Raw genomic sequence first — 72,089 nt, forward strand, 5'->3', positions numbered from 1 at the left:
AACGGACAACAGGCGGACGCTGTGTCCGTTTGGGTCGCCCCGTTGGACCAAGTTTTGCGTCCGGATGATCCAAACGGACAAAATGGGTCACCCATTGGAGTTGCTCTTATCCACATGTCCGACATTACGACATTCTTAGCCTACTCTAGCTAGCTAGTAGTAGGTCAGAAGCAACTAAAATATGGACTTGTACCACACCTTATTAATTTCTTTCATGTAGTATGTTTGTACTTATATTTATATGTAACAAAGAGTTGCTTGTAATTAAGCTCGTGTCCCCTCCAAACTGTAAGGGCTCATATTCGTTTGACAGCCGATGGATTATAAATAATACATAACTGTGGATAAAGGAGGAAATGGCATGATCTGAATGAAACAAACTAAGAAGCTTTTGAGTTGAAAACGACACAATCTGAATTCTAAATAAACTAACTAATTGTTCACAAACCGGCTAGGAGAGAACAAGTACAGTATATTTCTCTTCCCCTCACATTTTTTGGACTCAAACCCATGAAAACTTATTAAGTATAAAAGGAAACTGTCAACATGTATATTATTAACCACCGCCAAGCTCATTGTGAATAATACACAGGTGCATCCTCTCACAGCATAGCAAGTTGGTAAGTGCACATAATATAATTATGTAAGTTTGAACATATTGAACTAGAAGGGAGTGTTTTTGTTTGGTGACTATAAGGAGCCCCCCCCCCCCCCACACACACACACACACGCGCGCGCGCGCGCGTCGCCCTCCACACAGACGACGCGACCCCCACCCCCCCTCCCCCTCGAGCGCCCCTCCCCTCCACCTTCCACCACCCCCCCCCCCCCTCCCGTCCCCTGGCAAAGCTCGAGCGGAGCTAGCGGCAGCAAGACCTTTATCCCCAGTGGCTTCCCCCCTCGAGCGCATGGGCTCGACGAGCCTGACGGAGCGGAGCTTCTTCGGGTCTAGGGTTTCATGACGGCAACCCAAGATCCAGAAGGGCGGGCCTCTAGACCTGGAGTGGCGAGCACGCGAGCGGATGCGGCTGCTTGACTGTGCCCCATCGGATCTTGGCGGCGGAGGCTGCGGGCCGGTGCGGCGGCGACCATGGTCGATGGCAGCAAGGTGCGGGTAGCAGACCCCTTTAACAGGCTAACGATGCCACTAGCCTGCTCGATGCGTTTCCCTGCGGTGGCTGGCCTGGTTTGGTAGCCATCAAATGGCTGTTGCATTGTGTTGGCCGGTGCTCCCCTATTTCGACGGCGATGATACATGGCTTCCCTCTCGGTGCTGGTGGTCCTCTCCAGCGATCTTCTTCCCCGTCTCCTGTCTGCCCATGCTTCGGTGGTCTTTGGGGGTCTGTGGTCTTGGGCTGGGGCGAAATCCCTGGGCGGCGACGGCCTGCGCTGACAATGGCGACACCTGAGGGTGTCGTTACCTCCATGGAGATGCTATCATGGCCCTAACTGGCCCCTCTCCTCGAGCACCAAGGGAAACCCTTAGTCTAGTTCGCTGAACAAGGCAACAACGGCATCTCACTGTCGCCCCCTTCCTGAAGGCGATGCTTGGGTTGCACTTGGGGTCCCCGATGCGGCAGCTGGAGATTATGGCCTCCTGGATCTTTCTGGAGAGGCTTGTTAGCGATGCGTTGTTGCGATGTCGGCTGCAACATAGGACGTGGGCGTCAAGGGCGCAATGTACGTTGGCACCGGCATGTCCAAGACGATGGCCTCGCTAGTTCCATCCGGGTCCTGCCATTCGCCTGCCGATTCTCCTAGGCACATGGATGGGCGGATGGCAGGACCCGGCTAGAACTAGCGAAGCCATCGTCTTGAACCCTGGTGGGCTGGGATACCAGGATGACAGTGGTATCTCAGTCCATCGGGGTTCAAGTCATAGACTTTGACACTGTGCTCACATTTTCCTAGATTTATTCCAAGTCTTTCGACGATGTGCATTCAATGCGTGAAAACGTTTCTGTCGACTACGAAGGCGTCTGTGACGACTTTATCAATCTCAGTTGATGTGCTCGCTCAGTCTCTCGGAGATGCTCATAGGAATAAGGTGTGAGCGTGTGCGTTCATAGAGGAGGATGTATGGTGTATGTATGCGCATACTGTGCTAAAAAAAAGATACGACCAGGTCTAGTCCTAGTCGCAGCAACCACAATGACAATGTACAAGACGTGAGTCGATCAAGATATTGTGCCTCCTTTGGTCATTGTTTTATTTTCTTTTTCGAGGGAACCTTTGGTCATTGTTAGTGATGTATATGTTTCAGAAAAAAAATATGCGTCAAATATAGTGGCAAAATGACACTAATTAATGTTACACGCATGCATGTTGATGCATTGCACATCATATGCATGGACGTGGGATTCCTTGTGGTTGACCAATCGAATAAGGATTTCGCATGCTCAAATAAGTACAACTTACGTCCTGGTTTATTGTCCTTATTGTATTTTGTGTCAAATTTTGATCATAAATTTAACTAACGAAATGTTTATGTATGTCAAAAAAATTATATCATTGAAAACTAGGTTCAAATACGAATCCAGCAATGTAATTCTTTTTTGACATGTATTAACATTTTATTAGTTAAATATTTGTTTAAAATTTGGCACAAATTACAAAGAAGACCAATAAACCAGGACGAAGGTAGTACTGCATAGATACTACGTCAGTGCATTTTCTATATCAGTTTTGCTAAAGCACACTTAGAAGTATTCCATATTTAAATTCTATGTCATTGATCTTACACAGAGATTCGTGTGGGTATTTTCTTTTTTTTTTTGCTTCGTTGAGTCACTTAGATGAGCAATAAGTAGGGCACATCTAGATGTGTCCTAGACATTCTCTTTCTATGTACCTACTAATAAAGGGATTTGTGTTTATGTCTGTCCGTCTTAAAATTATCTTCGAAGTTGTCAAAATTTACCCACTATGCCATCCCTAAATGAACAAAACGATTTTTTTTTCTCTTTCAAAGTCGTCATCGGGTTCGGTTCTTTTACGGAGATACACTCGAGACCACTTTTTCAGGAGCTCCTATTTGGCGCTTCAAGCGCCAGGGAAGCTCCCTGGCGCCCACGCGCCGACGCTGGTGGGCCGGCCTATGTAGATTTCACTTTTTTTCTTGATTCGCTCAATCGCAGTTGAAAAAAACCTAAGCAATTCGCGTAAAAAAACAAACTTGTGAATTCAAAAGAAGTTCATGAACTTGAAAAAAAATTCATCAATTTTTAAAAAAGTTCATCGAACTCGAAAGAAGTTTATTGAATTTTAAAAAAAGTTCATCGAATTGGAAAAAGTTCAACAAATTGAAAAAGTTCATCAAATTTGAAAAAAATCATCGGTTTTGAAAAAAAATCAAGTTTTTTTAAACGCGCATTAAAGAAAAATAAAAAGGACAAAAAAGAAAGAGAAAAGAGAAAAAAGAAAAAGAAATAAACCAAACTGAAGAAACGAAATAAAAGAACAAAACAAAGTGGGTGTACGTGAGCGGGTGAGAGCATCTACAGGTAGGCATCCCAACCCCCAACCCCACCCCCCCCCCCAACGCTTGGGCGGACGGCCGGTGAGTGACCGGTCAAAACAAACCAACCTAGACGGGCACCTCAAACGGACCTCAAATGCCCGGACTAACTGGCACCACTCATATTCAGCCTAAATATGAGGCGAATATGGAGAGGCCGGAAGCGTTCGCCACGTCGGACTGGCGATGGGGCCCACATGGAATCGCCCGAAAACCCAATAGTCTAACGGACGTCTCGTACGGTGGGGTGTGAACGCCTAGTGGTGCCGCTCTGGCTCGCCACCCGAGGCCAAATCCGGCTATTTAAGCCGGTCAGTGTCCCCCGACCGAGCCACATCTACCTCCTCCCTCTCCGCGCCACCAGCCCGAGCCCATCCACCTCTCTCTCTCGCTCCGTCGCTCTTCCCATGCCATCCGGCTTCGCCATGGCCCGGCAAAAGAAGACGGCGTATGCTATACTCACACCGGAGTGTCAATTCCAGATTGAGGAGGAGAACCAGGCGAGGTGCACTGCCCGCATAGCAGCCAGCCTACCTCCGGATTCGCCGGAGCTGGAGAAGGAGGAGCCGGAGCAGCAGCCGGTTTTGACGGAGGTGGCGGATCCTGAGGAGGTGGAGGTGGAGCAGCCAGAGGACGATCTGGCGTCGGCTGTGGGCTTCAAGATGGAGGACGCCATGACGGAGTTCCAAGTGACAGAGATGGCGGAGCAGCAGGGCATCCTGGAGTCCATCCAGCATGAGGACTATGTCGAGGCCAACCGGCAGTTCATCCGGCTGGAACGGGTGGGAACCGGCACGCTTTTCGCCGAACGTGAGGCAGAGGCGGAGGATGAGGCAAAGTAGCTGGAGGAGCCCGAGTTGCGGTTGCCGCCCATGTACCCGGAGCCGGGCACGGAGATAGTGGACATCTCCGGCGAGGCTTGGGGCAGTACATGTTGATCTACGTAGGATTTCCTTGTTTGCATGCTTTTGTACGGATTTAAGGTTTCAAATATGAGGTATCCGGATGCAGAGGAGTAAATTTAAGATATGACCGGTCACTGTCCGTGCACACGCCTGGGCTCGTCCCGGGCGTTTGAGGGTCCGGATTTGCCAAATTCAACTGTAGATGATCTGAGTGGCTTGGTGGTTGTTGCGCTCCTTTCGAATGATGAGGTCGGCAGTTTGATCCCATCGTCATCCAGCACCTTTTTTGGAAACTTTTAACCAAAAAAATAACAAAGGAGAATGGGCTGCCCCAGAGCGTAGTGGCAGTGTGCGCACGTTTGCAGTTTATACTGTAACGGGTGCCTGAAGCGCGGAATAGGATATGGCCACTTTTTCCCTTCTTTTTCTCTCTGAATCGCGAACCTCCTCCCCCATGTTCATGGGCTGGCCTATGTGTGGGGCGTGACGCCCCCTTTTTTTACTTTACTTTTCTTTTCTTGTTTTTGTTTTTGTTTTTTCTTTTTTAAATTAATTCAGGATTTACAAATTTCAAAAATTTGCGAGTTTTGAAAAAAATGTGCAAGAATTCAAAAAATGTTTAGGAAATCATAAAATGTTCACGGATTCAAAAATGTTGGTGATTTTAAAAAGTTGTTCAGAAATTATTAAAAAGTCACGATATCAAAAAAATGTTTGGAAAACAAAAATATGCATGATTTTGAAAAAATGATCGTGTATTCAGAACATATTCGTGAATTTGTAAAAATATCCATGAAATTTTAGAAAATGTTCACAAAAGTTCAAAGAAAATCAAAAATTTCATAATTTGTTCCTCAATTTCAAAAAAAAGTTTATCGATTCAGAAACCGTTTGCTGAATTAAAAAACTGTTCATGCATTTCAAAAAATGTTCGTCTAAACAAAACAAATGTTCATGAATATCAAGAGAATATCCCAAATTTCAAAAAAATTGTTTATCAATTGAGGGATACTTATTTGGCTAGGGTGTAATATTTTTGTCTCACATTACAACACACAGGCATGTTTGTTAGTAATTTAAAAAGGAACATCATCAAGGAGGCTATGGTGCTCAAAGTTGTGACTTTAGCCAGCAACGACCACCACATTGGTGGACATGCAAGTGGGACAAGTTTTCAACGTGGACGAATGACCCATTATGCAATGAATATTTGCTATTCGATTAGGAAGGATCCTCGTCCACTTCCTGATAGGTATGTGTGTGTAATCACATATTACAAGTCGCATCTTTGCTGCCTTGTAAGAAAATCTTCCACTGGGGATGAGCGGAAGAGGTCGTCTACTGGGCACGGTTCAAGCATGTCTCTCCAGGATATTGGATGGGGCCACCACGAGATGTACGACAATGAAATTGATAAACTTTACTGTTTAGTTATGGGTTATAGACGGCTAAATAGATTATTATACTAGAAAAACTGATAAAAAAGGCAAGTTTTGTAAATAGAGTTAGAGATACAAAGAAAGTTTTGTTTGATCTAACTTATTAGGCAAGTTTGAGTCGGCTAGCTATACTAATATCAAACACAATAAGGCCGAATGCAAAGGCGCCCTCTCGTTGTGTCCACATCGGCAGAGGTGCACTATGCGGCGCAGCGAATGGCGAGAGAGGTACACTGTGCGTGTAGTGGATACTTGTCTTTAAGAGAGAGAGAGAGAGAGAGAGAGAGAGAGAGAGAGAGAGAGAGAGAGAGAATTCACGTATTTTGCTCTTCATGATTGGCCAGTCTCTCGCGTTCTCCCCACGCACGCAACCTCATCTCTTTCCACACGCCAACGCAGTCGCTCCCCTGCATGTTTCTCTCAGCGTCGGCAAATCTTGTGAGCGTCGACAGATCTGGTGAGCGTCAGGAGGAGAACAACGAGCCTGCGAGGCGATGACAGTGGGAGAAGCACCATCGTCGACCAGATCCACCGCTCGCCCATGGCGGCCGGTTCGGCGTGAAAATCCACCACCGAGCCTTGCATCACCAACCACATCTCCTCTCGCACGCCGCCGCTATCAAGATATATCGGCACGTCCCTCCTCACCCTCAGGCCACAGGTCAAGTTTCTTCCACAGAAACCCCCTCCCTGCCCTCCCTCTTTCTAGCCCGCATTGCCTCTCCGACTCGTCCCTCCATCCTTGCCGCCGCCGCCTCCCTCTCTTCACCCGCAGCTCTGACTTCTCACTGTTGTAGCCGCTGCCTCCCTTCCGCCGATGTGTCAAGCTCGGCCGCACCCATCGCCTGGAGGAGCAGGGGTTGTCGCTTTCGCAAATGCTCACCACGGAGAAGCTCGCCGTCGTCATCGCCGGTAGGAGCGCCAGGCCGTCTTCCTCGCATCCTCCGAGTTGTTCTTGCATAGCCGGGAAATTGCTCCGACACAACGATCCCCTCCCCGTGTTATTTCTTGAATTCTTATTGGCTGATGATGTTCGAGAGTACTTAGATGTTTCTGACCTTCTTCGATCATTAGGTATTATTGCTAGTAGCATACCAAGAGACCAGCCGAGGTGTTTTAATATTAAACGACATATGTCAGTAGCAATTCGTTATTTGGCTAGCAAGTTTTGAATATGTCTTCTCATATTATAGCATATGTTGATACGGCATATTTTCACAAGGATTTTGATCTTATACTTTAAGTCTTCTCTTTGTCCTTGGAGAGCTCTTCCTTGTATTTAAATTCCCTCTTTTGTGCTATGTGGCTATGTAGAGTAGTTATCTTCGGTACCTATAGGATCGTAGTTTCAGTTTGAAAAACTACAATACTAGGACACATTAGGATCATATGCACGCTCTAAAATGGTTATAGAAAATAGGCTTCGAATATGATGACCCATCCTTGTCTATATCAATGTTATAGTAACAATTGTCACGCTTTATTCTATTCGTTTGTGCTCTCATATGCACTCTACTATAAGTAGCATAGGCTTAGAGCGTTTGTCATTTGTTCACCACGTAAATATTTTGAGAAGTGTGACATCACACCCTTCCGTAAATGAGGGGAAGCTGGCACAATCCAAACATATCAAATAGGGATAATGTCCCATTTATTAAGGATAGCGTATTGGTGAAGAAAAAATCTTATTGTTAGGAAAGTATCCATAAAAAGAGAGGAGCCACACCCTCTGTGCTCAATAAATCAAAATAAGTATTCGTCCTTTTCATAAATCAGTTTCAGATGAGTAGGTGATGAATAGGCCAACGTTTTCGTGTGATCCATTCACCCTGCTTTAACTTGAAGAACTAATTGTTGTATCAGGCGACGTGTGTTGATCCTTCAGTGAAGAACCGTGCTTTGGAGTGCCAAAATATGGAAATGTCTTCAGAGTCAGGTTTGGATAAACCTACCCAAGACTGCTTATTTTTCATATATTGGTAACTGGTCCTCCCAAGTTTTTATTCTCTGTGTTTCCAACTTTTCATTGAAGGTGTCACCACTGAGTACAACAATGACTACAGTATGATTCGCTACAGTCAATTCAGAAAATACGGGATGATATTGTATGTTATGTGTCTTCTATTATATTTCAGGGAAAAATGATGTTTGTTTCCCATAATTTTTCTTCTAGTGAGAATCTGATGTGAACATCCTATTATTTGTTTCAGCTTCACAAGGAACGCATACTTCAGGAACAAATTGCTCAATGTGATATGGACATTCAGACAATCTTAAGTGGTATTCTACCCTTTTCACATCTAAATATCGTTACATTTATAATCGCCCTGCAAAACGGTTATAGTTTCGTGGCCAACATTGCGGGCATGTGTTTCTAGGAGCCATACATTTCCAAAAGTTTTGTATTAAATTGGGGTGTATCATACTTGTGCCAATTTTTTAGGGGAAGTTCTTTCTATATCGGTTCCGCATTTCTTGTAATCATCATGTTGTAAACCTTATTATGCAGAAGGGATGATGACACCAAAAGTGGTCTCAATAATAGATAAATATGTGAAAACTGGCTCAAATTTTATGGAAGTTACCAATTCATCTTGCCCTGGAGATGGCGGCCAATTCATTACTAAGAAGAAGAAATTGAGGGAGGCACTCCTCCGACACTGTGAGGTAAGAAACCTCAAGCTGAACTAATGTATCAGAATTTTAAAATGCCACATGTACATGCGACACTTGTCAATGCAGGAGCTTGATAAAATCTGATGTGAGGCCAATTGGATATTCCCAAGATACACAGTAGTACCTTCAGTATCAGATGGTATGTATAAACTCTTCGATCTTCTGAATACGCAAGCATTAGGTTCTTGGGCCATGTAGGCATAACAATCAGGAATATCGTATGAATGGGTCTTGCACTTCTGGTTATCATTCCTCGTTCGCTTATACATACATAGTACGCTACACTGACCATGCTTAGAACAAAAGAGTTTTCAAGTTGTCAGATAAGTAGGCAAGTTTGCTCTTTTGATGCCATAATATAGCAATCCACATAGGCCACTTGTTTGTTTACCACATGTTATGCTCTGTTGAAGTGTTAGGTTTGTTTAACGTTTAATGGTTATGAAAGACACTCGTGCACCCTTGTAGTCTTTATCTCAGATCAGATTAACTATGTCCCCAGTTAGCAATAACCATAACTGATGTTTGATTGACCATCATATTCTCTCTCTGGTGCACTTCTTCACCGGTCCTTTTCCTATCTTTTCAGGAATGTTCCACGCTAGTGTACGTCTGAGCTGCCCTTATTTTGAGATGACCATCACTGGTGGTCCTCATCCGAACCCATGCGAGGCGAGGTGCTCTGCAGCTGCCAATTTGATACTGGAGCTTCACAAGAAGGCCGGTGAGGAAGAACAGTAGGATGCCTGATGCAGAATCACATTGTTAAAACTCCTAAATCCGGGAACCGCAGGTGGCTGGAACCTGTTGTTCAGTCATTACAGCTTTGAACCAGACTTCTTGGAAAAATAATCGTTTTGGTACCTTTTCTAGCTATTTTACCTTCCGGAGTTTGACTCCTCATGTTTTTATCAGTATTATGGCTGTTTGTTAAGGTCATAATAAACCCTAGACTGTTATTTGCAAATTTTGTGGCACAGCAGTTACGCTGTCATTCTTGTTATGTGAGTGAACACAAATTTTTGTTACGTGACTCGACACAATTTTTCTTTCTTGTTGGATGATGATCTTTGTGGAGTATTTAGCTGTTGCTGCCATTATTTGGCCGCGGCCGGGCATTAGGTTTTGTTGCCAGTAGCATACCAAGAACACAGCTGAGGTGTTTCTATGTTAAATAGGCATATGTGAGTAGATAGTAGTGTAGCTCATTAAGCTGGGATAGCTGATGATCTCTCAGACTACTCTCAAAACCTGTCATTTCATCCGGCTTCTTCATTTTCAGTACTAATAAACGACTCTGCAAAATCGGTACATCTGACGGATTGCAAGTCACCAAAGCAATGCATGGTGTACAACAACTCTAGCCATTTGGAGTTCTGGTGTGAGGCAGGGGCAGCTTACATCCATGTGAAATAAGCAATGCATGAAAATACACTAAACCGTTTTGTTGTTCTGACGATGTGTGAACAATAACATCAGGCAGGGGCAATTACATCCTAGTGAAATTCTGGGGTAATAAACAATGCTGCGCGGCACCAATTCTCATAACGCAACATGATTCTACGATTTTAGAAATTCTGAATGGCTCGCCGAAATTGGTTGCAACAGGTGCAACGCAATATTACAAAGTTCTCCTGACCTGGCATTTCTTACAGAAACATGTGTTACAGTATATGTGGATTGCACTAGCCTTTTTCATCGGTTCAAATTTTTGGTTGCGTTGGCTAATGCATGAAACTTAACATGATATCAGAGCTAAAGTCTTATTCAAGTCCTGGCTTCGCAATTTATTAAAAATTGCTGGTAGCCCCCTTTGTGTCCACGTAGAGGACTCTTGAGTCATACATGAGTTTCGCGAGCCGTCGCTCTCTTCCGGTTACACGTGTTACAGTATATGTGAATTGCACTAACCCTTTCCACCAGCTCGGACTTTTGGTTGCGTTGGCTAGTGCATGAAGCTTAACAACATGCACACAGGAAATGCCCGTCTTGTTCGCTGGCACTTAGGATATTGTGGATATGTTCTCAAAAACTGATTTACACATGCGAAGCTTTGTCACTTTTGAATTTAATCGTGAATTGCTTTCAAAAAAGTTGGACTTCTAAATTACCAATCTTCTAATGCAAATATGAGCTTGCATCCGCCCACATCCTAGATCATGTCCAAAAAATACTTAGGGAACTCCCGTCACGCCAGTTCTAGGTTGTAGCCACATTTGCACTGGTAGTAGCTAAAAACACACTTCAGCACAAGTGTAGATGGGGTAAACTACATTTTTAAATAGTAAAAAGCATTTCTAGGATGTTGATTGACATATATGCTGTAATTCAGAATGGGCAGCAGTTTTCACGGCATCGCCACAAACTATGCAAGCATAGTATTCAGTATGAGAAAGAAATGCAGGGAGGATATGATGTGAAACAACAAACAGCTCATCAAATGTACAAAGCAAAAGAAACAACAAACTGAGGTAATGAAAAGGGATTCCAGACCAACAATTCTCAGGTTGACGATCTAACAAAAAGCACGCAATGTCCAGACCAAGCTATTGTTTCAAATTTAACGACTCAGAGGTAGACATACTTCCATGGGGAACATAAATGTGGCCAAAGCACGATCCTGACAATCGTTGTCAACGACAACATCTGGGAGATGACAATCAAGTGCCATAGGCTAGTTCTTTCACCAACATTTCCTTTGATCAAGTTAGTGATGCAACATGATATGACTTTAGAGACTCTGAATGGCTCACTGAAATTGATTGCAACAGGTGCACCACAATTTTACAAAGTTTTCCTGGCCTAGTCTGTTTGTGCTCCTCGAAGCAGCACATTCTTACAGGTATATGCACACACAAAATGTATGCCTTATTCGCTGGCATTTTTTTTTTCCGAAACGGAGGCAAAGATTGCCTCATCTATTAATTAAGCAGAAGAGAATTGCCCAGTTAATTACGGAAAACCGGGCGAAAACCGGAACAACAAGGGCCAAGCCCACACCCAAAGACTGAAACACACAGGGCAAAGCCCACCCTATTCAACGACATGTCGACCTACGGCCAGACAACGCAGCTCCAACTCTGACGGAGAACTCAGAAGAACAAAACCAGGCACGGCTGGCGCCACGGAAGATTCGCTGGCATTAGGCTACTGTGGATATATTCTCGAAACCCGATTTACACATGCAAAGCTTGTGAATTTTGAATTGATTCTTGAATTGCTTTTGAAGCATTTTGGTTTACCAACCAATGGTAATCAGACTACAAATGTGACAGCACCGAATTGTTTTGGTCTTCTAAACTGCCATCCTTCTAACGCAAATGTGATATTGCATCTGCTCAAACCCAAGACCATGATCGAAACTACCTACAGAACTCTCGACATGTTAGTTCTAAGTTCTAGCCACATTTGCACTGGTAGTAGCTAAGAACATGATTCAGGACATGTGCATATGGAGTCAGACTACATTTTTCAGGCAGAAAAGCATTTCTGGGTGTTGATTGCTATATGCAATAATACAGAATGGGCAGCAGTTCTCACGGCATCACCATGGAACTATGGAAGCACTAAAAATTCAGTATGAGGAAGAAATGGAATGCAGAGAGGACATGCTGAGCTGCAACCAACAATACATCAAATGTACAAAGCAAAACAAACAACAAACTGACGTAAATGGCAAGGGATTCCACATTACATCATCCACATTCAAACAAAATAAAAGTTTCAGAAACAGCTCTAAGTTTTGCCCATCAAATTCATTATTCTTTCATCAAATCCGTACCATGAAAGGACCGGAAGGGGCGAGGAAGGAAGGCTCGCGGCGTCGAAGGGCCGCACAATTTCGCCTCGCCTCGCCTCGCGGAGGCGGGCCGCATTACGGGATGTCCCAGGGCTTGGGCTCGGGGAGGGCGACGACCATCCCCTGGTGCTCCTTGCCGAGCACGACCTGGCAGCCGAGGCGGGCGTGCTTGTTGAGCTCCCGGTTGCGGGAGGCGCGCGTGAGGACGTAGCGCTCCTCGTAGGAGGCCGCGGGCATCTTCTCGAGCCACTCCTGCGCGATGTGGACCTCGCACTCGGCGGAGCAGGCGTCGATGTCGTCGAGGCGGTGGGAGGCCGCCTCGATGAGCCCCGCGTTGACGAGCGCGCGGAGGAGGGTCTGACCGGCCAGGCCGACCACCTCGCGGCGCCCGCCGTCGAGGTCGATGGCGAGGACGCGCACGATGCGGTCGGCGACCTTGGCGGACGCGGCGGCCGGGGCGGGGGCCGCGGCGGCGGGGGAGACGGCGCAGAAGGGGCGGGCGAGCGCGGGGGCGAGGTGGAGCGGGAGCCGGCGCAGGGCGCGCGCCGCGATCGCCATGGTAGGGTTCGGGGTGGGAGATCTGGGGTGGGGAGGAGGGGGGCGATGCGGACTGGGAAATGGAGAGGGTGGAGGAGGTTGGGGGCGGACAGAAGGTGCCTGGGTCACTGCGGAGTGGGCCTCCCAGGCTTTGTGTGGAACTTTTGTGGGTCCTTCTGTCAGTGTGTACAATGTGGGACAGCACCATGTATTTGGGATCAAATAGACAAATGATGTGAGGGTAATTCTTGGTGCAAAAAATACACACACTGCGAATACGTTTTGAATTAAACAATACTACTTTAAAGTGCACCTTTAATTTTTATGGATGATGTTAGTTTATGCTCATGTTTGGAGTTTTACAAACAAGTCTTGTGATTCGAGGTCTGAGAGATAGTTGTGGCATTGGGAGTTTTATCTTGCACAGTAATAAACAACAATGTAACATCACTTTCTCGTGTTCATTTTCCTTTTTCATGACCTTATTTCCCCAGAACGAGTGCATGCACTCAGCTCTTAGTGGTTATTCTCCGTATAAAATGTATATTCAAACATATTGGACATCACTCTTAGGGGAGAAGACATGCTTCATTGTAATAAAGGTAATAAACAACGATAAAAGAACAAAAGAAAATTGGTGTTGGTACTAAATATTAAATCAACATTATTTTTTATTTGTCATTTTCTCAGGTCAATTACAAAGTACATGCCTTCTCATTTTATCACTGACATATACAACAATAAAAATTGAAATATATTAATCCTAAAGAGGCGAAACACTATATAACATCTAGTATCATCGAGACAATGGACATGCATCTTTCATCACCCCACACTTCCAGCGTGGAACATCCGCAGACCCGAAGAACAAGGTGGTCTTGGAGTACTAAATCTCATGGCCCGCAAATACTACATTCTTGCTGAAAATTTTACACAAGCTCTACAATCATGAAGATATTGCATGGGTTCAACTTATATGTAAAGCCTACTACAAAAGTCCTCCTCCCCATGCTACCAGAAATGTTGGCTCATTTTGGTGGAGAGGTTGTCTCAATCTTATTGACACTTTCATGGGAATCGTATCATGTCAAGTTAACTCTGGTAACACTATGTGATGTAGGCTCATGCCCTTGTTTGCCCGATCTTCACGAATTGGAGGTGGATGTGAGGAAGAACACAAGGGGGAATCACGCAATAGGACACTATTGGACAAGGTCCACACACAAGCACTCAAATCACAAGACAAGGGGAGGGATCTCAAGCATCCAACAACAACAAAGGAAAAGATACAAATGGTAGTTCATCTAAAACTCAAAGAGAAATGGGTCTTAAGTTCCATGGAGGAATCTTCTCCTAAGAGGCCTTGACAACCATACATGGTTCTTCCCCTAAGGGGTCTTGACAACCATAAATGGTTCTTCTCTTAAGAGGAGTCCGACATGAGGAGATATATGAACTAAGCTCTATAGTTTTGGTCCTAATCTTAGATGACCCTAAATCTAAGGTGGGTGAAGGGAATATATATAGGTCCTGCCATGAAAAGGTAAGTGAGGAGGGGATACATGGGCTTGGCCCAACTCAGTGCACGCAAGTACGAGTTGGAGGTTTCGACATGTCGAACACTCCGAGGTAATTTCTAGGCAATGTCCGACATGGACGAGAGCTCGGGGTATGTCGGAGGTTAAGTTCGACTGTCCAAGTTTCCTGCAAGTTGTAGGTTGGCTTCTTCCTTGTGATTCCTTCTTTGCTTCCAAGCTTCCCTCTTGGATGGTGTAGTTGTTCTATTGCACCTGAAGTCCTCCTCGTCATCCGTGAAGCTCCGCTCAAACCTATACATGCACAATGGAGGGTCAAGTAGTATACCATCATTGAAGGGGACAAAAAGACACGTGTAAAGGAGAAGATACATTTTTATATGTTCGAGTAGATGTTGCATGTGTTTCTTGACATGGTGATGTCCATAGGATACTCCGCATCACTATGCCCTTGTGGCAAGACATGGAATAGTAATATCATGCACAGAACTTTTTTACGGCTCACACTTTTGCAAAAAAAATGATAACATATCCATGCAACAATCTATGAAGATGATTTCAAACAATACTAGCAAAAGATCCCATGTGTTGCAACGGGAGTGAAAATAACACATGCTCTTAGCCCAATAACCATGACTCATGACCTTAATAGGTCCATGTCCATTATTTCAACATAGCATCACATTTGTGTTGCCGACGGTGGCCTCGGTGCTCACAGAATGAAAACACGTTTGATTGTGGTTAGTCCTAAGGCCTCTCTCTCTCTCTCTCTCTCTCTCTCTCTCTCTCTCTCTCTCTCTCTCTCTCTTGCGCGCGCGCGCAAGCGCACTCGCTCGAAATAAGATGAAAAATATGTTGTCTTTCCCTGATTGGTTTTTCAGAGGTGTGCATGCATGGTTATCGATGTTTTCTTTCCTCTCAATCTGGTTTTAATGAGTGTTTATTTGCAATTCGGTCATCGTCGGTATGAAAGAAAAAGAAATTGTGCATTATAGATTAAGTTTGCACCCAAAAAAATATTTTAGGAATATGTAACAGCTAAAAATAACATCATATTTGGATTCTACATATTTTTCTAATCAAATTTAATATATAACATGTTGAAATTGGAGTTGTGGTTTAAAAGATATGGATGATTTAAAAAATCATTATTTTAGATAAACTGTGGATTGCTTAATCAAAAAAATCAGGGGGGGTCTATTAAAACGCAAAATAAAAATGATTCCTCTCACTTAAATATGAACTCCGGGTTGACTACCTGAAACAGTCATGGGGTTTTCTGAGAAAATGCAAAAAATGGTTCAGCTCGGACTGAAGTGTGGAGTGCGGGTTGATTTTGACAAACTGCAGGGGCCTTTTTGCAAAAATGTGTGACGGACGGACAGAAGCCATCTGTGCTTTATTATTAGGTAGAGATTTCTGATTTGTTCAACCTACCATTATCATTGGAGGCTCACCAGCAACTCCACAATCACCAAGATAGAATTAACTAAAACACCGATGAGTGATTTTTTCACTCATTTTAAACCATGTTTGAACTAAATTTTCGTAGCCAATTCTGAGATAATCACTTTGATTTGTCTACTAATGACTAATAAATCCGAATCTTAACTATTTGATGGCTCGGTGTGTGAACAATACAATGATTTATGCTCAATGAGTTTTAGTTATACTGCATTGTGCACATGCGTGCCAGAAATAACTCCACTTGTGTGCATGTGAGTGAGTTGTATTTCCGTAACTTTATGGCACCCTTTTGGACTATGATTTATTTATTATAGTGATGGCATTCATTTTTTTCCATGCTACGATTTCCAATTTTTTTTGTTAATCCTGAGCAACACTACATTTTACTCCCTTCTCTCCAAAGATGTTCTTGTCCACCACTGTGGGAGGCCCGTCATTGCTCTTCTCAAAGTGGAAGCACATCCTCTACATTTCTGTGTTGTGGCCCCTTGTAGCTAAACCTAAAGTAAAATCAAAAGCTTGAAAACCCATACAATAAACTAAAATCACACTAAGCTCCATCTTAATCCAAACCACCAATGCTCGATAAAATGACTGCGACGTTCCACTACATGGAAAAGGTAGAGGATGTGCTTCCACTTCAAGAGAAATGGTGGGGCTCCCATAATGATTTGAAGAACGTATTTGGACAGATAGTATAATATATGGGGCGCTTCATTGTCGATAAAAAGGATGCAAAGCCTATCAAGACAAAAATGCACTCATTTAATTATCAAAAATAATCAACCATTCAAAATAGGTGTTGTAATTTTGGGAAAATGCAACCCGATCATATGCACATAAGTGGAGTCCCACTCAAGACCTTTTATAAGAAGTATTCAAAACAAAGGGAAACAAAATCAAATAGTTTTAAAGTAATTTGTTGAGCACATGGTTGGCAGGAAGGTGCACAATGCGATACATTACAAACACGCATGCCACAAATGATTATATGAAGGAAATATGCCCTAGAGGCAATAATAAAGTTATTATTTATTTCCTTATTTCATGATAAATGTTTATTATTCATGCTAGAATTGTATTAACCGGAAACATAATACATGTGTGAATACATAGAAAAAAAGAGTGTCACTAGTATGCCTCTACTTGACTAGCTCGTCCATCAAAGATGGTTAAGTTTCCTAACCATAGACATGAGTTGTCATTTGATAAACTGGATCACATCATTAGGAGAATGATGTGATTGACTTGACCCATTCCGTTAGCTTAGCACTTGATCGTTTTAGTTTACTGCTATTGCTTTCTTCATAACTTATACATGTTCCTATGACTATGAGATTATGCAACTCCCGATTACCGGAGGATCACTTTGTGTGTTACCAAACGTCACAATGTAACTGGGTGATTATAAAGGTGCTCTACGGGTGTCTCCGATGGTACTTGTTGAGTTGGCATAGATCGAGATTAGGATTTGTCACTCCAATTGTCGGAGAGGTATCTTTGGGCCATCTCGATAATGCACATCACTATAAGCCTTGCAAGAAATGCAACTAATGAGTTAGTTGCGGGATGATGCATTACAGAACGAGTAAAGAGACTTGCCGGTAACGAGATTGAGCTAGGTATTGAGATACCGACGATCGAATCTCGGGCAAGTAACATACCGATGACAAAGGGAACAACGTATGTTGTTATGCGGTTTGACCGATAAATATCTTCGTAGAATATGTAGGGACCAATATGAGCATCCAGGTTCCGCTATTGGTTATTGACCGGAGACGTGTCTCGGTCATGTCTACATAGTTCTCGAACCCGTAGGGTCCGCACGCTTAAAGTTCTATGACGATCGGTGTTATGAGTTTTTGTGTTTTGATATACCGAAGGTAGTTCGGAGTCTCGGATATGATCACGGACATGACGAGGAGTCTCAAAATGGTCGAGATGTAAAGATCGATATATTTGAAGCCTATATTTGGACATCAGAATGGTTCCGGGTGAAATCGGGATTTTACCGGAGTACCGGGAGGTTACCGGAGCCCCCCCGGTAATTGTATGGGCCTTAATGGGCCATAGTGGAGAGAGAGAGAGGAGGAGGAGGAGGCCAGGGCAGACCGCACGCCCCTCCCCCTCTAGTCTGAATTAGACTAGGAGGGGGGGCGCCCCCCTTTCCTTCCTACCTCTCTCCCCTTCCTTCTTTCCTAGTCCAACTAGGGAAGGGGGGAATCCTACTCCCGATGGGAGTAGGACTCCTCCAGGGTGCGCCATAGGGGCCGGCCCTCTCCCCCCTCCTCCACTCCTTTATATACGTGGCCAGGGGCACCCCATAGACACACAAGTTGATCATTGATCTTTCTTAGCCGTGTGCGGTGCCCCCTCCACCATAATCCACCTCGGTCATATCGTAGCGGTGCTTAGGCGAAGCCCTACGTCGGTTACTTCATCAACACCGTCATCACGCCATCGTGCTGACGAAGCTCTTCCCCGAAGCTGTACTGGATCGTGAGTTCGCGAGACATCACCGAGCTGAACGTGTGCTGAACACGGAGGTGCCGTACGTTCGGTACTGAGGATCAGTCGATCGTGAAGACGTACGACTACATCAACTGCGTTGTCATAACGCTTCCGCTTTCGGTCTACGAGGGTACGTGGACACACTCTCCCCTCTCGTTGCTATGCATCACCATGATCTTGCGTGTGCGTAAGAATTTTTTTGAAATTACTACGTTCCCCAACAGTGGCATCCGAGCCAGGTTTATGCGTAGATGTTATATGCACAAGTAGAACACAAGTGAGTTGTGGTTGATACAAGTCATACTGCTTACCAGCATGTCATACTTTGGTTCGGCGGCATTGTTGGATGAAGCGGCCCGGACCGACATTACGCGTACGCTTACGCGAGACTGGTTCTACCGACATGCTTCGCACACAGGTGGCTGGCGGGTGTCAGTTTCTCCAACTTTAGTTGAACTTAGTGTGATTATGCCCGGTCCTTGTTGAAGGTTAAAACAGCACTAATTTGACGAAATATCGTTGTGGTTTTGATGCGTAGGTAAGAACGGTTCTTGCTCAGCCCGTAGCAGCCACGTAAAACTTGCAACAACAAAGTAGAGGACGTCTAACTTATTTTTGCAGGGCATGTTGTGATGTGATATGGTCAAGGCATGATGCTATATTTTATTGTATGAGATGATCATGTTTTGTAACGGAGTTATCGGTAACTGGCAGGAGCCATATGGTTGTCGCTTTATTGTATGCAATGCAATCGCCCTATAATTGCTTTACTTTATCACTAAGCGGTAGCGATAGTCGTAGAAGCAATAGTTGGCGAGACGACAATGATGCTATGATGGAGATCAAGGTGTCGCGCCGGTGACGATGGTGATCATAACGGTGCTTTGGAGATGGAGGTCAAAGGCACAAGATGATGATGGCCATATCATATCACTTATATTGATTGCATGTGATGTTTATCCTTTATGCATCTTATTCTGCTTTGATTGACGGTAGCATATAATATGATCTCTCACTAAATTTCAAGGTACAAGTGTTCTCCCTAAGTATGCACCGTTGCCAAAGTTCGTCGTGCCGAGACACCACGTGATGATCGAGTGTGATAAGCTCTACATTCACATACAATGGGTGCAAGCCAGTCTTGCACACACAGAAATACTCGGGTTAAACTTGACGAGCCTAGCATATGCAGATATGACCTCGGAACACTGAGACCGAAAGGTCGAGCGTGAATCATATAGTAGATATGATCAACATAGTGATGTTCACCATTGAAAACTACTCCATTTCACGTGATGATCGGACATGGTTTATTTGATTTGGATCACGTGATCACTTAGATGATTAGAGGGATGTCTATCTAAGTGGGAGTTCTTAAATATGATTAATTGAACTTTAATTTATCATAAACTTAGTACCTGATAGTATTTTGCTTGTCTATGTTGTTGTAGATAGATGGCCCGTGCTGTTGTTCCGTTGAATTTTAATGCGTTCCTTGAGAAAGCAAAGTTGAAAGATGATGGTAGCAATTACACGGACTGGGTCCGTAACCTGAGGATTTATCCTCATTGCTGCACAGAAGAATTACGTCCTGGAAGCACCGCTAGGTGCCAAACCTGCTGCAGGAGCTGAACCAGATGTTATGAACGTCTAGCAAAGCAAAGCTGATGACTACTCGATAGTTCAGTGTGCCATGCTTTAGAGCTTAGAACCGGGACTTCAACGACGTTTTGAACGTCATCGAGCATATGAGATGTTCCAGGAGTTAAAGTTAATATTTCAAGCAAATGCCCGGATTGAGAGATATGAGGTCTCCAATAAGTTCTACAGCTGTAAGATGGAGGAGAATAGTTCTATCAGTGAACATATACTCAGAATGTCTGGGTATAACAATCACTTGATTCAACTGGGAGTTAATCTTCCGGATGATAGCATGATTGACAGAATTCTTCAATCACTGCCACCAAGCTACAAGAGCTTCGTGATGAACTATAACATGCAAGGGATGAATAAGACAATTCCCGAGCTCTTCACGATGCTAAAAGCTGCGGAGGTAGAAATAAAAAAGGAGCATCAAGTGTTGATGGTCAATAAGACCACCAATTTCAAGAAAAAGGGTAAAGGGAAGAAGAAGGGGAACTTCAAGAAGAACGGCAAACAAGTTGTAGCTCAAGAGAAGAAACCCAAGTCTGGACCTAAGCTTGATACTAAGTGCTTCTACTGCAAAGGGACTGGTCACTGGAAGCGGAACTGCCGCAAGTATTTGGCGGATAAGAAGGATGGCAAGGTGAACAAAGGTATATGTGATATACATGTTATTGCTGTGTACCTTACTAAAGCTCGCAGTAGCACCTGGTATTTGATACTGGTTCTGTTGCTAACATTTGCAACTCGAAACAGGGACTACGGATTAAGCGAAGATTGGCTAAGGATGAGGTGACGATGCGCGTGGGAAATGGTTCCAAAGTCGATGTGATCGCCGTCGGCACGCTACCTCTACATCTACCTTCGGGATTAGTTTTAGACCTGAATAATTGTTATTTGGTGCCAGTGTTAAGCATGAACATTATATCTAGATCTTGTTTGATGCGAGACGGTTATTCATTTAAATCAGAGAATAATGGTTGTTCTATTTATATGAGTAATATCTTTTATGGTCATGCACCCTTGAAGAGTGGTCTATTTTTAATGAATCTCAATAGTAGTGATACACATATTCATAATGTTGAAGCCAAAAGATGCAGAGTTGATAATGATAGTGCAACTTATTTGTGGCACTGCCGTTTGGGTCATATTGGTGTAAAGCGCATGAAGAAACTCCATACTGATGGACTTTTGGAATCACTTGATACTTGCGAACCATGCCTCATGGGCAAGATGACTAAAACGCCGTTCTCCGGAACAATGGAGCGAGCAACAGATTTGTTGGAAATCATACATACTGATGTATGTGGTCCGATGAATATTGAGGCTCGCAGCGGGTATCGTTATTTTCTCACCTTCACAGATGATTTGAGCAGATATGGGTATATCTACTTAATGAAACATAAGTCTGAAACATTTGAAAAGTTCAAAGAATTTCAGAGTGAAGTGGAAAATCATCGTAACAAGAAAATAAAATTTCTACGATCTGATCGTGGAGGAGAATATTTGAGTTACGAGTTTGGTCTTCATTTGAAACAATACGGAATAGTTTCGCAACTCACGCCATGCGGAACACCACAGCGTAATGGTGTGTCCGAACGTCGTAATCGTACTTTACTTGATATGGTGCGATCTATGATGTCTCTTATCGATATACCGCTATCGTTTTGGGGTTATGCTTTGGAGACAACTGCATTCATGTTAAATAGGGCACCATCTAAATTCGTTGAGACGACGCCTTATGAACTGTGGTTTGGCAAGAAACCAAAGTTGTCGTTTCTTAAAGTTTGGGGTTGCGATGCTTATGTGAAAAAGCTTCAACCTGATAAGCTTGAACCCAAATTGGAGAAATGTGTCTTCATAGGATACCCAAAGGAGACTGTTGGGTACACCTTCTATCACAGATCCGAAGGCAAGACATTTGTTGCTAAAAATGGATCCTTTCTAGAGAGGGAGTTTCTCTCGAAAGAAGTAAGTGGGAGGAAAGTAGAACTTGATGAGGTAACTGTACCTGCTCCCTTATTGGAGAGTAGTTCATCACAGAAACCGGTTCCTGTGACACCTACACCAATTAGTGAGGAAGCTAATGATGATGATCATGAAACTTCAGATCAAGTTACTACCGAACCTCGTAGGTCAACCAGAGTAAGATCCGCACCAGAGTGGTACGGTAATTCTGTTATGGAAGTCATGTTACTTGACCATGACGAACCTACGAACTATGAGGAAGCGATGATGAGCCCAGATTCCGCAAAATGGCTTGAGGCCATGAAATCTGAGATGGGATCCATGTATGAGAACAAAGTGTGGACTTTGGTTGACTTGCCCGATGATGGCAAGCCATAGAAAATAAATGGATCTTCAAAAAGAAGACTGACGCTGATGGTAATGTTATTGTCTACAAAGCTCGACTTGTTGCGAAAGGTTTTCGACAAGTTCAAGGGGCTGACTACGATGAGACTTTCTCACCCGTAGCGATGCTTAAGTCTGTCTGAATTATGTTAGCAATTGCCGCATTTTATGATTATGAAATTTGGCAAATGGATGTCAAAACTGCATTCCTGAATGGATTTCTAGAAGAAGAGTTGTATATGATGCAACCAGAAGGTTTTGTCGATCCAAAAGGTACTAACAAAGTGTGCAAGCTCCAACGATCCATTTATGGACTGGTGCAAGCCTCTCGGAGTTGGAATAAACGTTTTGATAGTGTGATCAAAGCATATGGTTTTATACAAACTTTTGGAGAAGCCTGTATTTACAAGAAAGTGAGTGGGAGCTCTGTAGCATTTCTAATATTATATGTGGATGACATATTGTTGATTGGAAATGATATAGAATTTCTGGATAGCATAAAAGGATACTTGAATAAAAGTTTTTCAAAGAAAGACCTCGGTGAAGCTGCTTATATATTAGGCATCAAGATCTATAGAGATAGATCGAGACACTTAATTGGACTTTCACAAAGCACATACCTTGATAAAGTTTTGAAGAAATTCAAAATGGATCAAGCAAAGAAAGGGTTCTTGCCTGTGTTACAAGGTGTGAAGTTGAGTAAGACTCAATGCCCGACCACTGCAGAAGATAGAGAGAAAATGAAAAGTGTTCCTTATGCTTTAGCCATAGGCTCTATGATGTATGCAATGCTGTGTACAAGACCTGATGTGTGCCTTGCTATTAGTTTAGCAGGCAGGTACCAAAGTAATCCAGGAGTGGATCACTGGACAGCGTTCAAGAACATCTTGAAATACCTGAAAAGGACTAAGGATATGTTTCTCGTTTATGGAGGTGACAAAGAGCTCGTCGTAAATGGTTACGTCGATGCAAGCTTTGACACTGATCCGGACGATTCTAAATTGCAAACCGGATACATGTTTATATTGAATGGTGGAGCTGTCAGTTGGAGCAGTTCTAAACAAAGCGTCGTGGCGGGATCTACGTGTGAAGCAGAGTACATAGCTGCTTCAGAAGCAGCAAATGAAGGAGTCTGGATGAAGGAGTTCATATCCGATCTAGGTGTAATACCTAGTGCATCGGGTCCAATGAAAATCTTTTGTGACAATACTGGTGCAATTGCCTTGGCAAAGGAATCCATATTTCACAAGAGAACCAAACACATCAAGAGACACTTCAATTCCATCCGCGATCAAGTCCAGGTGGGAGACATAGAGATTTGTAAGATACATACAGATCTGAATGTTGCAGACCCGTTGACTAAGCCTCTCTCACGAGCAAAACATGATCAGCACCAAGGCTCCATGGGTGTTAGAATCATTACCATGTAATCTAGATTATTGACTCTAGTGCAAGTGGGAGACTGAAGGAAATATGCCCTAAAGGCAATAATAAAGTTACTATTTATTTCCTTATTTCATGATAAATGTTTATTATTCATGCTAGAATTGTATTAACCGGAAACATAATACATGTGTGAATACATAGAAAAAAAGAGTGTCACTAGTATGCCTCTACTTGACTAGCTCGTTGATCAAAGATGGTTAAGTTTCCTAACCATAGACATGAGTTGTCATTTGATAAACGGGATCACATCATTAGGAGAATGATGTGATTGACTTGACCCATTCCGTTAGCTTAGCACTTGATCATTTTAGTTTACTGCTATTGCTTTCTTCATAACTTATACATGTTCCTATGACTATGAGATTATGCAACTCCCGATTACCGGAGGATCACTTTGTGTGTTACCAAACATCACAATGTAACTGGGTGATTATAAAGGTGCTCTACAGGTGTCTCCGATGGTACTTGTTGAGTTGACATAGATCGAGATTAGGATTTTTCACTCCAATTGTCGGAGAGGTATCTCTGGGCCCTCTCGGTAATGCACATCACTATAAGCCTTGCAAGAAATGCAACTAATGAGTTAGTTGCGGGATGATGCATTACAGAACGAGTAAAGAGACTTGCCGGTAACGAGATTGAGCTAGGTATTGAGATACCGACGATCGAATATCGAGCAAGTAACATACCGATGACAAAGGGAACAACGTATGTTGTTATGCGGTTTGACCGATAAAGATCTTCGTAGAATATGTAGGAACCAATATGAGCATCCAGGTTCCGCTATTGGTTATTGACCGGAGACGTGTCTCGGTCATGTCTACATAGTTCTCGAACCCGTAGGGTCCGCACGCTTAAAGTTCTGTGACGATCAGTATTATGAGTTTTTGTGTTTTGATGTACCAAAGGTAGTTCGGAGTCCCGGATATGATCACGGACATGACGAGGAGTCTCGAAATGGTCGAGACGTAAAGATCGATATATTGGAAGCCTATATTTGGACATCAGAATGGTTTCGGGTGAAATCGGGATTTTACGGGAGTACTGGGAGGTTACCGGAACCCCCCGGTAATTGTATGGGCCTTAATGGGCCATAGTGGAGAGAGAGGGGAGGCCAGGGCAGGCCGCGCGCCCCCTCCCCCTCTGGTCCGAATTAGACTAGGAGGGGGGCGGCACCCCCCTTCCCTTCCTCCCTCTCTCCCCTTCCTTCTCTCCTAGTCCAACTAGGGAGGGGGGATCCTACTCCCGGTGGGAGTAGGACTCCTCCAGGGCGCACCATAGGTGCCGGCCCTCTCCCCCTCCTCCACTCCTTTATATACGTGGCCAGGGGGCACCCCATAGACACACAAATTGATCATTGATCTTTCTTAGCCGTGTGCGGTGCCCCCCTCCACCATAATCCACCTCGGTCATATCGTAGCGGTGCTTAGGCGAAGCCCTGCGTCGTTTACTTCATCAACACCGTCATCACGCCGTCGTGCTGACGAAGCTCTTCCCCGAAGCTCTACTGGATCGTGAGTTCGCGGACGTCACCGAGCTGAACGTGTGCTCAACACGGAGGTGCCGTACGTTCGGTACTGATGATCGGTCGATCGTGAAGACGTACGACTACATCAACCGCGTTGTCATAACGCTTCCGCTTTCGGTCTACGAGGGTACATGGACACACTCTCCCCTCTCGTTTCTATTGTTGGAAATATGCCCTAGAGGCAATAATAAAATGGTTATTATTATATTTCCTTGTTCATGATAATTGTCTATTGTTCATGCTATAATTGTGTTATCCGGAAATCGTAATACATGTGAATACATAGACCACAACATGTCCCTAGTGAGCCTCTAGTTGACTAGCTCGTTGATCAACAGATAGTCATGGTTCCCTGACTATGGACATTGGATGTCATTGATAACGGGATCACATCATTAGGAGAATGATGTGATGGACAAGACCCAATCCTAAGCATAGCACAAAAGATCGTGTAGTTCGTTTGCTAGAGCTTTTCCAAATGTCAAGTATCATTTCCTTAGACCATGAGATTGTGCAACTCCCGGATACCGTAGGAGTGCTTTGGGTGTGCCAAACGTCACAACGTAACTGGGTGACTATAAAGGTGCACTACGGGTATCTCCGAAAGTGTCTGTTGGGTTGGCACGAATCGAGACTGGGATTTGTCACTCCGTATGACGGAGAGGTATCTCTGGGCCCACTCGGTAATGCATCATCATAATGAGCTCAAAGTGACCAAGTGGTTGGTCATGGGATCATGCATTACGGTACGAGTAAAGTGACTTGCCGGTAACGAGATTGAACAAGGTATTGGGATACCAACGATCGAATCTCGGGCAAGTAACGTACCGATTGACAAAGGGAATTGTATACGGGATTGATTGAATCCTCGACATCGTGGTTCATCCGATGAGATCATCGTGGAACATGTGGGAGCCAACATGGGTATCCAGATCCCGCTGTTGGTTATTGACCGGAGAGTCGTCTCGGTCATGTCTACATGTCTCCCGAACCCGTAGGGTCTACACACTTAAGGTTCGGTGACGCTAGGGTTGTAGAGATATTAGTATGCGGTAACCCGAAAGTTGTTCGGAGTCCCGTATGAGATCCCGGACGTCACGAGGAGTTCCGGAATGGTCCGGAGGTGAAGAATTGTATATAGGAAGTCCAGTTTCGGCCACCGGGAAAGTTTCGGGGGTCACCGATATTGTACCGGGACCACCGGAAGGGTCCCGGGGGTCCACCGGGTGGGGCCACCTATCCCGGAGGGCCCCATGGGCTGAAGTGGGGAAGGGAACCAGCCCCTGGTGGGCTGGTGCGCCCCCCTTGGGCCTCCCCTGCGCCTAGGGTTGGAAACCCTAGGGGTAGGGGGCGCCCCACTTGGCTTGGGGGGCAAGCCACCCCCTTGGCCGCCGCCCCCCTTGGAGATGGGATCTCCCAGGGCCGGCGCCCCCCCCAGGGGGCCTATATAAAGGGGGGAGGGAGGGCAGCCGCAACACAGCCCCTGGCGCCTCCCTCTCCCTCCCGTGACACATCTCCCTCCTCCCGTAGCGCTTGGCGAAGCCCTGTCGGAATCCCGCTACTTCCACCACCACGCCGTCGTGCTGCTGGATCTCCATCAACCTCTCCTTCCCCCTTGCTGGATCAAGAAGGAGGAGACGTCGCTGCTCCGTACGGGTGTTGAACGCGGAGGTGCCGTCCGTTCGACGCTCGGTCATCGGTGATTTGGATCACGACGAGTACGACTCCATCAACCCCGTTCACTTGAACGCTTCCGCTCGCGATCTACAAGGGTATGTAGATGCACTCATCTCTCTCGTTGCTAGATGACTCCATAGATTGATCTTGGTGATGCGTAGAAAATTTTAAATTTCTGCTACGATCCCCAACAGTTATGCATCACCATGATCTTGCGTGTGCGTAGGATTTTTTTTGAAATTACTACGTTCCCCAACACTATATTGTTCATACATCGGTACGACAATTAGTTAAGAGTTTGTATATTTCATCCTTTGTTTTAGTCGAAGACTCAAGAGTTGGTATTTTTCATCCTTTGCGTTGGTTGAAGACTTGGAATCGGTCACATGTAGAGGGGTTGAAGATTCAAACTACAATCTTGAGTACATTAAAGGTTGAAGCTCACATATTCGAAGGGACAACTAGATATTCCAGCTTTATGAACCTGACTTAAGTCACACTAGTATTTACTCATATATGCACACCTCCTATAAAAACACCTCGATTGTTCACATGGTTTTGTGCTAGCAAAAATACCTAACGACCTTTTATAAAAGGGAAAACAAAAATACCTAATGACCTATTATACCCATAATTGGCCTAATAAGTAGGTATTAAACTTGGGGCAATCGCAGACGAGAATGAAATACTAGAAGTGCTGTATATTTTTGTCACTAATTTGTGTGCACTCGCGTCACAAAATTGAGGTGCAACTGCACTGTCACAAAATTTCCAAATAACAATCTTGATAGAAATCCACACCACATTTAGATATATTAAAACTGAGCACCCTCCCAGCCCTCTCAGACCATCAGCATTTCAGCCGTTAGATCTTGAGTCAAAATCGTTTCTGGCCATTGGATGGTTGTTTTATCCCACGTTCTCTCGCTAAGTGGGCTAAATGTCCTAAAGGGCAGCTACTCCGGCGGCAATTTCTGAGCACTCTGGTTGATTGGGCCTAGCTGCCCCACAAAGCCCACGAAGAAATTTACACATCGAAGAAAAGGGCGAGCGACTACTCTCGAGAAACCTAGGTACGCCGCCGCCGCCGCTATCGTCCACGCTATCCCTCCCGTCACGCGCCCTCACGCCACCTCGCCGGCGGCCTCCGCCCCTCCTATCCTCTCCCCCAAAGTTGCCGACCTCGTCTCCCACCCTCTCCTCCTCACCTCATCAGAAGATAAGAGAAGAGAAGAGGGAGATCGACCAGGTCAGGCGCAGGCCATGGCGGCGGCCAGATCCGCCACGGCCGCAACGACCTCGCCAAGGATCAGGATATTTGCCGCCACAGAGATCACGACCAGCGACCAATCTGTCCTGCGTCACCTTCACCGACGTCGCGGCTCATAGGCGACGCGACAATGAACCAGGCCGCCACGAACCCCGTCGACACTGTCTTCTGTGAGAACTGCCAACTGACTGTCACCTGCTAATTTTCCTTTTTTTGTTTAGGGGCAGTCTTTTTTTGCATGGTAAGGGCAGGCCTTCTGTTAGTTAATCAAGTTTCTCAGGTTCATGTGTTTGTGTAACGGCGTTTTGTGCTTGTGTTGCATATATATTTATCAAAGTAGTATCGACAATATAGACATGCCCAGAGCCTTACATCCCTGCCATCCCTTACATTCTTCAGTTGTCAAATGCCCAACCAGCTATTCAGATTCCTGCATCTTTTTTTCCAGTTTTTTTTCATATTGATCTATGTATTATGGTGAATCCTTCAATCCAAGATTCCATAAGACGATATAGAAGTTTGGGATTAATTGAAGTACAAATATGTATGAGCTGTTGGATGGAGGGTTGGCCAGAATTCCTCTAGCAGTCAGCACAGGAGAGCCAGGACGGTGGCGGTGGAGCCTCCGGCGTCAGGGCACCGCTGCCGTCGTTCCCGCTCCATAGATCACCAACTGGATTCATTGACCGCTGCCTGGATGAAAGCAAGGGAACCCAACCCATCCAGATTCGTCTGATGTGTTCAAGAAATCATCAGTGTTGTCATACATGACAGGCTGATTAACAGGGTCAGTGGATACACACCCATCTTGTTAAAAGTAAAATAATATTCTGTTGGTACATGTTTGTGTATATGATTAGAGATAAAAAATCTGAGTTGTGATGCCTGTGCATTAGTATGGCTCAGGAGTTTTAGCTGGTGGTTTTCAAGATCAATAAGATGGAGTGTTTGTTCGCTGATCCAGTAAGTCCACAATGCACGTGTGTACAAGAATTTTCTGTCTGTATTATTGTACAATGAAAATGTCTTTCTGTTTTTTTCATTCTAATGTAATTACTATGTAGTCACTCCCACTCTTGTTTTTGGCATATTACTGGGACCCTGGAGATATAAAACACACTGTTTACCATACTGTAGGAACCATAAGCAATATATTGCAAAGACATCTTCCTAATTGTAGAATCGTGCACGCTTTTTGGGCACGCACGTACATATATCATAATATGTAATACTAACAAACAGATGATTTAACAAGCCAGATCTACTTGAGCAAATGTACCCGCCACTTTCTTGGGACATTTAATTGCCCATAGAATCGCCCCAGCTTTGATAGTTGGGACTGGAAGGACATTATCTGTCTTGTTAAAAGTCTTGATTGTATATACTAAGAGCATAGGACTCCACATGCTAACGATTTCTTATGAAAAACAATCTTCACAAAAACTGATCCCTACCTACGTCGACTCACATCAAAACCATTGGCATTCAGTTACCTCTTATATACAACCTCCACCTGGGCCTAGGACTGATTACTTAGGCCAGTATTATTTATCCTTTTATTAGATAAATAAATATGTGTGCATAGGTGAATCATTGATGTGGGAATGATGTTGATACTTGGTACACAATATGATCTCTCTTAATACGATAGTGCATTTCCCTCGACATTTTCCCTGTTTTTACTGGTCTTTGATCTTTTTTTACACAAAATAGAATGGAATTATTGGATTTGAAGAAATTTCCCTTGCGCCTCCTGGCAAGAAAATTGACTGAACGTTCAGAAAAGAATCATGGCATTTGCATGGATAGTTTAACTTTAAATATGGCAGTAGATTAAAAAAATCTACTATAAAAATGACACAAAATAGAAAAGTCTGCACCATACAGTGGCACTTAAAGCCTGCATCTCCCATATGATAATTTGTAGTATGAATTTATGCTTAGAGTGATTAGATGGACCTAGAAGAAATGTATAGCCACTGGCACATTTTTGTAGAAGGTTATAAAATTGGAAACAAACTGTAGCGCCTGCTTTACTGTTATCTTCCATTTAAACTATAGCTTTTTGATCTTGCCATCTTTACATGTTGTTTAACATCCTATGCAGCTTGACTTTGATTCAAAGTGCACGAACCTGAATGCAGGCATCATTTTGACTGGAAAGCCTTTCTTTTTTCATTCTTTGAGATCAGTAAACATCATCATGTAATTCAATGCCTGGATAGTTTTGGGCAGCTTTATAATTTAGTAAACAATATTAGCACCTCACTTAATTGAAATTTTGTGTGTGTTTCTTGTGCTCACCTTGCAAGCCCTTAAAAACAAGATGACAAAGAATTTGGTATACATTTCGTAATTAAATGTCTGTCTTATATTGCAATTTATATTATCATCAATGATTGTTTGATGAATAAAATTTCTGTCTTATATTATCAATGATTGTTTGATGAATTTATATTACCTTTTCTACTCCCTCCGTTTCAGTTTACAAGTCCTGCGCGTATACCTAGGTTGCCAATTTTATCACCCTAATATAAACTATATAACACAAAAATTATACCGTTTGAAAATAGAACATCTGAAGTTTATATTGGTATATTTTTTGTAGTATATGACTTGTATTAGGTTGGTCAAATTGACGACCTAGAGGTACGTGCACGTCCTGTAAACTGAGAGGGAGGGAGTAACATAGTAAAGCTATGTTTAGAAGTATCCACTAATTAATTTGTGAGGAGATAAAAAATATGCTTACTCAATGTCATAAATATCGAATGAACCTGTAGAATAATCAGTTGGGTACCTTATGTTAGTTTGAGGGGTTCATAATTTGTACAGTGTTAATTTTCAGTTGAACTATGTATTGTTCTTCCATGTATTTGTATGCAGTGTTGTCCCACCCTATGTTAATTGATAATATTTGACAATAATTGTTATGTATTTTTCATTGTGTATATGTACAGTTTGGATATTGTACCATTTAATTTTTATATATAATTTCAATAGAGTTTTCTTACAAATATTTATATTATTCTTTTATCAAAATGGATTAGTGTGCAAATAGATTCTATGACTGAAGTTGCATCTATAGATATATGTGTCACTATGTCATCCTCCTACTTTGTTTATCATGAAAGTACTACTCTCTCTGATCCATATTAATTTACGCAGGTTTAAATATATTTTAAACCAATGTCAATTAATTTGGATAGGAGGGACTATCAATTTTTGTTGAACCGTATGTATTATTAAAATCCAAATCATTTTATTGATAAAATGGACGGGCGCAGCAACGCACGCCATCGATGATCTAGTACAACAATAAAATGATGAGTCAACCTTTGGAAGGTAAAGTAGCTAGACAAGGTACCAGCGCAATTAGATTTCTCTAGGAGTTTGGTTCAAAGTTATGATGACTACTTGTGGTTCTAGCCACCTAAAATTTGTAGTGGAGACCACGTCCTTCAGAGTTTCACTTATTCATATCAACTTCAATAAATATCATGTGCAACCTTTAAATGAATAATTGAAATTGTGGATGTTCCTGGAGGGCCTCAACCCACTCATGCCAATGACTCACATAAAGAGCCAATGGATAATTATAAGTGACAAAGAGCAACCGAAGAAAAAATAACCTGTGGTGAAAAGTTGCCGGTTCGTGAATGGGGTCAACGTACTCTCAGCGGTGACAAGCGTGGAGCCGTTAGGAAAATGAACCGGTAGAAGAAGTGGTGATGAAAGAACATGTAGGTTGTGATGATATGTTGCCAGATCCTGATCACTGCTAGGCATAGAGGCCGAGCCAAAATGCTAGCCTTAAAAATCACCCTCTATGGAAGAACATGGGCACGCAAGCTCAAAGTCGTCATATGTTGCCTGTGTATTTTCACTGAACCTACCATAGTAACATTTTCTACATTAGATTGCGTAGTATAGCTTAATTAGAAAATAGATATAGTTCCCTTTCTATTCTAAACAAAGGAGTTAGTTCCCTCTCTTCTGTTCTCTGGAGATACATTGTGCTCGAACCTTCTTTTTTTGTGAAAAGGACCCCAAAACTATATTAGAATTAAGCAATGATACAACGCAACCCAGAAAAGCAGGAAATTACAACCAGATCCCTGAGTAACCGATCCAGCATCGTCACCTACAAGAGATGAGGGCGCGCCGCCGCTCCCTCTGGAGCCAGCGAAACCCTTGGTTGTGTGTGCGGATTGTTGACGGCGGGAAGTCTCCACCTTCAATCCAAAGGACCAGCACGCTGGAGAAGAGCCAAACCAGTACTGCGTCACCACTTGTGTCGGATAAACGCCGGCGAGAGCACATAGAACCAGAGACCAGCAATCACTCTTGAACATACAACGAAGCCAGCCATCGACGAATGCTAGCAGGCCGCTGCACCACCCCCAACACCTCCATGGTAAGCACAAAGTAGCACTCACCATGGCGAAGACGAGATCGGGGAACACAATCTCCACGATGCCGGGGTCACCTCCAACACAACGCCCGCACTAGAAGAACACCACACCAACGCCCACACCCACAGATCCGTCGCCGCCATCACCGAGAACACCGATGAGAGGGAGCACAGATCGGGGAGACCTTATAGGCTCAAGCGCCACCGCCGCTCCCAGCCACACACATCCACACCCCATATACATACCAGACGCACAGATCCGAGGTTCCCCCACCCTTCCGCCGCCGGAGAAGGGGACGGGAACCCACGGCGGTGCTGGGGAATTGGGTTGGAACTTAAATCGCCTTCCTGACGAGCGGTTACCTTTCCTTCGAACGAAACTGATTGCTCCAACCTTCTTTTCTAGCCCCCCCCCCCCCCCCCCCCCCCAACACACACACACAAAACCAAAACAAAACCTCTTGCCTAGCTATTGCGTCGTTGCTTTATTTTTCTGGTAAGGTAGTTTGCTCTTGCCGTTGTGTTGTGTTCAGATAGTTTCCACTTTCCTAATCTTCAACAAGATAGCAGATATGCGTTACTAAAGAACAATGAATCATGAAACCAAAAGAAAAAAATGAAAAGAAAAGGCAAACTACGAATGCTTCGAGGTATCGTACACCGTTTCTTTACAAACGCACACCAACCATTAGTGCGTGCCTTTTGTGGTGGCATACCGTTTCTCCATTATGTACACAGGTGGGGGATGACGAATTGGAGTGAACTCTTGCCTTTTTAAGCCCCCAAAAACCGAAATTCAAATTTCGTACCTCCTCCGCCGCGCCGCTCCTGGAACCCACGGCCCCGCTGGACTGGAACCAATCCGGTCCGGCCAGACCGGCTAGACCTGTCCGACCCGACCCCAGAGGCAGGCACGTGCCGCGCTGAACCAGCAACGGCCCCGATCCAGTAATCGATCCGCGGGGCCCGCACGTCGGTCCCCTCCGTCCCGTGCCAACCCTCCCCCGCCGTCACGGTCACGCGCAGCTCGGCCCCGACGCCACCGTACTTCTTCCTCCCCAAATCCGCCACGCTCCCCTGACCGAACCCCACACCAGACAGCCGCTCGCCCGCCCGCCCGGAGCTCCCCTCCCCTCCCCTCCCGCCCGCCCGCCCGGAGCTCCTCCTCCTCCTCCGCCTCCCGCCGCCGCGCCTCGCCGCCCCGCCCCGCCCTCCGCTCCAGGTAAATCTCCGCGCCTCCGCGCTCCCTCGCGCCGATTCGACGTCGCCACGCCCTGCTCTCTCGCTTGCTCGCCCGGGGCTCGCCGTCCGCGTCGCCGCTCGTCGTGGGGCGCGGCAGTGGGCGGGGCCGCTCCCGCCGGTGTCCTCTCATCTCTCCCCCGCGTGCGTTGTTGTTGTTGCCTAGTTCGGCGGGTTTTTCGCTTGGGGCTGGCTGGCTGGGTTCGGTGGGCCGCGCGCCGTCCCCGGTGGCCTCTCCGCTCGCCTGGATCTGGCTCCGTTCGGATCCGCTCGGGAATTTCCATTTCCGCGCCCCCTCCGTCCGCGTGGCGAGGGTGGCGTGGGGTTCACGGCGGGAGGGACGGTAGAGTCATGTGTTTCGTGGTCATGAGATGTTCACCTTCCTTTAGGGGAACGCAATGTGCGCTCGAATTTCAGGCGCAACGAGTTTCCAAGTGCTCGCGCGTTTGAGCCCTATGTAAAGCTGGGCAATTGGTGCTCTCAGATAGAGTCGTGTGCTCTTCTCGCTTGCGTGTTGTTGTCGTGCTTGGCATACCGATGCTTCCAAATTCCGATGAATAATGAGTACTGTTTGTGTAACTCGTGATCTTTGCCTGATGTCAAAGTGTACTAATTCTGTTGTGTCTTCTGTGCGCTGCTACAGTCAACCTGATGGGGTGGGAGAAAAACGAGAAACATCTCCTCAGCCTTAGTCTCCAAAGCCTACAATCTTTGTGCAAGGAGTATAACCTTCCTGCAAACAAGACCCACCCTCAGCTAGCTCGCTTGCTGGCCATTTATCTCGAGGTGAGTTTCAGTATACACCATCTGCTTCAACTTTGAGTACATGTATGTATTTTAAGGCGAAGATGTTACCTAGTGTTATTGTCAGTTGTTTTCTTGCTTTGCAAGGGTGAAATAAATTGACTACTGATGTGCACCATCTTTCTTTTTCCAGAATGAAAAAAACAATTCAGGACCTGAAAAGGAAAATTTGACTGTTCCTACTTCTACACAGGCTTCTCCTGCTACCTCTCCTGCCATGTTACCAAATACCAAAGAAGCATCCAAATGTATGTGTAGAAACTTCTTTATTAGTTTGGCAGATGGCAATGTTTACTGGCGGACACACTCAGGGACATGTGGATGTTAGTATATCTGACAAAACCTAATTGACTGCAGGTGAGCAAGATAACCACAAAAGAGGCCCATATAGTGACAGAGATGATGATGATGTTAGGCCACCATTAAAGCATAAAAAAGTGTCTAGAAAACAAGCAGATAGAAAATTGAAAAGTGTAAGTAATTGTTACCTCTGTCAATTTTATGTTGTTACAATACATCATTTTCTCTGATTCAACCTAATGTTTATCCTTGCAATGCAATGCAATACAACTAGGATTCCGATTGTCTAACTGAGTACTGGATGCATGCTTTTTAACATTTTGTAATCCAGGCAATTTCATACTTAAGTATAAATCAATTTCATTTGTTCAAATTCAACATATTGAGTAATCTAGGCATTTCTTGGCATGTGCTCTGTAAACTGAATTTTATCTAGTCAAATCATACTATTCAATTTTTCGGTATCAGGCTATCAGCTTGTCCGGTTTCATGGCCAAGAGAAATGTGCGGGTTAGATTATTTAGTTTTCTTGTGTAACGAATAGAGTCATATATTTCCCAGTTCTCTTCACTTGATACCTGAAACTATTTCTGTGCCTTAGATGAGATTGGCCTTGAATCAGAAATATATTATTTCATTTCGTCTTGATAGTACAATACTCTTGACATGCACTGCACTAGGGTGAAAGGAGGTTCCACCCAACTTCTATAATTTGCCAGAGTCATCCAAGATTTGAATTCCTTGGACATTTCGTGCTAGTTGGCCCATTCCTATAAAAGATAGGATGAATCTTCTCACTCATGAAAATGTGAAATATAGTTTCACTTGTTTCTTACTGCCTAGCCCCAACACTTATTTTGGAACAGATGGAGTAAAAACTACGATTATTCTTTGAAATGAACAAGGTGGATATTAACAGCTGTAAAATTTACACGTGTACATACTACCTAGATAACGATCTGTTGCTGAATTGTGCTTGGATTTGAATTCAAGTACTGGATTGTTACTACAAATAGCTGTAGTGGTGTTTTGTCCAGTAAGCTGCAAATCTAGGACCATAATATTTTTATATGAAACCTATCTTCTGCAGCATGCTTTTTCAAAAAATAGGATACTCTTTTGGATTTACCAATTATCATCATCGTTTTTGTTAGTTGATTTTTGTCTTAGGTTTAAGATGGTGTTTCTCTGTGATCTGTGTACTCATAATGCCTGTCAAAGTTTCTGTTTGTATACAGTGCGTATCATTTCTTCATTTGTTTCTGTATCTTGAACCAGGACTCTGGTACCAGAACGAGTCTTCCTCCGATTTCTAGTAACAATGGCAAAGGAGACTGCTTTAATTCATGTTCTGGACAAGGGATTGCTCATAATGTGAAACAAACTGCTGATGGTATTGCAACGTGCTCAACAGCCCCAAAGCTTAATGGAAATCATGTTTCAGTTGCTCCTGTGAATGACACAATTTCTTTCGTAGCAAGTCATCCTGGTCCTAATGGTGTGGCATCAAAGCCTCCCAGCCATATGAAAGTTGGTACAAATGGCATAGATAAGGGCAGTGGCTTGTCTAATGAGAACTCGGCAAATGTAAAATCTCCTTTTAAACTTTTTCTGATGGATGAAGATGGAATTGATCTATTTGTTGATCTTAATTCCACTCCAGGAGATTGGGTTGGCAGCTTCAAGGGTGGAGTGAACCTCCCTCCAATCACACATAACTCTGAAACTGATATGTTCACCAATTCTATTAGCAGCCTTAGGAATAAGAATGATCAGAACACAATGTCGCCACCAGATAATATCATTATAGATATACAAGATAAGGGACCTGAGAGCATTGCTGCTTGCACCAATTCATCACTAGGTTCAACTGATGGTGAGAATTATCGCTCCAAATCCAATCCACGTGATACCAATTCTATTAACTTGAGGTCATCTGCATCCACATTGCGTGGTACTGCTGTTGAAATTTCTGTATCTCAGGAGGGACCTCCAGTGGTACATTCTTCATGTTTAACATCTGATGTTCAGAACAACGTGTCACTTGATATGGTGGCTGGTGCTTTGGGTAGCAATGTGCTTCCTCAAGAATCTGCTGATGTCTCCATGTTGCCTGGAAGAAGCCATGCACCCCTGACCGATGATTCCATACAACCAACTAATGAAAGCACATTTAGTCCTGGTAAAACCAAAGCTTGTGTCAAGAATGGCTGCACTCAGAATGTTTTGGAGGCTCATACTGACAAAGCCGTGTCATCTTCCCCAGGGCATGTGGTTATAAGTGATACTGACAAAAACTCTCGTCCACCATCTGTGGGCAAACAGGAAATGTTAGATGTTACTTCAGGGGATCAGTGTACCCGCAACAGTGATACAAATGGACTCCTAATGGAAAACGTACCAACAGCAGCAGTGGCTATGGAAGAAGATAATGGTCATGGTGGCAGCTTGTCAGTTCGTCAACTAGCCAATCATGCGGTAATTGCACTACCTGCCGCAAATGCCCAGTCAGATGCTAGTTCTGCAGATCGCGGCGTTGCTGGAAACTTCGACCTCACAGATCCAACACGATCATCTGTTGCTTCGGTAATTTCGTTGTACTTCAATGCTAGCTAGAAAATTAACTATGCCTAATACCAAATATAGAAATATGCATGATGATGATTGTGATATGTGCATCTTAATTACTCATGTCCTATCTTATTGCTTAATTTTACATTCTAAGTTTTCTGGAATCTTGAATTTTTTGATAATTTAATTAATAAAAAGTTTAATCTTACAAGATATATGACCTCATGATCTCGAACTTCCCAAAATGAGGATCTAAAGGTCCTTCTCACCCTACATAAGATGTACATAAATCTTTTTTTAACTGATTTATTTTAGTAGGAGCCTCTACTACTGTTTTCAGTCAATTGTTTTTCCAAAATGAGTGGTCCCAAAAGCAGGTAATGTTTATTTTCAGGAAGAAATATTTACAAACTAGGAAATCCGTATTTAATGACCTTCTGATGTGCATGATACATTGTCCCTGTCTTCTCTTGGCTTGGATCCTTTTTCTCTATCTTTTATGTTTAACTTTCCTTTGTGTACAAACACAGAATTTGCCTATATGGCTGGGCAAGCAAGCACTTCATTGAATTGCCGTTTCCTGTTGAATTAAATCATGTTTTTCCTGCATCATTTTGTTTGGGCCACAGAACTCAAGAACTCTCTTTTCATTTTCTAGCTGAAAGGTAGTACTATTAACCTTCTTCCCTGCAGCTTCGGTAACTGTAATTGTTGCTAGACCACACTGTTCACATCGTTCACGTCAACGTTGGCCCTTTTGACCCAACACGTTGGTAATATCCCCACATGCGCATGCAGATGACTGGCATGGAAATCAAGAAGCATATACATATTATGTTTTCCCTGCCTGCATCAATGTTCTCTTTGCTCTAAAAGAACTCAAGAACTCTAAACACTGTTCATTTTCTAATTGAAAGGTCATATCAACTTTTTGCCATGCCATTCCAATCTTGAAGGTGGTCCTCAACTTTGACATACCGTGGATTAATTTTATGACAAGAACCTTGTCAAATTCCTCATAGTAGAGGGCGGATGCAAAAGCGCCATCGCTTAGGCACATCATGCGAGCTGGGAATAATGAATTGCTAGTTCGCCACATCCGTCATGGGCCTAGTGGACCAACATGTTTATGAACCCACTTACAGGGTTCTTGCTGTCATCTTAACCTTCTCAATCTCCATGACCATCAAATGCCGTCCCTTATTGGTACTTTAGGCAAGTTCCATGCAAACTTGCATGGCTCCAACTGCCTTTTGTAGGGTTTGTATCCGATATGTGAACTCTTGATTTGTCAGTTCATCACATTCAAAATAGTTTAATATTTTCTCGATACAAAATGAAGTATTGATGCAAAAATATCCAATAGGACTCGAAAATAGTAACATAATATTGACATTCTTGTGCCATTCATAAATAACTTTCTAATTTGACCAAGGAAACTTTCTAGGTAGAATACCAATATTAATGACCTTCTATACTAGGAATGACCTGTTATTGTAGCGAAGATTGTTCTTTCTTTTTTCTTGGGTTTTCTATATGGCCAAGTAAGCACTCCGTTAAGGTGTCGTGTTTCTGTGGTTGAGCTGTATCATCTAAGGCCTACTAGTGATACATCTTCCCTGCACAAATTTTCCTATTCATTTGTTACAATGAATTGGTGCCTACATCCCCTTTTCAAACAACTTTCAAGATGGCGTCTTCTATTTGTAGTCATCCATGCAACGGTTTCAACTAGTCATAGTGTCAACTCTCACTAAACTAGTAGATGCATGGCTGACTTATTTTACTGGTTTATACTTTGTAGTAAAAGGGGAAGAAAGAAGGAAAGCTTGCCCGTATCATTCTGGCCTAACTGTGGCCAACTCCACATGCCCAAATCTTAGCTCTGCAACTGCAAACCTATCTATTTGGTAATTGATATTTGGGTAACCTCATTAACTGGCATCTTTGGTATTCACTACCAGTGCCTTCATATAGCATGGCTTGGTGAATCTAGTGTTTTCTTTTTCTACAGGGATTAGCGAAATGTTCACTTAAAAGAAATAGTGTAATGCGTTGTAAAATCATTTTCGTTTACTATGTTTTCTTTGAAATTTCATTTCCATTTGTGTGTTTAGTATACAAAGTTATTAGTTGTATCTCTGTGTGCCTGTGTATCTGGAAGCTGCTTCATTGCTTGCTTTCGTTTGTCGTTTTTTTTGGTTGATTTATTTTATTTTATCCTCTTGTGCAGGACAATGCTGTTACACCCCTGGCCACGAATCATGGTGCAAAGTATGTTCTTTGTAAACATAGTTAGCACCTCTGTTTTTAAAGTAGTTCCTTACTTACATAAACCTTATATTTTGCAGGACAGGTAATAGTCATGATTCTGCAGACAAAGAAAAACCGTGTGATCCTGAGGAGTTGCAGGGTGTGGCTACAAGAAATATACTATGTAGGTTAAGAAGTGCTGCTGCTAAGCAGACCAAGCCCTCTACAGTACCCAGACGGTCATCAAGGCTTGTCCCAAAGGTTAGCACAGTAGTGGTTTCTGCTGTTGAATTTGGTACTCAATACCACAACCTGATAGTGATTACTGATTAGTGAAAGAGCTGTTAATCATCAATACCATAGCACAACCTGACACTCCCTCCGTCCCGTAATATAAGAGTATTTTTGACACTACACTAGTGTAAAAAATACTCTTATATTATGGGACGGAGGGAGTAGAAAAATTGCCATGATCGTGCATAAGCTGATTAACAGATTGAGCACAAACATTATGTGTTAAGAGGGCCCTGCAGTTATATTTTGGTTGCCTTTTGCTCCTTCATTTTTGTGTGTTTAAAAATCAATACAACTGACATGCTTTACTTCTTCCACGTGCAGTGATTGCTAAAAATGACAGGGATGAGATCCACCGCCAAGAATGATGCATAGCTTAACTGCCGTCGTAGTCGATTTCCAACAGGGAATACCTTTCTAGACTCCAACCTTCACAGTTCTCGTTGATTCATCTTGCTAGCAACTGAGTAGCTTTTTTGCATACTTCTGTCAACAGCTCAATGCCACCAAATGTTTTTTGCCGTTCTTCTCTGTTATACAGCATCTGTTATACTTCACACAGTGCCGAGCTCCGCATACACCAACCATTGTACAAACATATCATGATTGTTAGGAAATTTTTGAACCTGCAGTATGTCACATTGTTTTCCAGATGGGCAATAGATGCCGTCGTACTGTACTGTAATATATGGCTGGTTGTGATTTGTGTGCTGTGATAGAATTGCTATCCATGCAGGAGCCAGCTCGCTGCTTATATATTTCCTGTTTGGCCAGTCATCATAACGCATGATTGCCTGCCATCTGTGGCAGTGTTCCCAGTCATTGATGTTGCAAGGTTTGGTTGGTGAAAACTGTAACTGAATATATTTCTTCCCATTTTGGGGCCTGAGATCTGCCTGGTTTCTCGCGCCTGAGAGGTGATGCATCTGCAAATTCTGGGTCTGATCATGTTTTGTTTGGTTTACTTGCTTCGCTGGTACAAACCCCATGCTTTTGAAAGATGGGATGAGGTAGCGTAGAATTATTTGGGATACAAACTTCTCTGCTGGTAAAGATTGCCAAGGCTCTGATGCCATGCCAGCGTGCTTGGCAGAGCGTGAATGGTCTCACCTAGGTCGACGACTAATCTAATCATAGTTTGTTCGACTTTCTGTAAACCCCATTTTCTATTAGAAATGTTTTTGTTGTGGGTTAAGGCTCTCTTTGGATTATTGTTTGTCTTTTAAGTACACCCGTAAAAAAAATTACAGATCTCTGCCTGTTGGTTTTGTTTCCGGCCGAAAATCACTATGTCTGGTAAAATACACTTGTAAATTTAATACTTCTGTACTAGGTTAGATGGTTGCCAAGCGCGGCCTAAATGTGACTATAAATCGAAAAGCGAAGGAAAACATACCTGATGAACAAGTACCTGGGATGTCCTCTCACTCGGCGTATTTTGGCCTCCGGGGATGACAATCTGTTTGTGTCCTCACTTGGCGTATGTCGTCCTTCGGTGACTTCTTCGTGTTCTCCTACTCCCATTTTTTGTTTTCCGAAGTGATTACTGCTCATACAAATTTTCGGCGAGAATAGGGTTTAATTTGAATGGTGGGTGGTGGTGGATCTAGTGCGGAGATGGGTAATGAGTTTGGAAGGCGTTAGGAGGTGGTGCACAGAGGGGAGACAAGGCGTTAGGAGGTGGTGCACGGGTTATATACAAGGGCTCACACCCATTGACCAATGAACAATTTCACGAAAGGCAAGGGCAATAGCTGGAGAGAACGAGCTTTTATGTAGAGTAGCAAAATTGTCATGATTTTTTTTTTACTTTTTTTGGATGTCTCCCAAGGACGTGATTTTGTTTACTTTTGTGAGAAGTAGGATATGAACTTTGACGTGGCCCATGGTCCAAAATGTAAAAGGACACATACTTGTTTATCCTTTACTAGAAAATTGTGTTATCTAGGGTTTTCACTGTCTAATGAATGTAGGATATCCTTAACAACTACTCCCTCCGTCCCATAATGTAAGACGTTTTTTATTGTCAAAAAAACGTCTTACATTATGGGACGGAGGGAGTAGAAGGAAAGATGCGCCTTGCGCCCTTGCCGCGTCGTTTGTTCTCTATCATTTAGGGGTTTCCTTTTTTTATTTTGATGCGAGTCGCATTTTACTGATGTCTAATATACTTGCAGCCTCATATTTTCCCTATTCTTGTGTTTTTAGAATCGTGTGAATCAAAGAGCCCCCAAACCAACAACATGATTTTTTTTAATCTGGCGTGGATCAGTGCTAAAAGCCGTAACCACTGCCTTGATCCACCACAGTTTTCGACACCTGAGCTGCCGCCGATCCACCTGGTGGCAGCGAATGTTGTGATTCAAGATGGCAATTGGAGCTAGAATGATCGCTTGTTACTACTAAGTTTCTAGATGGTTAATCAGATGTCATCGTATTGTAATGTAGTAATATGTATGGGTGGTTTTGATTTTTATGATGTGATAGAATGCTATTCATGCAAGAGCTAGCTAGCTGGTCATTTCCTGTATGGCCAGACATTATCATGCATGATTGCCTGCCATCTGTGACAGTGCACCCAATCTTGCCAGATTAATGTTGTAAGTTTTGGTTTGTGAAAACTCTTACCGAATAATTTCCCATTTTGAGACCTGATATGTCTGGTTTCTCATGCTTGAGAGGTGATGGCTTTGAACATTTTGGACCTGAACATATTTTATTTGGTTTAATTAGTTGCTTGGCTGGTACAAACCTCATGTTTTTCTGAACACCACCAAACCCCATGCTTTTGAAAGATGGTATGAGGTGTGAGATATCAACGCCAATTATCTAGGAAACAAACATCTTTGCAACCATGGCTTTGATGCCATGCTCTGATGCTAGTGTGGCAAGATGTAAAGATGGTCGTACTAATCTAATCATAGTGTGTTTTCCTTTCTCAAGTTTTCAAAAGTTGATCTTGCCGCTGAGGACAGTAAGAATTATCATGTTTAAGCAATAACAATAAGGCCTTTCTCCTCTAAAAGAGTTTTATCGGGGGGAAATGGCAACAAAATCAAAAAGTGAACAAAAAACGCATTTGATAAAATATCAAGTACCTGGGGTTTCCTTCTAATCAGAGTATTTCATTCTCTAAAGATAACAAGTTCTTTGATGACATTTGTTTGGGATTAGGCTTCAACTTTCGACTGGTTTGACGGCAGATCTAACACAAAAACAAGGAAGGAGTTTGGAAGGCGGTGAGAGGTGGGGGAGGAAAGGAGGGGGAAGGTTGTATCTTATATATACGCGATCACAAACCCTATGTGATCCGATCTATCAAATGTACATTTTACTATTTTCTGTTGGTGATTAGGGTTTTTATTGGTGGATATGGCAAGAAATAATAGTCTCGACACATGGTAAGAATTTAAGATGCCATTAAAGATGAGAGATGAAACAAAATGATGAGGTTTCATGTTAGAGTGGTAAAGAAATCATTGATTTATTTATTTTGCGTGAAGGTCTCCATGGTACTGAAGGAAATATGCCCTAGAGGCAATAATAAAGTTGTTATTTTATATTTCCTTATATCACAATAAATGTTTATTATTCATGCTAGAATTGTATTAACCGGAAACTTGATACATGTGTGGATACATAGACAAAACACCGTGTCCCTAGTAAGCCTCTACTAGACTAGCTCGTTAATCAAAGATGGTTAAGTTTCCTAACCATAGACATGTGTTGTCATTTGATGAACGGGTTCACATCATTAGGAGAATGATGTGATGGACAAGACCCATCCATTAGCTTAGCATATTGATCGTTCCGTTTTATTGCTATTGCTTTCTTCATGTCATATACATATTCCTTTGACTATGAGATTATGCAACTCCCGGATACCGGAGGAATACCTTGTGTGCTATCAAACGTCACAACGTAAATGGGTGATTATAAAGGTGCTCTACAGGTATCTCCGAAGGTGTTTGTTGGATTTGTCACTCCGAGTATCGCTCCCCTACAATAATAACTGGGTGATTATAGATCGAGATTAGGATTTGCCACTCCGAGTATCGGAGAGGTATCTCTGGGCCGTCTTGGTAATGCACATCATAATAAGCCTTGCAAGCAATGTGACTAATGAGTTAGTTGCGGAATGATGTATTACGGAATGAGTAAAGAGACTTGCCGGTAACGAGATTGAACTAGGTATGAAGATACCGACGATCAAATCTCGGTCAAGTAACATACCGATGACAAAGGGAATAACGTATGTTGTCATTATGGTACAACCGATAAAGATCTTCATAGAATATGTGGGAACCAATATGAGCATCCAGGTTCCGCTGTTGGTTATTGACCGGAGAGGTGTCTCGGTCATGTCTACATAGTTCTCGAACCCATAGGGTCCGCACGCTTAACGTTCGATGACGATTTTGTATTATATGAGTTATGTGATTTGGTGACCGAATGTTGTTCGGAGTCCCGGATGAGATCACGAACATGATGAGGAGTCTCGAAATGTTCAAGAGGTAAAGATTGATATATAGGACGATAATATTTGGACACCGCAAGTGTTCTGGAGAGTACCAGGTATGTATCGGGTCACCGGAAGGGGTTCCAGGCACCCCCGGCAAAGATATGGGCCTAATGGGCCAAGAGGGGAAACGCAACAGCCAGCATGGGCTGCTGCGCCCCCCATATAGGCCGAACCTGGAGGGGTAGGATAGAGGGGAAGAGAGAAAGTAAGGGGAGGGATTCGGCCTCCCCCTTCCTTCCCTCCTCCCTCCTCCTTCCTTCCCCCTCCGGAACTTATGGAAGGGGGGAGGCCGAATTGGGGAGGCGCCCAAGTAGGATTCCTCCTACTTGGGGCGCCCCCTTGGCTGCGTCTCCTCCCCTCCAACCTATATATATGTGGGGGGGGGGGAGGGGGCACCGCTAGAACAATAGTTAGCGATAGTTGTAGAAACAATAGAAGGTGCCGTACGGGGGGAGGTGTGCACACCTCCTAAGCACACCTCCTATAAAAACACCTCTGCTCCCACTCCCTCCCACCTATATATATGAGGAGGGGAGGCACATAGAAGACAGAACAACATCTGTTAGCCGTGTGCAGCGCCTCCCTCCACAGATTACAACCTCGGTCATATTCTCATAGTGCTTAGGCGAAGCCCTGCGCGGATCACTTCACCATCACCGTCACCATGCCATCGTGCTGACGAAACTCATCTACTTCCTTGACACTTTGCTGGATCAAGAGTTCGAGGGACGTCATCGAGCTGAACGTGTGCAGAACTCGGAGGTGCCGTACGTTCGGTGCTTGATCGGTCGGAACGAGAAGAAGTTCGACTACATCAACCGCGTTGTCAAACGCTTCCACTTTCGGTCTACGAGGGTACGTGGACACACTCTCCCCCTCTCGTTGCTATGCATCTGCAAGATAGATCTTGCGTGAGCGTAGGATTTTTTTTGAAATTGCATGCTACGTTTCCCAACAGTGGCATCCGAGCCAGGTCTATGCGTAGATGATATGCACGAGTAGAACACAAGGAGTTGTGGGCGGTGATCGTCATACTGCTTACCACCAATGTCTTATTTTGATTCGGCGATATTGTTGGATGAAGCGGCTCGGACCAACCTTACATGACCACGTTCATGAGACCGGTTCCACCGACAGACATGAAACTAGTTTTGCATAAAGGTGGCCGGCGGGTGTCTGTTTCTCCAACTTTTGTTGAATAGAATTTGACTGCGGCCGGTCCTTGTTGAAAGGTTAAAACAACAAACTCGATAAATCACCGTTGTGGTTTTGATGCGTAGGTAAGAACGGTTCTTGCTAGAAGCCCGTAGCAGCCACGTAAAACTTGCAACAACAAAGTAGAGGACGTCTAACTTGTTTTTGCAAGGCATGTTGTGATGTGATATGGTCAAGACATGATGTGATATACGTTATTGTATGAGATGATCATGTTTTGTAAAAGTTATCGGCAACTGGCAGGAGCCTTAGGGTTGTCGCTTTATTGTATGAAATGCAAACGCCATGTAATTGCTTTACTTTATCACTATGCGTCAGCGATAGTTGTAGAAGCAATAGTTGGCGAGACGACCACGACGCTACGATGGAGATCAAGGTTTCAAGCCGGTGACGATGGAGATCAAGGTGTCAAGCCGGTGACGATGGAGATCATGATGGTGCTTTGGAGATGGAGATCAAAATGCACAAGATGATGATGGACATATCATGTCACATATTTTGATTGCATGTGATGTTTATCTTTTATGCATCTTATTTTGTTTAGTATGGCGGTAGCATTATAAGATGATCCCTTACTAAAATTTCAAGGTATAAGTGTTCTCCCTAAGTATGCACTATTGCGACAGTTTGTCATGCTAAGACACCACGTGATGATCGGGTGTGATAAGCTTTACGTTCACATACAACGGGTGCAAGACAATTTTGCACATGCGGAATACTCGGGTTAAACTTGACGAGCCTAGCATGTACATACATGGCCTTAGAACACTGGAGACCGAAAGGTCGAACGTGAATCATATAGTAGATATGATCAACATAATATGTTCACCATTGATGACTACTCCATCTCACGTGATGATCGGACATGGTTTAGTTGATTTGGATCACGTATCATTTAGATGACTCGAGGGATGTTTATCTAAGTGGGAGTTCTTAAGTAATTTGATAAATTAAACTTAATTTATCATGAACTTAGTCCCGATAGTATTTGCATATCTATATTGTAGATCAATAGCTCGCGTATAGCTCCCCTGTTTTATTTTTGATATGTTCCTAAAGAAAACTAAGTTGAAAGCTGATAGTAGCAATGATGCGGACTAAGGTACGTGATCTGAGGATTATCCTCATTGCTGCACAGAAGAATTACGTCCTTGATGCACCGCTAGGTGATAGACCTATTGCAGGAGCAGATGCAGACATTATGAATGTTTGACAAGCTCGGTATGATGACGACTTGATAGTTTAGTGCACCATGCTTTACGGCTTAGAACCGGGACTTCAAAAATGTTTTGAATGCCATGGAGCATATGAGATGTTCCAAGAGCTGAAAATGATATTTCGGACTCATGCCCGGCTTAAGAGGTATGAGACCTCTGACAAGTACTTTGCCTACAAGATGGAGGAGAATAGCTCAACCAGTGAGCATGTGCTCAGAATGTCTGGGTACTACAATCGCTTGAATCAAGTGGGAGTTAATCTTCCAGATAAGATAGTGATTGACAAAGTTCTCTAGTCACTATCACCAAGCTACTAGAACTTCGTGATGAACTATAATATGCAAGGGATGACAAAAATGATTCCCGAGCTCTTCGCAATGCTAAAATCGGCGATGGTAGAAATCAAGAAAGAGCATCAAGTGTTGATGGTTAACAAGACCACTAGTTTCAAGAAAAAAGTGCAAGGGAAAGAGAGGGAACTTCAAGAATAATAGCAAGCAAGTCTCCACTCCCAGGAAGAAGCCCAAAGCTAGACCCAAGCCTGATACCGAGTGCTTCTATTGCAAAGGGACTGGTCACTGGAAGCGGAACTGCCCCGAATACTTGGCGGATAAGAAGGATGGCAAAGTAAACAAATGTATATTTGATATACATATTATTGATGTGTACTTTACTAGTGTTCATAGTAGCCCCTGGGTATTTGATACCGGTTCAGTTGCTAAGATTAGTAACTCGAAATAGGAGTTGCAGAATGAACAGAGACTAGTTAAGGGAGAGGTGACGATGTGTGTTGGAAGTGATTCCAAGGTTGATAAGATCACCATCACACACTCCCTCTACCTTCTAGATTAATGTTGACCGAAATAAATGTTATTGGGTGTTTGCGTTGAGCATGAACATGATTGGATCATGTTTATTGCGATACGTTTATTCATTTAAGTCATAGAATAACTGTTGTTCTATTTACATGAATAAAACCTTCTATGGTCATACACCCAATGTAAATGGTTTATTGAATCTCGATCATAGTAATACACATATTCATAATATTGATGCCAAAAGATGCAAAGTTGGTAATGATAGTGCAATATAATTGTGGCACTGCCCTTTTGGTCATATTGGTGTAATGCGCATGAAGAAACTCCATGCAGATGGGCTTTTGGAATCACTTGATTATGAATCATTTGATACTTGCGAACCATGCCTCATGGGCAAGATGACTAAAACTCAGTTCTTCGGAACTGTGGAGCGAGCTAATGACTTATTGGAAATAATACATACCGATGTATGCGGTCCGATGAGTGTTGAGGCTCGCGGCAAGTATCGTTATTTTTTGACCTTCACAGATGATTTAGGCAGATATGGGTATATCTACTTGATGAAACACAAGTCTGAAACATTTGAAAAGTTCAAAGAATTTCAGAGTGAAGTAGAGAATCATCGTAACAAGAAAATAAGGTTTCTACGATCTGATCGCGGAGGCGAATATTTGAGTTACGAGTTTGGCCTTCATTTAAAACAATGTGGAATAGTTTCACAACTCACGCCACCTGGAACACCACAGTGTAATGGTTTGTCCGAACGTCGTAACCGTACTTTATTAGATATGGTGCGATCTATGATGTCTCTTACTGACTTACCACTATCGTTTTGGGGTTATGCATTAGAGACAGATGCATTCACATTAAATAGGGCACCGTCTAAATCCGTTGAGATGACACCGTATGAACTTTGGTTTGGCAAGAAACCTAAGCTGTCGTTTCTTAAAGTTTGGGGTTGCGATGCTTATGTGAACAAGTTTCAACCTGATAAGCTTGAACCCAAATCGGAGAAGTGCATCTTCATAGGATACCCAAAAGAAACTATTGGGTACACCTTCTACCACAAATTGGAAGGCAAGATCTTTGTTGCTAAAAATGGATCCTTCTTAGAGAAGGAATTTTCTCTCGAAAGAAGTGAGTGGGAGGAAAGTAGAACTTGATGAGGTAATTGTACCTTCTCTCGAATTGGAAAATATCACATCAGTGAAATCCGTTCCCGTGATGCCTACACCAACTAGAGAGTAAGCTAATGATAATGATCATGAAACTTCAGATCAAGTTACTACCGAACCTCGTAGGTCAACCGGAGCACGTTCCGCACCAGAGTGGTATGGTAATCCTATTCTGGAAGTCATGTTACTAGACCATAACGAACCTACGAATTATGAAGAAGCTACGATGAGCCCAGATTTCGACAAATGGCTTGAGGCCATGAAATCTGAGATAAGATCCATGTATGAGAACAAAGTATGGACTTTGGTTGACTTGCCCAATGATCGGAGAGCCATAGAGAATAAATGGATCTTCAAGAAGAAGACTGACGCTGATGGTGATGTTACTGTCTACAAAGCTCGACTTGTTGCGAAAGGTTTTCGACAAGTTCAAGGAGTTGACTATGATGAGACTTTCTCACCCGTAGCGATGCTTAAGTCTGTCCGAATCATGTTAGCAATTGCCGCATTTTATGATTATGAAATCTGGCAAATTGACGTCAAAACTGCATTCATTAATGGATTTCTTAAAGAGAGTTATATATGATGCAACCAGAAGGTTTTGTCGATCCAAAGGTGCTAACAAATTGTGCAAGTTCCAGTGATTCATTTATGGACTGGTGCAAGCACCTCGGAATTGGAATATATGCTTTGATGAGGTGATCAAAGCATATGGTTTTATACAGACTTTTGGAGAAGCCTGTATTTACAAGAAAGTGAGTGGGAGCTCTGTAGCATTTTTAATATTATATGTGAATGACATATTGTTTATTAGAAACGATATATAATTTCTGGATAGCATAAAAGGATACTTGAATAAGAGTTTTTCAATGAAAGACCTCGGTGAAGCTGCTTATATATTAGGCATCAAGATCTATAAAGATAGATCAAGACGCTTGATAAGATTTTTCAATGAGTACATCCCTTGACAAGATTTTGAAGGAAGTTCAAAATGGATCAGTCAAAGAAAGAGTTTTTGCCTGTATTGTAAGGTGTGAAGTTGAGTAAGACTCAAAGTGTTGGGGAACGTAGCATGCAATTTCAAAAAATTTCCTACACTCACGCAAGATCTATCTAGGAGATGCATAGCAACGAGAGGGGGAGAGTGTGTCCACGTACCATCGTAGACCGAAAGCGGAAGCGTTACTTTAATGCGGTTGATGTAGTCAAACGTCTTCGCGATCTAACCGATCAAGTACCGAACGTACGACACCTCCGAGTTCAGCACACGTTCAGCTCGATGACGTCCCTCGAACTCTTTATCCAGCAGAGGGTCGAGGGAGAGTTTCATCAGCACGACGACATGGTGACGGTGATGGTGATGTGATCCGTGCAGGGCTTCGCCTAAGCACTACGTGAATATGACTGGAGGAGTAAACCGTGGAGAGAGACGCCGCACACGGCTTGGAACAATTGGTGTGTCTCCAAGGGGTGCCCTGCCCACGTATATAAAGGAGGGACAGGAGGAGGCCAACCACCAGGGGCGCGCCAAGGAGAGGGAGTCCTACTAGGACTCCAATCCTAGTAGGATTCGCCCCCTTTTTTCCTTCTCATGGAGGGGAAAGGAGGGAAGGAGAGGGAGAGGGGGAAAAGAAAGTGGGGCCGCGCCCCCTTCCCCTTGTCCAATTCGGACAGCCCAGGGGGGGCGCCACCCCTTGTGGGCTCCCCTCTCTCTCCCCTATGGCCCATGTTGGCCCATTACTTCCCTGGGGGGTTCTGGTAACCCCTTGGTACTCCCATAAATATCCGAAACATCCCGAAACCATTCTGGTGTCCAAATACTATCGTCCAATATATCAATCTTTATCTATCGACCATTTCGAGACTCCTTGTCATGTCTGTGATCTCATCCAGGACTCCGAACAATCTTCTATCACCAAAACACATAACTCATAATACAAATCATCATCGAACGTTAAGCGTGCGGACCCTACGGGTTCGAGAACTATGTAGACATGACCGAGACACATCTCTGATCAATAACCAACAATGGAACCTGGATGCTCACATTGGTTCCTACATATTCTACGAAGATCTTTATCGGTCAAACCGCAAAAACAACATACGACATTCCCTTTGTCATCGGTATGTTACTTGCCCGAGATTTGATCGTCGGTATCTTTATACCTAGTTCAATCTTGTTACCGGCAAGTCTCTTTACTCGTTCCGTAATGCATCATCCTGTAACTAACTCATTAGTCACATTGCTTGCAAGGCTTCTAGTGATGTGCATTACCAAGAGGGCCCAGAGATACCTCTCATATACTCGAAGTGACAAATCCTAATCTTGATCTATGCCAACCCAACAAACACCTTCGGAGACACCTGTAGAGCATCTTTATAATCACCTAGTTACGTTGTAAGATTTGATAGCACACAAGGTGTTCCTCCGGTATTCGGGAGTTGCATAATCTCATAGTCAAAGGAATATGTATAAGTCATGAAGAAAGCAATAGCAATAAAACTTAACGATCAGTATACTAAGCTAACGGATGGGTCTTGTTCATCACATCATTCTCTAATGATGTGATCCCGTTCATCAAATGACAACACATGTCTATGGTTAGGAAACTTAACCATCTTTGGTTAATGAGCTAGTCAGGTAGAGGCATACTAGGGACACTCTGTTTTGTCTATGTATTCACACGTATCAAGTTTCTGGTTAATACAATTCTAGCATGAATAATAAACATTTATCATGATATAAGGAAATATAAATAACAACTTTATTATTGCCTCTAGGGCATATTTCCTCCAGTCTCCCACTTGCACTAGAGTCAATAATCTAGATTACATTGTAATGATTCTAACACCCATGGAGTCTTGGTGCTGATGATGTTTTGCTTGTGGAAGAGACTTAGTCAATGGGTCTGCAACATTCAGATCTGTATATATTTTGCAAATCTCTATGTCTCCCTCCTTGACTGGTGCAAGCCTCTCGGAGTTGAAGCGTCTCTTGATGTGTTTGGTTCTCTTGTGAAATCTGGATTCCTTCGCTAAGGCTATTGCTCCAGTATTGTCAGAAAAGATTTTCATTGGACCCGATGCACTAGGTATTACACCTAGATCGGATATGAACTCGTTCATCCAGACTCCTTCATTTGCTGCTTCCGAAGCAGCTATGTACTCTGCTTCATATGTAGATCCCGCCACGATGCTCTGCTTGGAACTGCACCAACTGACAGCTCCACCATTCAATATAAATACGTATCCGGTTTGTGACTTAGAGTCATCCGGATCAGTGTCAAAGCTGGCATCGACGCAGCCATTTACGACGAGCTCTTTGACACCTCCATAAATGAGAAACATATCCTTAGTCCTTTTCAGGTATTTCTGGATGTTCTTGACCGCTGTCCAGTGATCCACTCCTGGATTACTTTGGTACCTCCCTGCTAAACTTATAGCTAGGCACACATCAGGTCTGGTACATGTTGGGGAACGCAGTATTTCAAATTTTTTACCTACGATCACGCAAGATCTATCTATGTGATGCATAGCAACGAGCGGGAGAGTGTGTCCACGTACCCTCGTAGACCGAAAGCGGAAGCGTTAAGTAACACGGTTGATGTAGTCGAACGTCTTTGCGATCCAACCGATCAAGTACCGAACACACGGCACCTCCGCGATCTGCACACGTTCAGCTCGGTGACGTCCCTCGAAATCTTGATCCAGCTGAGGCTGAGGGAGAGTTCCGTCAGCATGACGGCGTGGTGACGGTGTTGATGAAGTTACCGATGCAGGGCTTCGCCTAAGCACTACAATGATATGACCGAGGTGGAATTCTGTGGAAGGGGGCACCGCACACGGCTAAGACAACTGTCAACTTGTGTGTTCTAGGGTGCCCCCTGCCCTCGTATATAAAGGAGCAAGGGGGAGGCTGGCCGGCCCTCCTGGGGCGCGCCCCAAGTAGGATTCCTACTAGGAATCCTATTCCTAGTAGGTTTCCAACAAGGGAAGAGAGGGGGAAGGAAGGAGAGGGAGAAGGAAAGGGGGGCGCCGCCCCCCTTCCCTTGTCCTATTCGGACTCCAAGGGGGGGGGGGGCGGCCTGCCCTGGCTCCCCTCCTCTCTCTCCACTAAGGCCCATAGAGGCCCATTAGTTCCCCTGGGGTTTTCGATAACCCCTCGACACTCCGATACTTATCCGATGACCCCCGGAACTCATCCGGTGTCCGAATAACATCGTCCAATATATCATTCTTTATGTCTCGACCATTCTGAGACTCCTCGTCATGTCCGTGATCACATCTGGGACTCCGAACTACCTTCGGTATATCAAAACACATAAACTCATAATACCGATCGTCATCGAACGTTAAGCGTGCGGACCCTACGGGTTCGAGAACTACGTAGACATGACCGAGACTCATCTCTGGTCAATAACCAATAGCGGAACCTGGATGTTCATATTGGCTCCCACATATTCTACGAAGATCTTTATCGGTCAAACCGCATAACAACATACGTTGTTCCCTTTGTCATCGGTATGTTACTTGCCTGAGACTCAATCGTCGGTATCTCAATACCTAGTTCAATCTCGTTATCGGCAAGTCTCTTTACTCGTTCCGTAATGCATCATCCCGCAACTAACTCATTAGTCAGATTGCTTGCAAGGCTTATAGTGATGTGCATTACCGAGACGGCCCAGAGATACCTCTCCGATACACAGAGTGACAAATCCTAATCTCGTTCTATGCCAACTCAACAAACACCATCGGAGACACCTGTAGAGCATCTTTATAATCACCCAGTTACGTTGTGACGTTTGATAGCACACTAAGTGTTCCTCTGGTATTCGGGAGTTGCATAATCTCATAGTCATAGGAACATGTATAAGTCATGAAGAAAGCAATAGCAATAAAACTAAACGATCATTATGCTAAGCTAACGGATGGGTCTTGTCCATAATGATGTGATCCCGTTCATCAAATGACAACACATGTCTATGGCCAGGAAACTTAACCATCCTTGATTAATGAGCTAGTCAAGTAGAGGCATACTAGGGACACTCTGTTTGTCTATGTATTCACACATGTACTAAGTTTCCAGTTAATACAATTCTAGCATGAATAATAAACATTTATCATGAAATAAGGAAATAAATAATAACTTTATTATTGCCTCTAGGGCATATTTCCTTCAGTCTCCCACTTGCACTAGAGTCAATAATCTAGTTCATATCGCCATGTGATTTAACACCAATAGTTCACATCGCCATGTAACCAACACTCAAAGGGTTTACTAGAGTCAGTAGTCTAGTTCACATTGCCATGTGATTAACACCCAAAGAGTAATAAGGTGTGATCATGTTTTGCTTGTGAGAGAAGTTTAGCCAACGGGTCTGCAAAATTCAGATCCGTATGTATTTTGCAAATTTCTATGTCTACAATGCTCTGCACGGAGATACTTTAGCTAATTGCTCCCACTTTCAATATGTATCCTGTTGGGGATATGACTATCGGATATGACCCGCCCAGGAGGGGCCGGGTTATCCCAATGACGGTTCATCTAAATGAAGCCCAAGAGTATATTGAAGATGGCGGTTCATAAGACAAGCTTATTAAAGGGCCCAAACCCGAAGACGGCTTAAGGCCCGTAAGTGTAAACCGCCATGTATATGTGACTTGTATTGTAAGGCATGTAAGATAAGTCACCGAGCCGGACACATTTGTATGAGCCGCCCGGGACTCTGTAGGCCGCAGGGCGTCAACCCATGTATATAAGGGGACGACCCGGCAGCGGCTTAGGGAAAGAAACAACAGATCGAAAGCCAGGCAAAGCGTATTCGCTCCCTGGTAATCGAAACCCTAGCAATACCACCTCAAACTGGATTAGGCTTTTACCTTCACCGCAAGGGGCCGAACCAGTATAAACTCCTCGTGTCCTTTGTCCCGTTTAAGCCCTTTAAGCTAACCTCGTCGCCATGGATCCACAACTAAGTCCTTTCACTAGGATATCTGCCGTGACAGTTCCATGATAGTTGGCGCCCACCGTCGGGCCTGCGCACGGTGGTTTTGAGTTCTTGAAGGGCAGCTTCGAAGGGATCAAGGGATACGCTGTGGGCCGGATGACCAAGAGTCGTCCCGGCAAGCTCTACATCAACGATGCAGGCTGGGGCCCTGAGGCCGGCTCAATTGAGTACGGGTACGGGGTCCCCTTCGATGGAATCCATGTCTTCATCGGCAAGATCGACGAACCGGGCCCTGAGCCGGACATCTGCACCGACATCATCGAGACGGCTCAGCGTGCACGACCCGCCCAGGTTCAACCCGCCGTGAAGCGTGCCTTTGTTGGATGTATCCACAGGGCTGAATTGGAAGGTTCTGTGTCTGGCGGTGAGACGGCCATCTACTCTGATGGTGAGTCGTCCACGGGCGAGACAAACTCAATGTATCAACTACAAGATGGACGGCTTGGGGGCTGTTCTGATGGCGACAGTATTCTGGAACCCCATAAGCCGCCGAACAGGGTGGCTATCTTCATGGCTGGCACCCAGCCGGTTCTCGGCTCGACAGCCGCCACAGCCATGACTTCCAGTGCAGCGGCGATAACGGCCGCGGGTGTTGGCGGGTCAATACGCCCGCCGGCTCAAGTTTTAATAGATCTATTGGATGATCTGGCAACTCTGATGGGAGTAGAGGTAACCCCGGACAACCAGGAACAACATAAGGCGGATGCGGCTAAGCTGCGTGATGAGATAGCATAGGCCAAGGAAGATTTGGCGGCGGAGAACGCTAGGATGAATGCAGAGCGGGCCGTTTTAAAGGCACAAGCACAACGGATTCAAGCGGATTCATACCGGCTCTTGGTGGATCAGAACGCTGCCAACGAGGTCTTGAGGAGAAAGCACAGGAGTTGTCTGCCTTTGGTTTATGAGTCGAGGAACCTCTTCAACACACCTGGAGCAGGGGCCAGTAACCCGCCGGTGATAAATCAGACGGCCGGAGCACGAGGGGGTGGAACGCCGGGTCAGCCACGCGTGACAGGTTCTCCGCATATGAACAACACCCCGCCTCAGCCCATGGTGACGCCGCCGGGTCATTACTACACCCCTTTAGACAATATGATTGCTGTAGCTATGCGATTAGCGGCTCTGCTAGTTGAGGGCGAGACCCCAACGGCGGTTGAAACCCGAAGGGCTAGAGAGCTTCTTCAAACAGCTTCCGTACAGCAGCAGGCTTATTCTTATAGTCGTGACCGGATTCATTCAACCCCTCGTCCAAGCCGGAGCCATAGTAGGCACATTGACTCGCCAGCCGTCTCGAGTACTGATCAGCGCCGTAACCAACCTCATGGACATGACCCGGTGCGCAATGGTGCCAATGCACAAGATTTGGTGGACCAGGGCAGAGCGCGTCGAGAGGCTGAGCTGGCAGCTCAACTGGCGGCTCATCAGCACACGCCGTTTTACCCGACGACTTCAGTTGAGGCAGGTGTAACTTCTAGAGCTTTGGGTATGCCGTGTTTAATGGCGGCTCTGCGAAACGAATGTCTGCCCAAGGACTTCAAAGGCCCTCGTAAGGTGCCTAATTACACAGCAGATCAGCCCCCTGAGGCTTGGGTGGAGAGTTATGAGATGGCTATGGAGATGCTGGATGTTAGTGAGGCTGCATACACTAAGTATTTCACCATGATGCTGGAAGGGACGGTTGTACCTGGTTGAAGGGGCTACCGGCTAACTCCATCGGGTCATGGGCAGAGCTAAAGGCCCGGTTTATCTAGAATTTCAAAGATACGTGCAAGCAGCCCATTGTCGGTGTCAAAACCGGCGGATCTCGGGTAGGGGGTCCTGAACTGTGCGTCTAAGGCGGATGGTAACAGGAAGCGGGGGACACAATGTTTACCCAGGTTCAGGCCCTCTCGATGGAGGTAATACCCTACTTCCTACTTGATTGATCTTGATGATATGAGTATTACAAGAGTTGATCTACCACGAGATCGTAGAGGCTAAACCCTAGAAGCTAGCCTATGATTATGATTGTTGTTGTCCTACGGACTAAACCCTCCGGTTTATATAGACACCGGAGGGGGCTAGGGTTACATAGAGTTGGTTACAAGGGAGGAGATCTACATATCCGAATTGCCAAGCTTGCCTTCCACGCAAAGGAGAGTCCCACCCGGACACGGGACGAAGTCTTCAATCTTGTATCTTCATAGTCCAACAGTCCGGCCAAGGTATATAGTCCGGCTGTCCGAGGACCCCCTAGTCCAGGACTCCCTCAGTAGCCCCTGAACCAGGCTTCAATGACGATGAGTCCGGCGCGCAGATTGTCTTCGGCATTGCAAGGCGGATTCCTCCTCCGAATACTCCATAGAAGATTATGAACACAAGGATCGTGTCCGGCTCTGCAAAACAAATTCCACATACCATCGTAGAGAGTACAATATCCCACAAATCTAATCTGCTGACAAATTTCATAGCGCGACATCACGCCACGGCCCGGTCATTATTTGAACCGTTTTTCTCAACCAGCTACTGCACATATTGCGAGGCGGTTTTCTTGGCACGTCTTGTCGAAGCAGAGATCGTGTCCCCTTATCACGGGATTCTCATCAATGCGGGTGTGGGTAACCCAACCATGCCATCAATCATGGCACTTGGGGAATAAGCGAGTTTACCAGGCAAGTGGGGAGGCGCAGAATCCCTGCTGCCTTTATAAGGGGATAAGGACTCCCTTTTGCACCCATGCTTTCTTCTTCCTGATCCATTCCCCTTCGCTCGAGCTCCAGCGCCCGAGCGTTCGTCTTCTCTGCCCACAAAGGTCTTCCGAAAATGTCTGGATTCGGAGCAGGAGGCAAGTGGATGGCCTCTACCGTTCGGGAGAAGGATATCAAAAAGCTTCGGGAGGCCGGGTATCTAGCCAAGAAAATCAGCCACCGTCTCCCGACGGCGGGACAGATCGTTCCTACTCCGGAACCCCACGAGAGGGTTGTATTCCTCCCTCATTTTGTCCGCGGGCTAGGGTTTCCTCTCCACCCGTTTGTTTGCAGCATCATGTATTATTACGGGATCGATTTTCACGATCTATCCCCCAATTCCTTCCTCAACATCTCGTCATTCATCGTCGTGTGCGAGGCTTTTCTCCGCATCTCGCCACACTTCGGCTTATGGCTGAAGATCTTTAATGTGAAGCCCAAGGTAGTGAGCAGCGAGCACGCCGAGTGCGGGGGCGCTATGGTGAGCAAGATGCCCAACGCCACATGGCCAACATGTACTTTTAATGATTCCGTCAAAGAGTGGCAACAACAGTGGTTTTACATCACTGAGCCGCGCGGCACGGAATGGGCCGCTGCTCCTGAGTTCCGATCCGGAGCCCCTCTGCGGCTTACGTCCTGGCCCAAGAAGGGCCTGAACTGGTCTTCGTCCGACGAACTGTTGGTGCTCCAGACGCGCGTTAAGGATATGGAAGACAAGAATATCGAACTTGTCAATGTAGTCCAGGTGATGTTAGTTCGTCGGATCCTGCCTTGTCAACACCAGACTTGCAATTTATGGGAATTCGATCCGGCCAAGCACCAGACCCTGCGAGAGCTCTTTGGCTCCTCGCACAAAGACATCTGGAAGGTGCTTTTCAAGTCCGGCAAATCATGGCCGGACTCAGCCGAGGACTGCGGGTACCAATTGTCCCGCCCTGCAAGCTCGGTAAGTCATTATACGTTTTATCCTCATAACCCAAGGGAAATGCTTAAAGTGTTTTCCACAACTCTCCTAGGGCTGGACGAAGAAGGCGGGGCGGATCCACTGCCCGGCCCCGCTGCCCGAAGAACCGGCCGGCCCACTTCTGACGAAGATGCTGGTCCCGGCGCCTTACAAGGCGCCGAAGAAGAAGGCCGAGAAGGAGGCCAAAAAGACCCGGGGCGGCCTTCGTCGCCGCGGCACTTCAGACACAATATCCGAAGGCTCCAACGCCTGTTCTGCCTCCGAAGAGGACGACGAGGAGGAGGAAGACGAATCCCCAGCGGGGGGAAGAAAGAAGAGGCCGGCCTCCATACACTTGGTGGCCGAGTCGCCCAAAAGGGGAAAAACTCCTCTTTCGGAGGAGTCCACTACCGCTGCCGACAGCAGCCCGGAGTGGGATCCCAGGGCCCAGCCCCTGGTGAACTCGTGAGTATATAAAATCCGAACACGTTTATGCGTCCAGGCTCATCATGGCATAATATTTTAACCTGAGCCATACTTTTTGTAGTCCGGTGAGGTCCCGCACCGAACAATCCTCGTCAGAGGATTTTCTGAGCTCGGATGCTATGGAGAGCGGGACGCCCCCGAAGGCCCCTTCCCCCAAATATGTGAATAACACCGAGGTTTCGTCCCAGAAGGACCCAGGCCAAGGAGGGGGGGAAAAGATCGTGAAGGCGGCGCCTGGAGGTCAAACTTCAGGGGCCGGCGACATGGGGGAGAAGATTCCCATGGAGTCGATGGCGGGGGCCATCTTGAATTCGGCCCTCAGCCGGATGCAATTCCGGAGACCAATACGGCTCCAGAATCAAGCAGGCGGCCTCCCTCGGCTGGAGGGGGTGTGCCTGTTCCACCGGCAACCTGTGTCCAACCAGAGGTGCCGGATGTTTTGTTGGCGGCGCTGAAGAGCGCCTCCATCGTCGATGAACACCGTGCCCTTATGGGTGCGGTGATTGAGAAGATTCAGTCTGCTGAGAGTGGACTGAATGAAGCCTGTATCAGCCTTATAAGAGGCTTTGAGGTATGTTTTGTGAGGTTTCGAAGAGTGTCATAGTATGGATAGTAGCCCCTGATACACTGTCCGGTGAAAGAAAGAACCAGATAGAGGATCAAATTTATGTTCGCAGGAAGACTCACTTGATGACATCTATCTCTCTTCTTTTATAAGCAGGCGTCTGTAGAGACTGCTGGCTCTCATACTGCAGAGGTCTCCGGACTGAATCAAAGTCTGGAGCGGGCCAAAGAAGAACTTGGCCAGTTGAAAAGGCAGTTGGAAGATAAACAAGGTATGCGCAAGCCTTGTTCGCATTCAGTGCGAACGAATTTCCAGTATGATAAAATATGTTTCATAATTTGCGCCAGGGGTGATGACCGAAGTCGAGGCTCTGAAGAAGGCTGTTGTCGAGGCCGAGAAAAAGGCAGCCGCAGAGTAGGCTCTTCATGAGAAGCACGAGGCCAGGGTTATTGAAGCTGAGCAAGAGCTTCAAGAGGCCGTGAAGAAATGCGAGACCTTGGAGCAGAGTTTAACGGAGAAAGAATCCGAACTCACCAGGGCTCATCAGGCCGCGCGCGATGCCCGGGGGGAAACCCAAGGCGCCCTGCAGGAGATCCAAGAGACGAGGAAGATCGCGGCGGGTAAGGCTTTTTTCCATGTAAAGCAAGTATTTGAGGAGAAAATCATGTTTCTAATTTTGAGTTCGGATTCCTCCAGGGGTATTTGCGGAGCTGCCCCGCAGCATATCGGATGCCCCCCAATTCTACCGAGCCGAAGAAAGGAACACTGTGGATAAGCTCTTCTGGTCGCAGTATCTGGCACCGAATTATCCGGTGCCTTTTGCCGATCAACTGAAACAGCTGATCGAACTGCATAGGGCGGCCGAACTAGCCATGAAGGATTTGATTATCCGGCTATGGCCTGCCGAGCCGATTCCAAGCAGCTACTTCGGGCTCATGAAGCGGTTTGTGAGTGCCTGCCCTCGACTTGACGTCATCAAGCGGTCGGTCTGTATAGAGGGTGCGCGAATGGCCTTCGCCCGCGCAAAGGTGCACTGGGGGAAGATGGATGCTGAAAAGCTGATGACCGAGGGACCGCCAGAGGGGAAGGAGCACCGCAAGCCCGAATTATATTATGAAAGTGTCCTGAAAGGATCCTGCCTTGCGGTGGAGCAATGCACCAAGGACATTATATTTCCATGAATACAATCATGTTGTCCTTTGTAATGTTGAACAAGGTCATTTCTATTATTTATTGCCTGTTATATAAAAGTTTATCCTCCTGCGCAGCCGTTTTATATATTAATCCTGAGAGTTGGCCAGTCGTCGGCTTCTGCCCCCATGTAGGAAGTTCGGGGGTGTTCGGGATAAACTTGATCACTCTTTATCCCAGTTTTGGGTCCTTCGAAGGAGGTGTTCAGCACAACGAACCAGGCAATCGGACTATAGGGCTTTATCACTCTCACTTAGTCATAGGAGCTTTAGAAAAGGAAGGTAGGCGCAACCCGTGGTGTTCGGAAGACCGCACGAGGGGCTCTATAAGCACCTGATCGGAAGAAAAACCGATCCATCGCACGCTGCATCGGTTATGGCATTATGCGGGAGAAATCCTTAAAGATTTTACAACCTCTCGAACAGCTGACCAGCTCTCGCCGTATCATGACAGTCAGTTTTCGGCTTTCTCTACTGAGGTGCTTGTCTGGAAGAACCGGGACACAATTGCAGTAGTTCTCCCTGTGCCGCCTTAGCCGATATAGTGGAACGTAAGGTAACAAAACATGGGAGCCGGGCAAACCCAACATTTGACCCAAGACATGATTCGGAGCTGATGCATATAATGCTATAAGTTCGGGGTGCCGAACTTCCATGAAGGTGTTCGGACTTTATTGCCGTATTATGGGTAAAACGAAGCCCCTGGCATATTTAAGGCATATCGCGGTGTACGGATGCCACTTGGCAAAAGAATTTCAATAAGAAATAACAGCAGATAAGCGTCATATAAATCCACATGTTGTATTTGAATAGTATGTCGATGCGTATGAGTACAGGTAATGTGATAAAAAAGAAATATGACTGTGGAACCTGCTGAGACCAGGGGGGAAGAAGCTGTGTGCGGATCCAGAGTATAGTCGGATGGTCATCGCGGGGAATATCTAAGGATTCCCTTGCACGTTCGAGCTGCTTCCATATCGCCAGTCCTGGTCTATGCAAAGGTGAACCTGCAAAGAAAATGTAAGAAATGTTTGTGTGCCGCAGAGCGGTTGAGCCGCGGTATGTGGCCTGTGCTGGCCTTCGCCGGAGTGTTTAATTGAGCTCTGGACGAGCCGGGCTATCCTGCCACGAAGTAGTTCGGAGTCCTTTGGCGGTGTCCGGGAGCCTGGCCATCGATTCGAGGTTCAATTGAAAGGTGCCACTCGTTGGTTCTACTGTTAAAGTAGCGGTATACTCTTTGGTACCGAGGGAAAGTTCGGCCTTGCCATTAACCGTGATGACGCCGCGCGGACCGGGCATCTTGAGCTTATGGTAGGCATAATGTGGCATCGCGTTGAATCGAGCGAACGCGGTTCGTCCGAGCAGTGCCTGATAATCACTGTGAAAGGGGACGATGTCGAAGATTAACTCTTCGGCACAGTAATTGTCTGGTGATCCAAAGACTACCTCAAGGGCGATGGAGCCTGTACAGCGGGCCTCCACACCTGGAATAATACCTCTAAAGGTGGCTTTAGTGGGCCTGATCACCGAATGATCGATGCCCATCTTGCGCACTGTGTCCTGGTAAAGCAGGTTTAGACTACTGCCTCCATCCATAAGGACTCGTGTGAGGTGGAACCCGTCAATTATTGGGCCGAGGACTAGTGCGGCTGAATTGCCCTGATTGGTATTAACCAGACGATCCGTGTGGTTGAAGGTGATCGGCCCTAGTTTGTATTGTGGGACGACTGGTTCCGTTAAGTCGACATCCCTGAGGGTGCGCATCCGGTCCGGGTTGGGAGTGTGGGTGGCGTTTACCACGTTCACCTTTGGATTTGCGGGGGAAATTTCTTTTGCCCTCCTGTATTCGGTGATCCGGGCTCCTCGTCGCCATCATCGCTTTGAGACCCCTTATCTTTGTTTTTGGCGCCTGACCTGCCGTCTTGTTTGAAGACCCAGCATTCTCTGTTGGTATGATTGGCTGGTGTTCCTGGGGTGCCATGAATTTGGCATGGACGGTCGAGTATGCGGTCCAGACTGGACGAACCCGAATTGTCATTTTTGAATGGCCCTTTCCGCTGACCGGACTTAGAGCCACTAAATCCGGCATTGACTGCCATATCTTCGGCTTTTTCACCATTTTTGCGGCGCTTGTGTTTGTTGCGTCGGGCCAACCAGCTATCCTTGCCCGCACAAAAGCGGGTCATGAGTGTCGTGAGGGCTGCCATGGATTTTGGCTTCTCTTGGCCGAGATGTCGGGCGAGCCACTCGTCACGGATGTTATGTTTAAAGGCCGCTAGGGCTTCGGCATCCGGACAGTCGACAATTTGGTTCTTTTTAGTTAGGAACCGAGTCCAGAATTTCCTGGCTGACTCTCCGGGCTGTTGTGTTATGTGACTTAAATCATCAGCATCCGGTGGTCACACATAAGTGCCCTGGAAGTTGTCCAGGAATGCATCTGCCAGGTTCTCCCAACTTCCGATGGAGTTTGCCGGCAAGCTATTCAGCCAGTGCCGAGCCAGCCCTTTGAGCTTTAGCGGGAGATACTTGATGGCGTGTAGATCATCCCCGCGGGCCATGTGAATGTGGAGGAAGAAATCCTCTATCCATACCGCGGGGTCTGTAGTGCCATCATCTGATTCAGTGTTCACGGGTTTAAACCCTTCTGGGAATTAATGATCCATTACTTCATCAGTGAAGCATAGGGGGTGTGCGGCGCCTCTGTGCCGGGCTATATCACGACGCAGTTCATACGAGTCTTGTCTGCTGTATTCGGCCCGGCCGGATTTGCTTTTAGTATATCCGGCATGACGGTCGTCGTCACGCGTTGTGGCGCGCCCCCGTGATCCGTAGATCGATCTTTTATGTCCTGCTTTGTTTTCCAATACGCCTTGCAGGTCCTGCATGTTGCCCCGGGCCTTGATGTTTTTGTTTGACTGGCGACGGGGTGCGGGCTGGACTTCGGGCTGATATGCCGCTTTGTCTCGGCCACGAAGTGGCCGGTCAGCCGCATCATACGCTGGTAGTGTAGGCTTTAATGCTTCCTATTCGAGTTGGGGTAGCAACCTGCACTTTGGGTAACTTTTGGTTGGGCGTTCGAGTTCGTATTCCTCGGCTGCCAGGACCTCGGTCCATCTATCCGCTAGCAGATCTTGATCAGCTTGAAGCTGCTGCTGCTTTTTCTTCAGCCTTTTTGGTGTGGCTATAAGCCGACGCTTGAAGCGCTCCTGCTCGACGGGATCCTCAGGCACGATAAATTCTTCATCGCCGAGGTTCACCTCGTCTTCGGAGAGGGACATGTAAGTGTCATCCTCTGATTCTCCGTCTGTCGCCTGTTCCTTAGGGCTAGCTTGCCCATCCTCCCGCTCGAAGCCTGGCTGGAGGGGATTGTCTTTGTCTTCGGCACTATCCGCAGCGTTATTGTCTCTTGTGCCGGTATCGCTGCTTTTGCTATGGCGGGGCTTAGAGCGGCACCGATGACGCCGGTGCTTAGATTACTTCTCGAGGGGATTATCCTCCGTTGCCTTATTGCCATCGCTTTCTTTGGGGGTGTCCACCATATATATATATCATATGATGAGGTGGATGTCCAGCGCCCAGTGGGCGGTGGTTCCTGTTCTTCTCCTGCATCGTCGTCCATACCGTCGATGTCTTCGGAGCCGAAATCGAGCATGTCGGTTAAGTCGTCGACAGTGGCTATTAAGTGGGTGGTGGGTGGGGAACGAATTTCTTTGTCGTCCGCTTCCCACTCAAGCCGGACATAGTTCGCCCAAGGGCCTCCTGACAAGGAGAGAGACCTCAATGAGTTTAGCACGTCGCCCAAGGGCGAGTGCTGAAAGATATCCGCGGAGGTAAACTCCATGATCGGTGCCCAATCAGATTCGATAGGCACGGACGCAAGCGGTTCGGAGCCTGTGGCCGGGGACGAATCCAAGGGTCCGGTGACACAGCTCTCATAGGAGGTGAAGTCAGTATTCGGCTCTATCGCCGCTGAGTGTGCGGCCTCCGTGGCAGGGTCTATCCACCCGTCCTTGGACGGCACGATCTGCTCCGGATTGAGGGCCAGAGTAGCCATAGGTGTGATCTCCCGAACACCGTCCGACGTCAGAGCTAAGTCATGCTCGTCGTGACTGTGCGGCGCACCTGACATGGGCTCGAATCCGTCAAAGATCAAGTCTCCGCGGATGTTGGTAGTATAGTTTAAGTTTCCAAACCTGACCTGACGGCCAGGGGCGTAGTTCTCGATCTGCTCCAGATGGCCAAGCGAGTTTGCCCGCAGTACGAAGCCGCCGAATACGAAGATCTGTCCGGGGAGAAAAACCTCACCCTGGATTGCATCGTTGCCGATGATCGAAGGAGCCATCAAGCCTTTATCGTGACGGCACAGTGGAACTCTCAATGAAAGCACCAATGTCGGTGTCAAAACCGGCGGATCTCGGGTAGGGGGTCCCGAACTGTGCATCTAAGGCGGATGGTAACAGGAGGCGGGGGACACAATGTTTACCCAGGTTCGGGCCCTCTCGATGGAGGTAATACCCTACTTCCTGCTTGATTGATCTTGATGATATGAGTATTACAAGAGTTGATCTACCACGAGATCATAGAGGCTAAACCCTAGAAGCTAGCCTATGATTATGATTGTTGTTGTCCTACGGACTAAACCCTCCGGTTTATATAGACACCGGAGGGGGCTAGGGTTACACAGAGTCGGTTACAAGGGAGGAGATCTACATATCCGAATTGCCAAGCTTGCCTTCCACGCAAAGGAGAGTCCCACCCGGACACGAGACGAAGTCTTCAATCTTGTATCTTCATAGTCCAACAGTCCGACCAAGGTATATAGTCCGGCTGTCCGAGGACCCCCTAATCCAGGACTCCCTCACCCATGTCGATCGTCGATTTGGTTTCTTGTGTTCAAGCCGAGGGCGAGCAATGACCAGCCGGGTGCGCCGGGTCTCGACTATCATACATTCTTCAGATAATATCAACGTCGGCTCAGCAATTTTAATGTTGGAGAAAAATTGCTGTTTCCTTCCACTCAAGCAGAAACTTGGGCGGCTTAAACGTCATTGCAACAACATGGGGGAGCTCATGGCGGCTCTCGTCAAGTATGTCGACTCTGATAGTACCAAGGACCCTGACTCCAAGGATGAAAGATCAGGAAAGGGAAAGAAGAGTAGCGGTATGAGGGGACATCAGTACAACCCGGCCAATCAGGGCGGCAACGGTAAGCGCAAAGCTGATGATTTTTTGGCTAACACCGGTGCACGGAATTATAACCAGCGTCGTAAGGGGAGGCCGGCTCAAGGGACAAAATTTAATCTTGAGGCAATAATGAATCAGCCGTGTCCGAAACACGGAACGGATCAGAAGCCAGCTACTCATCTGTGGAAAGATTATAGTATAATGAGACACTTTAGGGAGTCCATCCAGCACAACCATGGCCCGAACGGCGGTTTAGGGTCCGACTCTCATGGTCCGGGTCATGGAGGCGGTGGATCAAATTCCGGGTTTCAAGGCCACAGCAACCAGGGTGGCTACAACCAGTAGAATAGTCAGGGAAATCAACAGCAGCAGCAGTCTGGTTATTAGAGCAACCCGAAGCAATTGAATAGTGGATAGTATCACGTTTTCACCACCAGCTTGTGTAAGCGGGATTAGAAGCTTCATAAGAGGGCGGTGAATGCTGTTGAGCCGGCAGTGCCACGTTATTTACGGTGGTCAGAGCAACCTATTGTGTGGAGTCGTGAGGATCATCCGCCCCGGGTTGATAATCTAGGTCACCTGGCTCTGGTGGTGGCGCCTCATGTTGGGGGATATAAATTTACTAAGTTACTCATGGATGGAGGCAGCAACATTAACATACTTTATTATGAGACCTTCCGTTGCATGGGACTGACTGATAAAAGTAGCCGTCAAACACTGTTTTCCATGGTGTGGTGTCGGGTAAGTCATCCTATCCAGTGGGTAAGATATCTTTGGAAGTTTCCTTTGGAGATGAACATGACTCCAGGTCTGAGACTCTAACCTTCGAAGTGGTCAAGATCAAGAGCCCTTATCATGCTCTGTTTGGGCGGCCGACTTATGCTAAGTTCATGGCGAGGCCTTGTTATGTTTACTTGTAGCTTAAGATGCCGGGTTACAAGGGCACCATCACAGTGCATGGAAGTCTCAAGGTGGCCTTAGGGTGTGAAGAAGGTGATGTTGCTTATGCTGAATCAGTTTGTGCGGCAGAGGAGCTAAAATTTTACAAAGATAATGTTGACCCGGCGGACATGACATCCTTGAAAAAGCCAACCACAGAGCATGACCCTTTGCCAAAATTTAAGTCGGCAGATGACACTAAAATGGTTGATTTTGTTCCTGGCGACTCATCTAAGCAGTTCAGCATCAGTGCCAATTTGGATCCGAAATAGGAAAGCGCGCTCATCGAGTTCATCCGTGAGAACTGGGACATCTTTGCATGGAAGCCTTCAGACATGCCAGGTGTACCGAGGGAACTCGCTGAGCACACTCTTAATATTGATCCGAAGTTTAAGCCGGTCAAGCAATTCCTTCGTCGTTTTAACGAGGAGAGGCGGAAGGCCATTGGTGAAGAAATGGCCCGGCTCTTAGCGCCGGGTTTATCGTTGAAGTTTTTAATCCTGAGTGGTTGGCTAACCCGGTGTTGGTGCTCAAAAAGAATGGCACTTGGCGAATGTGTGTGGATTACACAGACTTAAATAAGGCTTGTCCGGCTGATCCGTTTGCTCTCCCCCGTATTGATCAAATCATTGATGCTACGGCGGGTTGTGAGCGTTTGAGTTTTTTGGATGCTTATTCTGGTTATCATCAGATCAAGATGGCAGTTAAGGACCAGGAGAAGACGGCTTTCATTACTCCGTTTGGAGCCTTCTGCTATGTGTCTATGCCTTTCGGGCTCAAGAGTGCCCAGGCGACTTACTAGCAGTGTGTGCAAAATTGCCTTCACAATCAGATCAGGCGTAATGTTCATGCTTATGTAGATGACATTGTGGTGAAATCCAGGAAGAATGAGACCTTGATTGATGATTTGAAGGAGACGTTTGACAATCTCCGGGTCTACAAGATGATGCTTAACCTGGCCAAGTGTGTTTTTGGTGTACCAGCAGGCAAGCTCTTGGGTTTTCTGGTTTCTAACAGAGGCATTGAAGCTAACCCGGAGAAGATCAAAGCCATTACTTCTTTGGCTAAACCGGCGTGTGTTAATGATGTTCAGCGTCTGGCGGGTCACATTGCAGCTTTAAGCCGGTTTATAAGCCGGTTGGGAGAGAAGGCTATCCCTCTGTATCAGATGATGAAGAAGACAGATAATTTCGTCTGGAGTGATGCTGCTAATGAGGCATTTGAGGCGCTTAAGAAGTAGTTGGCTGAGCCGTCGGTTCTTGCTGCTCCTATTGATAAAGAGCCTCTGTTGTTATATGTGGCTGCCAATAGCCGAGTCGTCAGTGTGGCTATTGTGGTGGAAAGGAAAGAGGCAGGCAAGGAGTATCCGGTTCAACGGCCGGTTTACTATATTAGTGAGGTACTTATTGAGTCCAAGCAGAGGTATCCGCACTGGCAGAAGTTAGTGTATGGGGTCTTCATGGCAAGCCGGAAGCTCAAGCAATACTTTCTGGGTCATCCTATCACTGTGGTTAGCTCTGCTCCTTTAGGGGACATCATCCAAAACAGAGAAGCCACAGGCCGGGTCGCCAAGTGGGCCATTGAGCTTGGACCCCATGGTCTGAAGTATGTGCCTCGTACGGCCATCAAGTCCCAAGCACTCGTGGATTTTATCAATGACTGGACAGAGTTGCAGACGCCTGAGGAAAAGCCGGATAACACTTATTGGACTATTCATTTTGATGGGTCCAGGCAGTTGGAAGGCTCAGGGGCTGGAGTTATCTTGACTTCCCCACGAGGTGATAAGTTTTCTTATGTTCTCCGGTTATTGTTCCCCTGTACTAACAATGCAGCTGAGTATGAGGCTTTGCTTCATGGTCTTCGGATGGCTAAGGAGATGAACTTAAGCTGGGTAAGGTGTTTGGGCGACTCAGATCTGGTAGCCCAGCAAGTTTGTGGCACTTGGGATTCTAAGGATCCACTCATGGCGGCTTATCGTCGAGAGGTTGATGCTATTGCGGATCACTTCAAGGGTTACCAAGTTGAGCATATTGATCGCAGGAAGAACGAAGCGGCTGACATTTTAAGCCGGTTAGGGTCTCAGCGTAAGCCGGTGCCACCTAACACGTTCCTGGATGTTCTACTCAACCCTTCTATCAAATTACCTACGGAGGAGGATCTTGTTGTTCCTGACCCGGAAGCGCAATTGGTGGCGGCTCTTCATGCTATTCCTGATTGGACAGTGCCGTATTTGGCTTACATGACCCGGGGCGAATTACCTGAGGATGAGATCTTAGCCAGGCAGATAACCCGGCGGTCTAAGTCAATGACGATTGTTAATGGGGAGTTGCACCATCGCAGTGTCACAGGGACGTTTCAACGTTGTGTCTCTCCTGAAGAAGGCTGTGAGATTCTGCGAGAGATTCATGATTGAGATTGTGGTCACCACGCCGGCTCTAAATCTCTCGTAGCCAAAGCTTTTCATCATGGGTTTTATTGGTTGATGGCTCATGCTGATGCGGAGGATTTGGTCAGCAGATGTGACGGTTCTCAGAAGTTTTAACGTCGCGCTCATGTGCCGGCTCAAGAGTTGAGAATGATTCCAATCACTTGGCCCTTTGTGACCTGGGGGCTTGACATGGTGGGGCCTTTCAAGAGGTCCAAGGGTAAAAAGACCCACCTCTTGGTGGCAGTTGACAAGTTTACTAAGTGGGTTGAAGTAGAGCCGGTCAGTAAGTGTGATGCAGCAACGGCGGTTCAATTCATCAAAAAGTTGATCTTCCGTTTTGGCTTTCCACACAGCATTATAACAGATAATGGTACTAACCTCTCTAAAGGCACTATGAGAGAATTTTGTTAACGGGAGCATATTCGACTTGACGTCTCCTCCGTGGCTCACCCTCAGTCCAATGGTCAAGCGGAACAAGCTAATCAAGAGATTCTGCGAGGTATCAAGCCCCGGCTTATGGTTCCTTTGCAGAGAACGCCGGGTTGTTGGGTGGAGGATCTACCCTCAGTGTTGTGGAGTATCAACACAACCCCAACAGTTCTACGGGTTATACACCTTTCTTTATGGTTTATGGAGCAGAGGCGGTTCTCCCTAGTGATATCCGTCACGATTCACCCCGGGTGGCGGCTTATGTTGAAGCTGATAATGAAAAGGCATGTCAGGATGCACTTGACCTGTTGGATGAGGAGCGTGATCTCGCGGCGGCTCGTTCGGTGATTTATCAGCAAGATTTACGTCGTTATCACAGCCGCCGGGTCAAAACCAGAACCTTTCAAGAAGGCGATTTAGTGCTCCGGCTCATCCAGGATCAAACGGATATGCATAAGCTATCACCGCCTTGGGAAGGACCTTTTGTGGTTAACAAGAATCTGCATAATGGGTCATACTATCTTATCGACGTTCGAGACCACAAGGACTCACGCAAGTCGGAAGAGGAGACCCGTCGGCCGTGGAATATTGCTCATCTTCGGCCCTACTATACTTGAGCCACCGGCTCTCATGATGTACATAGTCTGATGATGTATATATTATAAACAGTATAATAAAGCCGGCATCCCTGATAATTCAGGGCCTATGTCGTTTCACTTCTTCGAAGCTGAGTCTTTATCATCGTCTTACATGTTCATTTAAGAGGCTTGACGCCCAAATTACAGGGATCAAAGAGAGTTGGATGCACGGCACAACTCAAACATAGATCCCTGACGAGCACAACTTGTCAGTATGTCATTGGGGGGGGGGGGGCTTCCTGTTCAAACATAGGTGTATCCACCAAAGAGAACATAGTGTTACTACCCTCTTGACCAGGTTATCTTGTTCAAACATAGGCGTATTCGACCAAAGAGGACATAACCTTTCCAGGTCATCCTACCTGTATACTAGCTGCTTCAACTCCATCAGGTCATCCTGATTGACCCGCCGAACTCTTAAACAATCAGTCTTTTATGGTGTACTCACCAAAGATCTTGAGCTTGTTAAGGTTCAAACGGCGGTTTGTCATGCGAGAGCACGGCTTACAGATAGTCAGGCTAGATCCAGGCTTCATAAGTCGCCTTCTTTGAAACTTGGATAAATCGGCCCGTGATGCATGCTACTACTCTGACCCCGCGTACTCCTGATAAGTCTATCTTTATACAAGACCTGACTTTATCTAGGTTCAAATGTCGATTGGGTACTGTGAGTGCCGGCTCATGGAAAGCACGTACCTTCCAGTGGCTTAGGCTAGTTCCATTGAATAAGACACTTTGGCTTGGCGGCCTACAAAAGCCTCAAATTTTTCGATTTCTTATTTTTTCATCTCTTTTTTGCCATTTGTTTTTACAAATCGGGCCAAGCTGCCCTACTTATGGCTCATATTTGAAGCATCTTTTGGGTCTCTACAACCCGCCAGGATGGCAGACTCTAAGTCGCCAGCGTATCATACTCTTCTGTTTGGAGTTATAAATCTACAAACTCTAACTGCATAAGGTTGCTAAACCGGCAGTCTAAGCATACACCATAGGTACGATATTTTATTATATCAGACCGGCCCTGGTTATGGACTATTCGTCCCCAGTGGCTTCAATTGGGTATCATGACCCGCCCCGGCGATAAGCCGCCAGGGCACTTGTAATTTCTTTGTGTGCAGGGTAATGATAAATCAGATCTGCATCAATCAACGCTGTCATAAGCATAAAGTGATGGTTTCTTAAACTGGCGGATCAACAGTATTGCGCAAAACAGAACCGTGCACGATGGCACGGCAGTTTAAAGTTTCACTACCATATTACATGACTCCATGAGTCAAACAGATGAAGTGTTTTTCATATAGATCAAATATAAACCGCCCAGCGGTTCAATCTTCTTGGCCTTGCTGACTTGAGGCTTCTGGATTATCCTTCTCCGAATCTTCGTCCTCTGCCGCCGTCTGGAGATTCGGTGATGACCAATCAATGCCA

At 45.4% G+C, this 72,089-nt stretch overlaps 2 protein-coding genes and 1 long non-coding RNA gene across 3 annotated transcripts; 2 read left to right on the forward strand and 1 right to left on the reverse strand.

Moving 5' to 3' along the window:
- Positions 1 to 12,177: 12,177 nt before the first annotated feature.
- LOC123122174 (rhodocoxin) lies at positions 12,178 to 12,966 on the reverse strand. The gene has a single exon (XM_044542316.1). It carries the CDS (start codon positions 12,892 to 12,894, stop codon positions 12,412 to 12,414), a length of 483 nt encoding a protein of 160 aa, XP_044398251.1. The 5' UTR covers positions 12,895 to 12,966; the 3' UTR covers positions 12,178 to 12,411.
- Positions 12,967 to 28,029: 15,063 nt separating this feature from the next.
- Positions 28,030 to 31,320, forward strand: LOC123122175 (uncharacterized). Its single transcript, XR_006460097.1, has 2 exons — positions 28,030 to 29,266; positions 30,411 to 31,320. It is a non-coding gene; the product is annotated as an uncharacterized lncRNA (long non-coding RNA).
- Positions 31,321 to 33,660: 2,340 nt separating this feature from the next.
- Positions 33,661 to 40,865, forward strand: LOC123122176 (uncharacterized). Its single transcript, XM_044542317.1, has 8 exons — positions 33,661 to 33,939; positions 34,600 to 34,742; positions 34,894 to 35,008; positions 35,118 to 35,233; positions 36,339 to 37,646; positions 39,865 to 39,905; positions 39,983 to 40,145; positions 40,503 to 40,865. Exons 2-8 carry the CDS (start codon positions 34,608 to 34,610, stop codon positions 40,503 to 40,505), a joined length of 1,881 nt encoding a protein of 626 aa, XP_044398252.1. The 5' UTR covers positions 33,661 to 33,939; positions 34,600 to 34,607; the 3' UTR covers positions 40,506 to 40,865.
- Positions 40,866 to 72,089: the final 31,224 nt, after the last annotated feature.

Source organism: Triticum aestivum, chromosome 5D (assembly GCF_018294505.1).
Source record: "Triticum aestivum cultivar Chinese Spring chromosome 5D, IWGSC CS RefSeq v2.1, whole genome shotgun sequence".
Lineage (NCBI taxonomy): Eukaryota > Viridiplantae > Streptophyta > Magnoliopsida > Poales > Poaceae > Triticum > Triticum aestivum.

Bases quoted from the DNA above. Each gene is read 5' to 3' on its own strand.
- LOC123122174 (XM_044542316.1), bottom strand. From the start codon at position 12,894: ATGGCGATCGCGGCGCGCGCCCTGCGCCGGCTCCCGCTCCACCTCGCC.
- LOC123122176 (XM_044542317.1), top strand. From the start codon at position 34,608: ATGGGGTGGGAGAAAAACGAGAAACATCTCCTCAGCCTTAGTCTCCAA. The intron at 37,647-39,864 runs GTAATTTCGTTG...CCTCTTGTGCAG, and splicing joins CACGATCATCTGTTGCTTCG to GACAATGCTGTTACACCCCT. The intron at 39,906-39,982 runs GTATGTTCTTTG...TATATTTTGCAG, and splicing joins GCCACGAATCATGGTGCAAA to GACAGGTAATAGTCATGATT.